Below are 72089 nucleotides of genomic sequence, written 5' to 3'. Positions count from 1 at the left end.
AGACAATATTCCCAGTGATTCTGACCAAATATGAGAGGAGAAAACAGAACACAGCAAAAATAGTGAAGTAAAACAAAAACAGCAAATGAGCACAGCAGTCGGTCTTGATGTGTAAATAAGCTAATTGACCACTTCGTTATATTCACTTAGCAGGAAGGATTCATGGTACATTTGTGTTCCCAGTACACCCATGAAGCTGGATGCCTCTGCGGGGATTGAGCAGAGGAGTGACACGCTCTGTCTTCTGTTTTGAAAGGTTTACTCTGGCTGTTTTATTGAGTGTTTACTGAAAAAGGGCAGGTGGGTGCAGGAGGGCTGCAAAGAGATTATTGAACCATCCAGGTAGGAGGAGGTGGCACTTTTTCCAAAGACGGTGCAATGCTGGTGGTTAATGGTGATCAGCTTTTGGATATATTTTCAGGTGGAGCCAGGGATTTTGGTGAGAAATCAGATATTGGGTCTAAGAGAAACAAGAAACAAATTCAAGATTTCTGGCCTAAGCAAGTAGGAGGATGAAGTGGTCATTATTGAGATAGAGAAGACTCACTCAGGGGAGACTGGTGTGTGAGGCAGGAATGCGGGTTAATTTGTGTTAAGTTTCAGATGCTGATTAGACATGTGAGTGTGAATTTCAAATAGGAAAGTTGTTTACATGAAGCTTATATTCAAGCTTGATAAACACATTTGGAGATCGAGGGCCAAATGACAGCATTTAAAGTCAAGAGACTACATAAAACCATGAGAGAATTGAGGGGGAACTGAGAAGTATTCAGCCCTGAAGTCATATATTAGCAAATTTGAAGCAAATTGGAAGATGTGGAGATGCTCAAAAAAGAAATGGATAAAATGTGATAAGACAGAGCTATAGTTGAACTCATGTAGTCATGCATCTTAAGTGAAAAGAGTAGATCCTTGAAGAAGGAGGGATCAACTGTGTAATGCTGATGACAGATCAAGATGATTAGGAATGAGGATGCATAATTGGAAAGTGATGATGCCGTAGAATGATTTTGGTGTAGTGGCAAAGGAAGGGCCCTGATTGCTGTGGATTCGAGTGGGAATAGAGGCAGCTGAGAGAGACAACAACCTCAAGAAGAGAAGGAGTAAAAGTGAGCAGACAAATGCAGGCAGCGTTTGGAGAACACAATAGCATCAAGACCTTTTCTTCTCTGTTTTCTTTTTAAAAGGGAAAGAAAACCATCCTGTTGACAGGCTGAGGAGATGATCCAGCAGAGAGGGGGTCATTGTTGGTGCAGGGGAGTAAGAGGGTGTAATACCTGCAATACCTCCCACTAAGTGGAAGGGTGCAGCACCCAAAGCACATGTGGAGGGACGTACCTTAACCTGGATATAGACTGTTTATTCAGAGGAAGATGTAGCAAGCAGATGCACAGGAACAAAAGGTAGCAGGTAGGGAATTTAGTGGCCTGAGCATCTGATATTCCCGTTAGAGGATTTCAGTACTTTTTTTCAGTACAATCGGTCTTTTACTGATGGTATAGATAGACAAGGAAGTGTCGGAAATTTTAAAAGAGAAGAACACGTGTGAAATAGTCACTGAGGAGAATGGAAAGGTGAACAGGTGAAGGCAGTGTAGAATGATTGTCCCACAGCGCTAAGGACACACCGGAGTTTATTGGTTGTGAATTTTAAGATGGCAACATTATGCATTGTCTCTCACCTCCTTTATTTTATGGAAGCTCATGTATGGCAGGTGGGTGTTGGCTTTAACCAAAACTGAGTTTGACAATGAATTAAATGAAAGCAAAAGAAAGGTGACATGTTGAATGTGTACAGGAAGGAGTGATTACTGTGGCTGAATGTGATATCCAATGGGGCAAGACAGGATATACATGGAGATACAGATTAATTCAGCATAAGATTTTACACACACACACACACCCCAGGGTATCTACAGATATTGTTTGAGGGAAGAATGAACAAATTTTCCCAAGATGTTGAAGCAGATATGCTGTATCTAACTTCTTTTTTGGACAAAACTCACATATGAGAAAAGAAAAGCATTTACTTCCACATGTGCCTGATTTTCTTTTAAACTTTGTTGTTATTATCAGTTTATGAGTTTGGTTTCAATCAGTGCCCTTTTTTGCCTATGCCTTTGTATCTGAGAATTATTCCAGATTTCAGAGAACCCTACAAATGAAATTTGCTGATATTCTTTGCAAGATCTAATATCCACATTCAGCTTGTGATAACAAAAGGTATTTTTATAAAAGTGAGATGAATTTATGCATTTGTTCCTCCAAAATTCTGTACATAAAAATCCAAATTATTTAAAAAAATGGTTTCAGAAGTTCCAAACATCAATTATTAGAAATATTTTTATGCCTTGTGTACTGTTCTTTTCCAAAGTGTTTCCCCTCTCCACAGGAAATGGAGCTCCAAAATATATCCACAGTCACTGAGTTTCAGTTGCTAGGATTCCAGAATCTTCTTGAGTGGCAGAGCCTGCTCTTTGCCATTTTCCTGTTCAGCTACTTCCTGACGGTCACAGGGAATGTTGTCATTATTGAGGTAGTGAGCCAGGACCAGCAACTGCGCTCACCTATGTACATGTTCCTTAAACACCTCTCCTTTCTGGAGATCTGGTATACGTCCACCATTGTGCCCCTTCTCCTAGCCAACCTGCTTTCCTGGGGCCAATCCATCTCCTTCCCAGCCTGTATGACACAGTTGTACTTTTTTGTGTTCTTTGGGGCTACTGAGTGCTTTCTTCTGGCCATGATGGCCTATGACCGATATCTGGCCATCTGCAGCCCACTCCATTACACTTTCCTGATGAGTCCTGAGATGTGCACCAAGTTGGTGGCAATCTCCTGGTTGACAGGGGTTGGCACTGGATTTCTGCCAACGCTGATGATTTCCAAGTTGGATTTCTGTGGGCCCAACCAGATCAATCATTTCTTCTGTGACCTCCTTCCCCTCATGCAGCTCTCATGTTCCAGCATTTGTATCACAGAGATGGTCATATTTATCCTGTCAATTGCTGTGCTGTGCATTTCCTTTTTTCTTACACTTCTGTCCTACATTTTCATTGTGTCCTCCATACTGAGAATTCCTTCAGCCTCTGGCCGGATGAAGACATTTTCCACATGTGGCTCCCATTTGGTTGTTGTCACTATCTACTATGGGTCCATGATCTCCATGTATGTTCAGCCCAATACCCACCTGTCACCTGAAATCAACAAGATCATTTCTGTCTTCTACACCGTGGTCACCCCATTGCTAAACCCTGTTATCTACAGCTTAAAAAACAAAGACTTCAAAGAGGCTGTTAAAAAGGTTATGATAAGGAAATGTGGCATGTATTGAGTAAGAGTAAAGCAAAGTTTCTTCATTATTTAAGGAAAACCAGCACAGAATATACAGTGGATTAAATACAGGGATACGTGAGTGGCACGTTCAGAGACTTCAAACCTAAATGTCATCATTGGCATTATGTAGAATTCCACAAGCTGTAATGAAATAGCTTCTCCATGGCTCCTTTCCAAGTACTGGTCAGAAGATAAATTGGCTCTATCAAACCGTTTTAGGGGAAATCTTGTCTTTATACACTTTCTTCCATCTTCTGACAGGAATCTGACTGTATAATTCCATTGCATGATGATTACACACACATTCCTTTCAGAATCTACAATAGGATTTCTCTTGTGATCATAAAGCCTTTGTCTGAAAGACAAATAACACTAATTAAAAAATAACTCACGTGATGAAATTCACCACATAAATTAACATAGATAATATATTTTTTCAAATAGTAATTAAGAGCTAAAAAAATCCAAATAATTTTTTCGCATGTTAAAATACATGACTAATACATAACTGTCTACTGTCTATTGACTGCTATACAGATGAAAAAAATTTATCTTTGATCACAAGAAGTACCTTATGGCTGAAGTTTTCACCTATTTTATGGTTAACTGAAGGTGTTGGACCTAATGGTCTTAGAGAACTTGGTTTAATTCAGGTAAATTTGGTATATAACGTTATATAGGTTTCAGGTGTACAGCATTATAATTTGACGTCTGTACACACTACAAAGTGATCACCAACAAAAGTCTGATTACCGTTTATCACCATATGACTGACCTCCTTCACCTGTTTTGTCCACCCGCCCAACCTCCTTCTCCTCTAGTAACCACCAATCTGTTCTCTCTGGTTTTGCATTTATTTTGTTTGTTCATTTGTTTTTTTCAGATTCCACATATAAGTGAAATCATATGACATTTGTCTTTCTCTGTCTGACTTATTTCACCTAGCATAATACCCTCAAGGTCCATCCGTGTTGTTGCAAATGACAAGATACTCATAATCTCTCTGCAACTTTTTTTAGGGTAATGTATTTAAAAAGTAAAATAAAAGAAAGACCTACACCCTACGTATTTTGATATGAAGGAAATGTCAGTTTAGGAATGAAGAAAATCAAATTAAAATAGTCTGTTGTCAAAAGTTCTTAAAATCTGAATTTTAACATCTGAATTAAATACAAAATCTCATTCATTTAACTCGCTCACATCAACTCAAAGCAAAACACCATATGTTCAGATCTTCAAGGAGCAAAAAAATGCTGTTCCATAGCTCCAACAATTATACTTTTTTGTTCCTGATGAAATATCAGATGCTTGAAGATGAAATGCTAGAAGAAAATATTACATCCAATCATCTTTCTCTCCATTGTTTTTATTGAAGTAAATTGGAAAAAATAAAAGAATAGTATGCCAATATATGATTTCACCCATCAGTCTTAAACATAATTCATTCTAAATACATACAACATAGGGATTGATACTATATTCTAGGCCATGAAAAATTATATGGTTTAGGCTTCCATTATCTGAAAATTGTTTATGAAAGTGTACTTGTGTGATACACAGATTGGAGTTCATGCATTTATGAAGTAATCTCTGCTAATAAATGGTTACATATATTTACATAAAATTTATATTTATATATTAATTATATGTAATTTATATATGTAATCTAATATGTAAATATATATTTTATATATAACTACATACATCTATGTAATCTACGCTCATAAACTTTTATATATATATGAGATATAAATATATACATGGTTTTACATATATATAAAGAATATATTACATTTATGTATAGAATAAGTACATAATACATAAAAATATTTATAAATGTAGATTACTGCATAAAACCACAAACTCCGAATTGCAATATATTAAAAATATACTAATTATATAACATATATGTGATTTTCATATGCTTTGGTTACAATGAATGTCTAGTATTTCTTATTTAAAGTCACAGTATATATTTTAAGTGCTGTCTTAAGTCCTGTTGAGAGAGAAAAATGTGACATAATTCCTGTTATATAAAAACATAATGATATAAGAACCTGTGACAGATTGCCTTTTCCAAAGAATGTTGCAAAATCTACCATTCTACAAACTCCACTAGAACGTTGCCACTCCTCCGTTAAGAAGTGATGTCTATGCCCCTTTCCTTTGAAGTTGAGAAAGATTTATGACTCCTTTACCATTAGTGTATGGCAGAAGTGACTCCATGTGCATTCTATGATTAGGTTATAAAAAGGGCCGTTGAGTATCTTTTGTCTATTGTTTTGCTTCCTCCTGCTGTGAGAAGCCCAAGCAGCTTGTGGACAAGCCACTGTGGAGAAAAATGAAGCTCTCCAGACAGCTGAGCTCCCAATCAGCAATGAGTACCAACACTGCCATGGTTGAGCCAACTTGGACATAGACCTCTAGCTCCATGTTGAGCTGCCCCAACTGATACAATGTATAGCAAAAATTAGCTGTCCATCAAATGCTGCCCAAACAGCAGTTTCATCAGAAAAATGGATTAGTATTTTTATTTTAAACCACTAAGATTTTGACTTCCTTGCTATGCAACAATAATATCTAGAACATATTTTTGTACTTGGCAGAGGGATGTCTCCAAAACTAATATTGAAACCATGTAATGTTGTCATAGGATCAGGAGGCAGGCCAAGCACAAAATGGCCACAAAGAGACTGGTAGAGGAAACATAAGAGCCCTAAGAAGACTGTTGCTGAGGGCTTAGAGAGAAGTTACAAATATATCCTTGAAAACTAGAGGAAAAGTGAACCATTTTCATACAGTGAAAGAAAGTCTGTGGTAATAAGTAAAAAACTAAAAGAAATCTAATGAACTCAATGACCTTGCTAAGAAGATTTCCAAAGAGAAGATTGAAAATGCCACCAGTCTTCTCATGGCCTAGGATAGAATATGAGAGGACTGAGACATGCTACAGAAAAAAATGTTAATATAAGCAGTCAGAATGTGCTGGGTTCCAAAATAAATAGCTTCTCTCAGCAAAGTCTCTTCAAGCGTGGGCCTCAGACCAAGGATTAAATAGAGATTGGGGCTGTAAAATCACTTGTTAAAACTTCAGAACAAAGACCTTATAAATCCCCATAGGCAAACAATAAACCCCTTTAGAAGCTTAAGGTAATGGCTTGTAGATTCTTTTCAATAAAAAGTAGCATTTCTAATAAATCTTCATGGCATTGTAGTACAACAGCTTCACAGGAATCCCAAGGTGGAAAAGGGTATATTTCAAGGGGATTTGTAGTGTGGCTTTTGTCTCAGGGAGTGAACTCAAATAAGTTCATAGAAAACCCACTGTTTGTAAGCAAATTTTTTTTCTAGAAGAAACACCTCAAGCTGGGACTTAGAAGTAAGCAGGATAAGATACAGAAATAGTAACTGTAATGGTACTTAAAACAATGTATATTTTCCATGAAATCTATGACAAATATATCAACGTGTTTTTAAAATTACTTCACAAAATCTGGAACTATTGAGTTGATAGAATAATATTATATTATCTGTTTGGAAATATTTTTACAATAACAGGAATATCTTAAAACTTCAACTTTAATAACAGTTTCTTAGATGTTTTACAAACAAAAAATTTAAAAAAATGTAATTCAGGAAAAAACATTCAGAATTTGGTATCAGATAACCAGGAGTTATTATTTGTGATTATTCACCTAGGAACATGTGCCCTTGTAAGTTAGACTCTCTGAGGAATAGCTATTCAGTTCATAAAAATAACATTCCTGGGCCGGCTCCATGGCTTAGCGGTTAAGTGTGCGTGCTCCACCACTGGCGGCCCGGGTTCGGATCCTGGGCACGCACCGAGGCACTGCTTCTCCGGCCATGCTGAGGCCGCGTCCCACATACAGCAACTAGAAGGATGTGCAACTATGACACACAACTATCTACTGGGGCTTTGGGGGAAAAAAAAGGAGGAGGATGGCAATAGATGTTAGCTCAGAGCCGGTCTTCCTCAGCAAAAAGAGGAGAATTGGCATGGATGTTAGCTCAGGGCTGATCTTCCTCACAAAAAACATAATAATAATAACATTCCTGCAGTTTGAAAAACAATAAATTTTAATTTAATTTGAATATTGTGAAAATGATATGAGATAGATTCACTGTCTGGATGTGTGGCAGGCTAGTACGTGACCAATCCACAGATTTAGATGAATAGACAGACTGATGGGGAAATAGGTATCTACATTTATATTTTTTTTCTCTCTCTCTCTCCATATATTTACACACACACAAATATACACACACAAATATATCTATAACTATATCTAAAGCTATACTTACCAGAAGTGAAAATCTATATGAAAGCAGAAACCCAGAAAAATTAAACACCAGGGAGTTTCCTCTTTACCAAGAATGTTAGTCACAGGAAATGAACAAAATGCTCTCTGTTCCAAGGTCTTGTGTAGCATGGCAAAAAGGATAGAAACTACAAGACTCACCACAGATGGCAATCAGTTAGAAGCTCCCCGAGGAAGCCAGGGCATATAAAGGACTATACACTCAGTGTTAGGATTGACTAGAAATAATCTCCCCATTCCACCAGTACGTCCAGGAACACTAGAGAAAATTGTCTGTCTAACGCACAACGCTGAATTGAGTGCTGAAGACTCAGTTGAGAATTTGAAGGACATTTAAAAAGCCAGACTTCTCTGCTGCAGTGAGTGGCCATGTGGATCAGCACTGAACCCCCAGACGCACGTGTGAGGAAAGCTTCTTGGACGCTCAGCTCAGTAGACATTTCAGATGCCACCAACCAGCATCCAACTGCCACCTCTAGTGACATTTCCCCAGAAGAAAGCAAGCCCTTTGAGCCCAGCCATTTCAAAGCAATAATATTATATTATTGTTTTCAATCAGTAAATTTTGTGGTGGTTTCTTACACAACAACCACAATGTGATGACCTGAGTTAAATTATTATATTTGCAGCGTTTGAGAATATAAAGGTGTAATAAAATTAGTATTGATACATAAATTGCACAGAAAAATGTCTTACATAATCATTTACAAATATATAATCATGGTACTTATTGTCTTATATGATAGAAGGGAAGCATGAAATGAGAAAATTAATCCATCCAAAGAAGATAACGAAGAGAAGAAGGGGGATTTGGAGAAGGTAGATAATTGGAAAGCACTAAAACAATGGTAAAAATGAATCCAAATACGTCATTTCTTTCAGTAAATGTAAATATGCTTAATGCTACATCTGGACTGGAAGAAAAATATTGTTTGAAGTGAGCAAGCCTAAAATGAAAACATACACAATGTATGAAAAATAAAGAATGAGACAGGGTTCATTAGACAGATATTAACTCAACAGTAAATGGATTAAGCTTCTGTGATATTAAATAGAATAAATTTTACGGAAAACACATAACTAGATATAAACACTTTCACAAATAGTATAGGACAGGTATTATTACTAACCAGCATGCTGGCCATCATTTGTTTTCAGATACTTTCACTGCCTTTACTCTGCAATGTTCTGTCGCTGAAGATACTATTATTCCCATGCTCCCATGATGGATGGATTTTATAGGAAATCCCAATGGCAGCTCTAGTGAAAGATTAAAAGTTCCCTAGGACATAATCCAACATATATTTTCTTTCTTTACCTCTCTCTGTTTTCATTAGGTTCCCTGGCAGCAGCTAAGACTTTCCATGGTTCCATTTCCCATGAAACAGCTAGAAATCAGGCACAGAAAAAATAAGGGATTGGAAGAGACGAGCTATTCAATCATTTGCTTCTCATGGTGATGGAGGAAGCAACAGAGGAAGGAAAAAAACATGATGTCTCTGAAGTCTTCAGCCTGGAATTGGTAAACAGACACTTTTAGCCATACGGTATTGAGCAAAGCAAATAAGTGCAGGGCCAGGCCCATATATATGGGGTGCAAAGATCACTTCTCCCTTAGAGATCAGGAGAATCCAGTGAATATTTGTAAAGCAATATTACATTACCCACAGACTTACACTATCCATCCACGGAAGGTGGTTGAGAAAACCACTTAGCCACAAGAAGATCATTTTCTATAATTACCGTGGTAGAATAGCAATAAAGACATTGGAAAATGAAGAACATTCTAGAGGAACAAGACAGAAGCAATGACAAAAAAGAGTGAGAAATTACTGAAAGAAAGAAAAGTGACTTTATTTATGAATTTCTTCATTGAAAATATAGAAGGTGCCCAAATACCTGCCCAGTGAGATTTGAGAATATCTAAGAACCTATTTCCGTATATTTTCTCATTCTTTTTTTCCTTTTAGGAGGGTTTATTGCTGTGATCAGGACGCTGATTCACCAAATATTTTGGGTATTTTGATGACTTGTACTTCACAGGTCACCAAATGAGAAAAAAGCACTCTGGATTTGCTTGGTATCTGCTCAGCACCCATGACTGAATGAGACTTTTGTCTGTCTTCTTTGCAGAGTGGTTGAGCTCATTCGTATGAGAGAACCAAACATTTGGTAACCAGAAGGGTGAACTCATTGATTAGTGATGTTGCTTAATAATCCAATCTTTCTACTTCTTGACAAAAGACTGTATTGTGCATTCCTTGTCTTTGAAGTATAGGGTAAACTATGAAACATCAGTGAAAGGGGCATATGTAACACCTGGCTAGATGATTTAAGAGCTAGTAACTGACTTTCCATGTCTTCTTTTCACATTCCATAGACTGCTGCAGCTTATGACGAAGGAAGCGCTATTATCTCACCTCTCTGAGGGAGGATGAGTTCCAAGATGATATGTGGCAGGATCAAGAAATCCACCTTACTTATTTTAAGACATAGAGACTTTTAAGTCACTATTGGTTACTGCAGCATAGACTGTTGTAATGTATTTCCCATACTACAGACAAAAAACAATTTTTATTTTTCTCTCATGTATTATTAACTTCATCTTGGCACAGACATTGTGTGATTTCAATGAGAAAGTGTGGGAATGTAGTTAATACCAAAGTGGATAAAATTGCAATGTCCAGGGGGAATTAGATGTACGTTAGTGTATGTTTTAAGCGCTAATGATAAAATTATGTAGTAGTATTTTTTTTTTGTTTTACAAATTGGGACATAGACTCTGAGATATAATCTTCAAATATACTGAGGTGGAATATGATGGAAAATGGTATGGAGGAATAAAAAGAAATCCATGTGCTCTTCTAATATTTTTATGAATTACTTAAGAGTGCAAGGATAGGAAAGGAATTTGAGAAATTATTTCATTAAAGTCTCTGTCAATCTACTATATTTTAGTACTAAAAATATTCACTTGAAGGGTAAGCAAATGCTATCTTTCCAGATTTTAAAAACAGACAGCGAGGGTATCAAAATAAGCTGAGATCTTAACCTATGCTATTTCTGACTGTCTTCAATAAAATCTCCATTGGAGGCAGGAAGTCCTCACCTAATATACTGGATTTCTCAACATTGCATATATTTCTCAGCCTCCCTCAGGGTACCACATGACCCCCTCCTCTACAAAATTGTTCTTATTTATAAATTTATTTCTTCCAAAATATAGCACATTTTTAATTTCATCAAGAATATATTACTGAGCAAGACGGTGGAAGAGGAAGTTTCCCTACTTCTACCCACCCCCAGCGAGAACAATGTAGAAGCCATCCACTGTTAAATGCGCCTTTGGGTAAGCTTTGGGGTCCAGGTAGGAAGTTGTGAAACTCAGGTCTAGCCCAAGCTTGAGAATGGCCTTTTGTCAAAGGCATGTGTGTCTGAACCTGTGTCGTGTGCTCTCCCTCCGTGGTCCTGGTTACAGACTCAGAAATGCCCTGGACACCTCATCCCTCTGTGGATTCAGATCAGTCCTGTTCGGCCTTGGTCCTGCTACAAGCACAATCTGCCAAGTGATCTGAAAAGAACCACACCTATTCTTGCCCTTAAAAGCAGGCCCACCGAGCTTGATCTGACTGTGGATCCTGAAGCAGTCCTAAGACTCAGCTCCAGCCCCACTCAGCCATGGTGCAGAGACAGTTCTGCCTGCCCAGAAGTCACAATCATCTGGACCTCTGGAGACAAGTTGTAGACCTTGGTCCCAACTGTGGACATTGAAGTAGTCCTGTGACTCAATTCCCACTCTACTCAGCCTTGGAACAGAGCCACTCTTGCCTGATGTAGGACCTACTCAATGCCCTGGCAGGACAGCTCCCAGAGACCTGGTGGGAGCAACTCTCATCCACAAACTTAGTAACAGTTCTTCCTTCCGTGGACCTTGAAGTAGACCCTTGTCCCAGTTACAATCTTACTGACCAAGGTCCTGGAAGACATTCCTTTCGCTCAGAAAGCAGCTAGGATTCAAGCCCACCCATATTCTTGGTAACAGGCCCATCAACAAAAGTATTAAAGACAACTAGAGCTACAGTAAATGAAAATATCTTCTACAAGCAAGTATGTGTGTAAACATAATACTGTTAACAGAAGTAAAAATTCACCACATATTTTTGAAGGAGTATTTGGTGGCATACAAAAATTTATGAGCTATTTGATCAACAAATAACATTAAAAATTTATTTTATAAAAATATTTGCACATATGTACAAAAATACAGGTATAATTTTTTTGTGTGTGTGAGAAAGATTGACCATCAGCTAACATCCATTGCCAATCTTCCTCTTTTTGCTGAGGAAGATTGGCTCTGAGCTAACGTCTGTGCCCATCTTCTCTATTTTGTATGTGGGACACTGCCACAGCGTGGCTTGATGAGCGGTGTGTAGGTCCACGCCCAGGATCTGAACTTGTGAGCCCTGAGCCAACAAAGCAAAGCAAGTGAACTTAACCACTATACCACCAGGCTGGCCCCTAGGCATAATATTTTATTTACAACTTACTCATAACTTAATAAAAATCAGAAGTTTTAAAAAATTTTCATGTCCATATTCAGAAATATATGCAAACTTTAAAAAGCAAAGATTAAAAATTTGTAACAGTATTAGTATTAGTTTCCAGAAAATATGTTAAGCAAAAAGTAAACAGGTTGAACAAACCATGGTAAGATCTCATTTATGTCTATGTATATGTTTTGCATTTGTACATTGCAAATTCATGTGAAATGAAAATAAGTGAATACAGAAAAAGATTTAAGAGTTTCTTCCTGGGAAAGGAAATTGAACTGTAGGGTAAAAAAAGATATTTGTTCCTCAATTTTCTTGTACCTCAGATATTTTGTGTGGTGAAATGAATTATATTATGCCCATGACAAATATTAAAGAAAATCAAAATAATTAGTAAAGGAAAATGACACAGCTGATCACTTTTGTCCAGATATGAGTTCATTAATTCAAATCATTCCACTACCTGGCAATGTAAAGTTTCACAACAGTCTATTGACATAATTCCTGCCATTCATGAGATAAGTCTCAGAGCAGGAAACCCCCTTGGGCATAACAATTATACAAAATCGGACATAAATATTTGCATTTCTAATCCTTAGTGTCGGTGATGACAACACAAGGTTGTGGCAGAACTCATGTCCAATATACATAATTAGCTCTCATTCTAATTAGTCAATCATAACCACCCACAAAAATGCAGCATGCTTTGAACCTGTGATTGCCTATGGAGAGAAGACTGCCACTCAGTAAATGCACTAGCAACCAGAGCAATAGCAATATTTAAACAGGAATGTTCATCCTGCTGGACAAAAGATACAGGTAATACAGGTTTACTACCTATGTGAGAGAGCATCTTTTATTGGCCTAATTCTCAGCTGTCAGTTCCACAGTGTTTCAAAGAATGGACCCCTGAGATTAGAGAAGCTGGATTTCTATTAGGTAAGTGGATTTCCCCTAAACCTTTATACATCTAATATAAGCTTCCCAATGCTGCTCTATCTCTCTTGATGTGTCTAAGTAGGTAAATTTATTTTATTGTTTATTAGATGCATGGCAGCCGTGGATCCTTCTTGAAGGAAACTATTGTGTAATAAACTTGTTTCTGAACAAATTTGAACATGGACAAATTGATATGGACAGAGCAGAATTTGTGTCTACTTCTAGGATTCTATTGACTATTCAAGATAGCTCATATATTATCTGCTTAACTTGAAACCTGTGTACCCATGATAATCTTCACCACGTAAATGATGTATATTGTTGTCATAGGCTCTATCATTGTATTAGACAAAGCTTGCAAAGAGAATATTTAGTTCTGATCTTTCCCACTTCCGTATACTAATAGGCTAGAGGAAGGTGGAAAAATAAATGATATCAGAAATTCTTTGTACTACTTCTTCAAATGTATCAATAAAACAGTCACAGGGAACTAAAAAGTATATTTCCAAGCATGATTGACAACAGTTAACTACTGTTCTCTGTTCAAAATTTTTCCGCTTCTTTCAATCTATTCCATCAAAGTAAATAATGCGACAATCCTCATTTATGGAAAGGTGAGGTAATCTTTTTACATTTATACATAAATTCCAGGCTATCATTTGGTAAATTAATATAGCCTGCTCTTAATGTCTATCTTAATATAATTTATTTTGCATTAATTGAATAAATTATAGAGTGTGAGATGTGATTTAGAGACTAATTACATAACCATGAAAATATCCTTGAGAAGAGAGTAGAATCAATAAATATTAGAAGCAACAAAAAGAGAAAGATACTAAGGATACAAGTGAATAAAAAAATCATGATATTTCTTCTGTTTTCACAGGCAACCACCATTATGCTTGAGAAATTAACCAATGTGACCATGATAACAGAATTCTTGCTCATGCAATTCCCTGATGGCAAGGTGCTACAGAGGTTCTATGCCATATTCTTCTCGCTCATTTACTTGGCAGCACTGATGGGGAACATCCTCATTATCACCCTTACCACCATTGACCAGCGTCTCCAATCCCCCATGTATTTCTTCCTGAAAAATTTGTCTTTTATTGACATCTGTTTTATTTCTGTCACTATCCCCAAATCCATCATAAACTCTTTGACCAACAGGTATTCCATCTCCTTCCTGGGATGCTCCTCACAGGTTTTCCTTCTCATTTTTTTTGCTGGCACAGAGTATGCCATCCTCATAGTGATGTCCTATGATCGCTATGCTGCCATCTGCCACCCTCTGCACTATGAGGTCATCATGAATAGGAGCACCTGTGTGAAGATGGTGACTGCATCATGGTTCAGTGGGTGTGTTTATGGATCCCTTCACGTTGCAGGCACATTCTCTGTTCGTTTCTGTGGACCCAACACAGTACATCAGTTCTTCTGTGATGTTCCATCAGTGCTTCAAATTGCTTGTTCTGGGGATCAAATTCTGGAATATGTATTTATTATTGCTGGCTGTTGTTTTGCTTTCGTATGTTTCATTTTCATGGTTGTTTCCTATGTTCACATTTTCTCCACTGTCCTAAGAATTCCTTCTGCAAAAAGCAGGGCCAAACCTTTCTCCACTTGTATTCCACATATCACTGTGGTGACTTTGTTCCTCTCGTCTGGATTTATTGCATATTTAGGTTCAACCTCAAAATTACCATCTTCATTGAACCTTCTTATGTCTGTGTTATACTCTCTTTTAACTCCCAGCCTGAATCCTATCATTTATAGCCTGAGAAACAGAGACATGAAGGTGGCTCTTAACAGACTTTTTTTGTGGAAAATATTCCCGAAGATGTAAATGTATGAAATATCAATGAATTTGATACATAATAAATTATATAAAATATTTGGTTAATGGAAATATGTCTTAAAATTAGTAGATACATATTAGATTTTGTCACTGCTACACAGGATGCTACATTTTATACTCTATGGGTCTAAATGTCAGAGAAGTGTCTTGGCAATTTCCAATCCAGTGGAAATCATCCACTCAATATCGCATCAAAGGACCCAGGTTCAGAGTGATAATGTTTTTCATTTTGTTTCCATCTTAACCATCAGTCTTATTCCTCATTAAGATAATTTTAAGATAATTTCAAAATGTGGATCTTTATTACAATTCCTAGTCATGAATTTTTTTCCAATTATTCTTTTAGTAGTTTTAATGAAAATGGGTAATTTCAAATTTGTTATTTTTTTCCTTTATTTGTTTGAATTGGGTAGGATACTTTTATGAACTCAGTTTAATTGATTAATTAAATGATTAATTTCTCACATGGACTTACAAATACTACACTCATAATAGCCGTTAAGAAAATTTATGAGTATAAGATATTAGAAACAATTTCCATTGGTAATCATGTAATGACATTTTTGAGAGTAGTGATAGTGCTTTGCAAATGGGACAATTCTTATCATAGAGTCCAAGTTAAGAAAGAAGACTATGTTATCCTTACATATTCAGGAGCAGAAAATTTAAGAGAAAGCACCATTGTTATCCCCATTTTTTGTATTTATAAAGTTTAAATTTCACATAAACTTATGTATATATTTAAATATATCTAGCAATAAATTTAAATTTAATTCTTTTTCTTAATTTAAATATCTTCCTTTGTATTTACTTATAAATTTAACTTCTTTTCAGTTTAAATTTAGTTTAAAACATTAAATTGCTATTTTATCAATTTAAGTATACGTCTGATTTATTTCTGAATTTTAACACATTTGCATGGAAAATAATTTTCTTTTTATTTATGTAGGTTTTTATTCTATCATCCTTCACTTCATCCTTCTTTCTTACTTGCTTCCCATTCTCTAACTTCTCCATTTTCTTTCTCTCTTCCTTATTTCCCTTGCATTTCTTTCCTTTATTTCTTAAATAGAGATAAGTATTCCAGAATCCACGCCAATTATGGCATATTTTCTCCATTATTTGACTGTTTACTTCTGTGTCCACTCACCATACCATATTCACCTTACCCCCAAGATGTCTTTTCTATTTCCTTCTTTATGGTACAATTGGAAGTGAAATGATAACAATTTGTCCAGGTCTTGGAACAGTAATCAATCACGATGATGATAATACTAATTATGTTGTTGATAATTATGGTGATGATAATGTTGATGGCACAACTACCTTTTGTTCTAAGTGTATCACATGAATTTACCCATTATTTCTGCACAGAAAAAACCTCTAAGATAACAATTAATAATTTCTCTTTTATATGAAATATTGAGACAGAATGGCTAACTAGTGTATCCTAAGTTAAACAGCTAAATACTGACACTGTAACCATGTAATCTTAATTAGGATGTTATTCTGTATTTACAAAAAGCACACTTGCATATCATTCTCACATCATCCAATTATTAAATTTGCTCTCTTCTGCTGGTTATTGCATTTTTTTCAATATTTGTATATAATTATAAAATGATAATTATCTAAGCCCTTTAATAAATATCTAACTTTTAGCACTTTTTGTGTTTGTTGTATAAAATATTGTCCTTCATTGAGTAAATGGATTTAAAAAAAATTCTGGTTCATTCATATACTGAAATATCATTCAGTAATAAAAATAATAAACTATTGGTATATGCAGCAAGGTGGGTAAATCTCAAAGGCATAATGATGAGTGAAAAAGCGAGTCTCCAAAGGTTACATGCTATTCGATTCCACTTACGACATACTGCAATGGCATAACTGTAGGGATGGAGAACAGACCAGTGGAACACAAAGGCCAGATCTGAGGGAGGGTCTGACTATAGAGGGGCAGCTTGAGGAAACATTAGTGGTGTTGGAACTGTTCTGTCTCTTTATTGTGGTAGTGATTACCTCATTGTATGTATGTGTTACAATTCATGTAACTATACACCAAAATAAAGTAAATTTTATGTTGTTAGGAGCCAGCCAAAAACTATAATGAACAAGAACAAAATTGTAAGTGTGTGGACATCTTTCATGCCCATTCTCACATCTTCATAGCTCAGCTTTCTGTGCTGGCTGTCGCTGCAGGGCCAGTTGAGCACAGTTGAGCCTTGATAGTACTTGCTAACTACATCATGTAGCACTTGCTTTCCGTTCTAGGTTTTCTGGGATATCGCATCATGGACTGTCTGCAGGGAGGAGTTAATACTAGCCTGGGAGGGAGCTAACAACCACCTTGGAAAACCAATGGGAAATAAAAGCAGCTGGAAATCTCTGCTCTGCATATCTTCAACAGACTATTCTGAGGCTCATCTTACGCTGCTCCTGAGAGGGTGCTGAGTAACAATGAGCTACAGTTGCTCACAGCAGTAACCAGATCACTAACACACCCTTGGATTGACATTTCTCCCTCAATTGTTTCACTTGGTTTAGTGGCCACTTATGTTCCTAGGAATAAATTTGTCAAGTACATAAACTGTGAAAACGTCCTTTTCTTAGGCTTTACTTTGAGAAACACCAGCTAAGGCAATAAGTCAGTAAAGTACTTTAGAAAATACGGTTTTTTCAACATATAATGCTATTTTGTCAAGATACAGTCATTTTATAGATATTTCCCTGTTGTTTGAAGTAGATTGTTACAATATAAGTGCACATAAATATTTAAATCTTATACACTTCTCAAATAATCATCTATATTCTAATTGGTTTAAGGCTATTTAATTTCAATTAATATCTCCATTTCGATGCATATAAAGATTTTAAAGCCCTTAATATCTAGTGCAAACTGATTTCTTATAACATCTCACTGTGTTATAACACATCAGCTGTGGGAAGAGAAGTCTTTCTCTCTTCTTTCCCAGCTTCATGGAGACCGTCATTAAAACCAGTAGTTATTTGGTGGCTAAATATTGCTGCTTGACATTTGAAACTGTAATTATTTCATTGTTAGTGAATTTGGAAATTTTCAATGTTTATTTGCTTCTTGGAAATCTTTTTTGGAATTCTATGTTCATCCCATGGCACAGACGCACTCTCAACTGGATAAGAGTGACATTCTCTCACCCAGTAGGCTTTGTAAACTTTTTTAAGTTGTCAGGAATTGCAGAAGTACTTCTATGATTGCTTCACATTATCTTTTTACTCATAACAAATGAGTAATAAAAAAGAATGTTCACAGAATCAACTAGTTGCATCCTGATTATGAATCAAAACTTCAAAGTTAAAGGAAAGAATTACTTTCTTAAAAGAATGTAATATGTAAAGAATCACTGAATGAGAGATTCTCTATTTCTAGGAAATCAGTGGCAGCATTTGTCTCCCCAGTTGCAGCTAGCAAATTGATATCCCAATTTTTAAACAATGTCCTGATCTGGGCATGGAAAATATTAGCTTGCACCTTAAGTGTGATTCTGCCATTGGGTGAGGAGAACATATTCCGCTTAATTTCTTCCGTCTGATCCTCTCAAAAGTAAAATTCAACATAATTAGTCATCATGGAAACACAAACAGAAAATTGAATTAACATATTGATATACACAAAAATATTCATAGTAATATTATTTATATAACTTCCTAAATGGAAATATCTGAAATGCTCATCAAAAATAAAAATAATAGATCAAGGGTTGTATATTCCTAACATAGAATCATGTACACCAAAGAATATGAACCAATTATGTCTATACATTATCCACATACATAATTTTTTTGTGTATAATGGAGCAAAAAATGTAAGACAAAATCAGAGTTGTATGCTTCCATTTGTCTAAAGTTTAAAACAGGCAAAAATTATTTAGTCTGAAAGAAGTCAACCAAACACTGCGATTTGTATACAGCACTCATGCACACTCAGAATCACCCAGTCTCCAATGCCTGATGTCTATTTAATTGTTATCTTCACTCCTGTCTCATAATTTTACACTTTTGACTTCATTGCATCGCTTGTTGGTACCAATCTGTGAAGAATGAAGGTCTCGAGGAGTGAACACTTGAACCCTCAACAGAAGGAATACGTATGGTTAGAATGTGTAGCTGATACAGACTAGGAGAAAAGGTAGACCTTGCACTTCTGGAAGCAGTGACCTAGGAAAGGCAATTGATGGTGCCATTAGAAGTCGACCATATTCAGGGTTGTGCTGGTAGTTTCACATAAAATTGGAATATTCTTGCAATAACATCTGTTTGTTTAAATGTAAAGAATCTTCAAGTGTTTGCCTGGCAGGTGTTTGTGATTGAGCTTGTGCTTTCAGAAATTGCATTATCATCTGAAGTTGGTGACATAATTGCCTTTACCAACATGCTGTATACTATTGTCATACGTTTTCATGCTACTAATTGGCATCAATTTAATTTAGCTAGAAGTACTCCTTTTAGCGTTTCTTGTAAGGCAGGTCTAAAGGCGATAAAACCACTCAGCTTCTTTTGTTTGTCTGAGAAAGTCTTTCTTTCTCCTTCATTTCTCAAAGACAATTTTGCCAGATAAAGTAATCTTGGTTGGCTGTTTTTTTTTCCTTTCAGCATTTTGAATATATCCTCTCACTCTGTCCTGGCCTGTAAGATTTTTGCTAAGAAATCCAGTAAGAGCTTTATGTGGTTATACTTGTAAATTACAAGTTTCTCTTATTTTGCTACTTTTAAGATTCTCTCTATACAGTTGTTAGTTTTATTAGTTGTCTTTGATAAAATCAATTTCAGTTGAATTTGTTTGTGGACATGTGAGCACATGAACTTGGGTGTCCAAATCTTTCCTCAGATTTGGGAAGTTCTCAGCTATTATTTCTTCGAATAAGCTTTCTTACGTTTTCTCCTCTTCTCCTACGTGACTCCAATGATTCATAACTTCTTTATTTTCATGGTATCCCCATAGTTCACATAGACTTTATGCATTCTTTTTTTCATTCTTCTTAATTTGTTCTCCTCTGACTGTATAATTTCTAAAGTCCTGTCTTCTAACTCACAGATTATTTCTTCTGCACAATCCATTCTGATGTTGATGCTCTTTATTGCATTTTTAAATTTCATTCATTGTTTTCTTCAGCTTTAAAATTCATTTGGTCCTGTTTTATGATTTCTGTCTCTTTGTCCAACTTCTCATTTTGTTTTAATATTGATTTTGGATTTTATTGATTTTTCTTTCTGTGTTTTATTGGAGCTCATTGAGCTTTCTTAAAACAGCTATTTTGAATTCTTTATTATGTAAGTAACTGATTTCCATGTCTTTGTGGTCAGTTAGTGGAAAATTTTTGTGTTCCTTGACGTCCTATGTTTCCTTGATTTTTTTTTGTTACTTGACATCTTGCATTGCTGTCTTTTTATATGAAGTAACAACTACCTCTTCTAGTTTTTCTGACTACTTCAGGACAGAAATGCTTTCCATTAGCCCTTTTTAGGATTTGGAGGCTTTCTCAGACTTCTATGGATATGTCTGCTTCATACTTTTTGCTTCCACTTGTGATAGAATTCTTAAGGCTGTATATCCTCTCTCACTTCTGTCAATTCAGTCTGGATGTTGACAGCCTCACTTTTGCTTTTCCAAGGGCGGTGCTAAATGCTTGAGTTTGTGGTCCATTATAGGCCCACAGATTTAGGCCAGCTTTCTGCATCCAATCACTCACCATCTGCAAAAGCTCACTCTCACCATCATCAGGGGTATACAGGAGCTGGCCATAGGGGGGAGTGTATGTGGATGAGGCATATCATGCATCAGGGGTACCTGTATGTCAGTGATTGGATTTTCACAGCAGGTGTCTAGGAAGCTCATGTGAGAGCCTTCCAATAGAGTCTTCAATGTAGTTAGTAGGATGCTCATTGCTTTGATATCTTCCATTCTGAGCCCTGATGTTCTCTCAGCCTCTCACTGCCACCTAGTAATGCAACTCAAGACTCAATAATCTGGATGGGGTAAAAAAAAAAAATGGGTCTCTTTGGCAATGTCTTGCACATCTGAGGAATGCAGGCACTCATTCACACACTCTTACTTTCCTCCAAGTGAGAAATCACAGGCCACAACATGCTGTTGGCAGTGGACAGAGCTGCCTTCAGGAAGGGATGACACAAGTAAAGTCAAACTGTTCCTCCTACCCTCTCAACACACGCAAAAACTCTAGATAAGCTGATTGTGGAGAAAAATTACTTGCCAGAGCAAATATTAAACATGGACAAAATCTCCCTATTCTGCAAGAGATGCCTGAAAGGACTTTCACCCATAAGAAGACCAAGTCAATGCCAGGTTTCAAGGCTTTTAACAACAGGTTAACAGTGTTGCTTAGAGGTAATGTTGCAGGCTATAAATTGAAACCCTTTGTGATTTTGCACAGTAATAACCCCAGGACCTTCAAGTATGTCAGGAAGTACACAGTGAGAGTGTGCTACAAGAGCAATAAAATGTCATGGATGATTCAGTTCCTCTTCCAAGATGCCTCTGAATGGCTACACCAGTGAAATGGAGAAGTACTGCTTGGAGAATAACATACCTTCCAGCATTTTGCTTATTGTTGATAATGCTCCCCAATGTCTTTTTATTGGTAATCTTCATTCCAAAATCAAAGCAGTGTTTCTCCCTCCAAACATTATCTCTTTGATCCAACAAATGGATCAAAGTTTATAGCAGTTTTTAAGCCCTACTAACTAAGTATGACTTTTGCCCAGGATGTTGCCGATAGTGAAGAAGACACTGAGAAAACACTGATGCAATTATGGAAGGATTATAACATCTATGACTAAATCAAGATCCTTGCCTGTGCTTGGGATGATGTCACCAAGATGCATATGAAGGACGTCTGGAAGAAGACACTCAAGCATCTTGTCCATGACTTCAAAGGTCTCACCAAGGTGAAGTTGCAAAAATAAACAAGACCATGGTTGCAATGGCAAAAAAGCTTTAACCTTGGTGTAGATGAGGATGATATTAAGGAATAGAAAAAAGAAAAAAACTGCAGAAGGAGAAAAATAAAAAGATCCCTCCAGAAAACTCTCAGTGAAAGGCTTAGCATAAGTTTTTGCAGCCCTCAACAAGCTCCTTAAAATGCTTGAAAACATGGACCTTCAATACCAAAAGGTTTTCATTAATAGAGAGAATATTAATATTTTGCAAATACTTCTATAGGTTGTTTATTCATTTTGTTGATTTTTTTTCTTTTACTATGAAGTAATTTCCTTAATTTCACGTGGTGTCACTTGTTGATGTTTCCTTTTGTGGCTCCTGTTTTATTGTGTCACAGCCAAAAAACTGTTACCAAGAGCAAAGCCAGAGAGCTTTTCCCCTAGGATTTCTTCCAGCTGTTGTATGGACTCAGGTCTTGTGTTTAACTCTATAATTTATTTCAAATTAATTTTTATGAGTGGTGTAATTTAAGGATCCAATTTTATTCTTTTTCATTTGATTATCCAGATTTCCAACACCGTTTATTGGAGAAACTATTTGTTTCCCATTGAGTATTCTTTACTCACCCGTCAAACATTAGTTGACTCCATATACTTGAGCACTTATTTCTGTGTTGTCTATTCTGTTCCACTGGTCTATGTATCTAGTTTTATGCCACTACCATAATGTTTTGATTATTGTAGCTTTGCAGTGTAGTTTATAATCAAGAAGTGTAATGCCTCCAGCTTTGTAATTTTTTCTCACAATTGCTTTGGCTCTTTGGGGTCTTTTGTGGTTGAATACTAATTTTAGTTTTTTTTTTATTTCTGTAAAAATGCCATTGAAATTTTGATAGGAATTGCATTGAGGTTATACATGACTTTGAATAGTATGGGCATTTTAACAATATTAAGTCTTTCAATCCATGAATACTGAATATCTTTCCATTTATTAGTGTCTCCTTCAAGTTCTTTCATCAAATTCCTGTAATTTTCAGTGTATATATATTTCACTTCCTTGGTTACATTTATTCCTACCTATTTTCTTGTTTTTTATGCTATTGTAAATGAATAGTTATCTTTATTTTATTTTCAAATTGTTTGCTGTATAGAAACACAACTGATTTCTGTATGTTGATTTTAAATCCTGCAATCTTGATGAATTTGTTGATGAGTTTCAACAGTTTTTTGGTTGAGTGTTTCTGTATATAAGATCTTATTATTTGCAAATAACTACAATTTTACTTCTTTCTTTCTTATTTGGATGTCTTTTATTTTTTAATCTTGACTAATCACTGTAGCTAAGACTTCCACTGCTACATTGACTAAGAATGGGAGAGTGAGCATCTTTGTCTTGTTCCTGATCTTAGAGGAAAAGCTTACACTCTTTCATCATTGAGTATGATGTTAACCGTGGGTTTGTTGTATATGGCCTTTATTATGTTAACATATGTATCTTCTATACTTAATTTCTTAATGATTTTATAGTGAATTGATGTTATATGTTTCTACTTATTATAGTCTCTTTTATTTAAATTATTTTTCTATAAGGTGGACTTCCATCTCTCCTATAAAAACAATAGAGGTACAGTCTGGAAATGAGTGTTTGTGTGTGTGTATGTGAGGTGTTAGGATGTGTGCTTGAGTTCATGCATGAGTAGCTTGTGGGTTTGAAATGTGGATATTTTCCTCCATATTTTATATCTTCTCCTATTTGTTATCTATCACTATTACTTTTCTACGATAATGATATGCCTGCATACTTATATACTTATTTCACTTTAACATCTCCTTTGTACCATAATCTTTCATTTGTCATCTTTTGTGTAATATATTTAATCATAAAACTAAATGGAAAATGGTTTTACTTCCTATATATAGTTACTAAATATTAAAAACAGATCACTGCACAAAAATTCAATGAGTACTTTCTTTCCATTTGAGCAGTTTTAAAAAGGACTTGGATGTACCAATAATTTTATTCTGAAATTTCAGTTAAAGATTCAGGACAAATTTTATAAAGATATGGACTTTATTAATAAATATCAGCTCCCATAAAAGAATACCACTTTGTATTCTCTCTGTAATCTGCTCATTCAACATTCTAACACATATTGTGAGTGAAACTTTGAGAAGGACATAACAGCCTAACATGCACTTAGGGAGAGTGAAAGTGTGCATGCCCTGTAAGCACAACAGAGATGAATTCTTATGGGAAGAAAAAAGGTATCATTTTGAAAGTGAGGAAGGCTTAACATGAACCTTATGTGTGTCCCACATTAGGTGAATTAGGGTGGAGGACCTGATCAGCAATACCTCAGAATTGACTTCTTCTTCATGGAATTCTCTGACACAGGGAAGCTCCAAGTTTTACAAGGCTTTCTGTTTTTGGTGATTTACTTGGTGATTGTCATGGGAAATCTTCTTATTATCACCCTTGTCACTTCGGACCAGTGTCTTCATTTCCCCATGTACTTCTACTGGAAGAATTTATCATTTCATTATGCTTTTCCTCATTTTAATTACAGCTCTAAATTTCACTCTGAACTCTTTATCCCACAGGAGCATCTTTTCTTTTCCAGGATGCATATTACAAGTCTTGTTGGTTATTCACTTTGCCAGGTCTGAGTTGTTTATTCTAATGTCCATATCTTATGACTGCTATGTAGCCATCTAGTATGCACTTCATTATAACATCATCAGGAGCAGGGGAGTCTATTTGAGGATGTCAGTTGCTTCCTTGTTCACTGGAGGAATCTTTGGGGTTTTATATTCAGCTGGAACATTTTCTTTAGCTTTCTGTGGCTCCTGACAACTCCCACAGTTGTTTTGTTATATTTCCTCTCTGCTGAAAATTTATTACTAGGAGACTCATATCATCATTGATGTCACTATAACAATTGGGGTTATATATTTACTTTTCTGTTTAGTGTCCACTGGATTGTCATATATTTCTATTTTCAATACAATGCTGAGAATTCTATCACAAGGGTTGTAAAAATCCTCTCAACTTGCATGCCTATTTCATAGTTTTGATGACATTTTTTTTGTGACAGGTACCATTGCCTATCTGAAGCTAGGCCCTGATTCCTCACATCTTGTTTTATTTGCTGTGTTTGTTCTATTCTGTGTTGTCTCCATCTCCAAACTCCAGAATATATACCCTAAGGAACAAGGAAATTAAGGTAGCTTTGTGGAATATTCTATGGATACTAAACCATTATATGTTTTAAGAGGAAATAATACAACTAGTATGTATAAAGGCTAAATAGTATTTTTAAATGCTTATATAGATTTTTATTGTAATCCAAGGTAACTAGCTCGATATTTTTTGTTTATATAAATATGTATTTTATTGAAATATTTATTTAAATGTGCTAAAATAAGGTTAACATGGTCATTATCATTAATCAACAATCATTATCCTAAAACATACAAGAGCTGGATATTTGTTACTTAGAGAGTGTACATGTAAATCATACTTCAGGAGCAATGTGTAGGCTTCTGAAAAGCCTATAAAAGAGGTCAATGTCCTAATCTATTGTACTTGTGTTTGTTACTTTACATGGCAAGAGCAACTTTGCAGATGTGGTTAAATTAAGAAGCTAAAACATAGAGATGATCCTGGATTATCCAAGTAGTCTTAAAATATTCACATCAGCTCCTACCAGTAGAGGATACTTTCAAGCCATGGTCAGAGAGAGATGTGTCTATGTAAGGATGTTTTTAACATAAGGGCTTTGAATATGGAAGGTGATAAGCAACAAGGGAATGTTGACAGTCTCTAGATGATGGAAAAGACAAGGAAACATATACTGTACTGGAAATATCAGAAGGTATGCAGCTTGCCAGGAACCCCTGGATTTTAGCATAGCGTGACCTTGTTGAACACCTAAATTACAACACTTTAAATAATAAATTTGTTTTATTGTAAAACAATAAATGTGAGTTTTTCTTACCGTAGTACTATAAAACTAATGAAAGCCTAAAACCCTTGTTACCATAAATGTTTCTTAGTTCTGAATTTCTGGTAGGAGGAGGTATGCAGACTATGACAGTAAAGTCTTAGTAAAAGCTGAGGAATAATTCGGTACGTGTGTGTGGTCATGGGTTGTAATTAGTATTTTGGTGGTGAACATGATGTACTCTATGCAGAAATAGAAGTACAATGATGTACACCCGAAATTTTTACAATGTCATAAACCAATGTTACTGCAATAAGCAAAAATTAAAAAAAAAAGAAGATTGAAGTCATATTAAGAACGTCTTCTATTTACAATGATATGAAACTAGAACAGTTGCAAGAAGAAACCTAGAAAATTAGCAACTATTTGGAGATTAAACAACATGCTACTGAACAACCAATGGATTAAAGAATAAATCAAAACAGAAATTAGAAAAATACCTTAGGGAAAAGGAAAATAAAATATACTAAGACTTATGGGATGCAGCAAAATCAGTTTGAAGAAGAAAATTTAGTGATAAATGCCTACGTCAAGAAACAAAACCTCAAATAACCTAACTTCACCACTAAAGGAATTAGAAGAAAAAATGAAGCCTAAATTTAGTAAAAGGAAGAAAACACCCAAGTCAGAGTGGAAATAAATGAAATAGAGAATAAAAAAGAATATACAAAAGATCAATGAAACTAAGAGTTGGTTTTTGAAAAGATAAAATTCACAAACCCTCAGATATATTCACCACAAAAATAAGAGAGGACTTCAATAAATAAAATCAGAAATGATAGAGTAGACATCACAACTGATACCACAGAAATACAATGTATCATGAGACTACTACAAACAATCATATGCCAGCAAATTTTATTTTTTATTCAGGTAACATTGGCTTACAACATTATATAAACTTAAGGTATACATCCTTATATTTCTGCTTCTGTATATTTTGTTCACTACCAAAAGTCTAGTTCTCATTTGTCACCATAAAAATTTTCCTCTTTACTCCTTTCACCCTCCTCCCATCTCCTTTCCCCTCTGGTAACCACCAATCCGTTCCTTGTATCTATGCATTTGGTGGATTTTTTTTTTTTTTTGGTCTTCCTCATATGAGTGGAATCATATGGTGTTTGTCTTTCTCCATCTGACTTATTTAGCTTAGCATAATATTCTCAAGGTTCATACATGTTGTTGCAAATGGAAACATCTCATCTTATTAATGGCCGAGTAGTATTTCATTATGTTTATATATAACTTAATTACATATATATACACACATATAGATGTAATGTGTATATATGCAGATGTAATATACATATTATATATATATCTAACATGTAATTACATATAGGTACACACATACAGATGTAATATATATAATATATATTACACCTTCTTTATCCGTTTTTCCATCGATAGGTACTTAGGTGGATTTCAAGTTCTTGGCTATTGTAAATAATTCTGCAATGCTCATAGGTGTGCATATATCTTTTTGAATTAGTGTTTTCTGTGTTTGGATAAATATCTAGATGTGGAAATGCTGGATCATATGGTACTTCTATGTTTAATTTGTGCACACGTGTGTACACACGCGTGTGTGTGTGCGAGGAAGATCAGCCCTGAGCTAACATCCGATGCCAATCCTCCTCTATTTGTGCTGAGGAAGATTGGCCCGGGGCTAACATCCATGCCCATCTTCCCCTATTTTATATGCGATGCTGCCACAGCATGGCCCAACAAGCTGTGCGGTGGTGCGTGCACGGGATACTAACCTGCGAACCACGGGCCACCAGAGCAGAGTGCACACACTTAACTGCTTGCGCCACTCACCTGGGCCCCATGTTTAATTTTTTAAGGATTCTCCATACTGTTCTTCATAGTGGCTGCACCAATTTACACTTCCACCAGCAGTGTGTGAGGGCTTCCTTCTCTCCTCATCCTCTCCAACCCATTTTTTTGGTTGAGTTGTATGAGTTCTTTATATATTTTGGATATTAATCCCTTATTGAATATATAATTTGAAGATATCTTCTCCCCATTAGTAGATCATGTTTTTGTTTTATTGATGGTTTCCTTTGCTGTGCAGAAGCTTTTTAGTTTGATGTGGTCTCATTCATTTACTTTTTTCTTTTGTTTCTCTCACCTGAGGAGACATATACAAAAAGATGTTTCTAAGACTGATGTCAAAGAGCATATTGCCTATGTTTTTTTCTAGGAGTTTTATGGTTTCAGGTCTTACATTGAAATCTTTAATCCATTTTGAGTTAATTTTTGTGTATGGTGTAAGATAATGGTCTGCTTTCATTCTTTTGCATGTGACTGTCCAGTTTTCCCAGCACCATTTATTGAAGACTCTTTCCTTTCTACATCATATGTTCTTGGCAGCTTTGCTGAATGTAGCATTTTTTGGGTTACAGATGTATTACTCACTGTAGATTAAAGGGGAGACACAAAGGAATTCTCTCATGACATCATGATGATGACATCTTTACACCAAGGTGAACAATCTAGAAGAAATGAATAAATTTCTTGAAACACACAACTTACCAAGAGTAAGTCACGAAGAAATAGAAAATGTGAAAAGACTGATGACTGGTAAGGAAATTGAATCAGTAATCAAAAACCTCCCAATGAATAAAATTCAAGGAACAGGTGGCTTCACTGGTCAATTCTACCAAACATTCAAAGAATTAACAGCAATCTTTCTCAAACTCTTTCAGAAACCAGAAGAGGAAGAAATACTTCCAAACTCATTTTATGAGGGTAGCATTACCCTCATACCCAGATCACACAGGGACACCACAAGAAAAGAAAATCATAGGCCAATATCCCTGATGAATATAGATACAAAAATCCTCAAGAAAATGTTATCAAAGCCAATTCAACAATACATTAAAAGTATCACCCATAAGTAGAAGATAAAAACAACAACAAACAAACACATAGAGACAGAGATTGGATTGGTGGTTACCAGAGGGGAAGGGGGGAGGGAGGAGGGTGAAACGGATGGTTAGGTGCATGTGTGTGCTAATGGATTGTAATTAATCTTTGGGTGGTGAACATGATGTAATCTATGCAGAAATAGAAGTATAATGATGTAACCCTGAAATTTATACAATGTTATAAGCCAGGGTTACCACAATAAAAAAACAAAAGTATCATACACCTGATCAAGTGATATTTATTCCAGGGACGCAAGTATCATTCAACATTCAGAAATCAAACAATGTGATACACCACATTGACAAAATGAAGGATAAAAATCACATTATCATGTCAAGATGCAGAAAAGCATTTGATAAAATCCAACATATTTTCATGATAAAACTCTCAACAAAATGGGATAGAGGAAACATACCTCAACATAGTAAAGGCCATATATTACAAGCCCATAGCTAACATCATACTCAATGGTAAAAAGCTAAAATATTTTCCTTTAAGATCAGAAAGAAAATAAGGATGCACACATTTACTCAACATGGAATTAGAAGTCCTAGCCAGAGAAGGAGACAATAAAAAAGGTATCCAATTCAGAAAGAAACAGTTAAAATTGTCTCTATTGTCACATGGCATTATATTATATAGAGAAAACAATAGATATTTTACCAAAAATGCTATTAGAATTAATAAACAAACATAGCAAAGTTGTAGAATAAAAAATCAATAGGAGTGGGCCCCATGGCATGGTTAAGTTTGGCGTGCTCTGCTTTGCTGGCCCCAGCTCCTGGTTCAGATCCCAGGTGCAGATCTATACCAGTAGTCAGCCATGCTGTGGCAGCAACCCACATAACAAAAAACAAAAAAAAGAAAGATTGGCGCAGATGTTAGCTCAGTGTTAATCTTCCGGAAGCAAAAAAAAAAAAAAAAAAAAAAAAAATCAATATATAAGAATCTGCTGCATTTCTTTTTTTTTTTTTTTTTTTTTGATGTTTTAATGGTTTCTAACATTGTGAAATTTTGGGTTGTACATTTTTGTTTCTCCATCACCACATATATGACTCCCTTCACCCCTTGTGCCCACCCCCCACCCCCACTGCCCTGGTAACCACAGTCCAGTTTTCTCTGTCCATGTGTTGGTTTATATTCCACATATGAGTGAGATCATACAGTGTTTGTCTTTCTCTTTCTGGCTTATTTCACTTAACATAATACGCTCCAGGCCCATCCATGTTGTTGCAAATGGGACGATTTTGTCTTTTTTTATGGCTGAGTAGTATTCCATTGTATATATATACCACATTTTCTTAATCCAATCGTCAGTCGAGGGACACTTAGGTTGCTTCCACTTCTTGGCTATGGTGAATAATGCTGCAATGAACATAGGGGTGCATAAGCCTCTTTGGATTGTTGATTTCAGGTGCGTTGGATAGATTCCCAGTAGTGGGATGGCTGGATCATAGGACATCTCTATTTTTAATTCTTTGAGGGATCTCCATACCATTTTCCATAGAGGCTGCACCAATTTGCATTCCCACCAGCTGTGTATGAGGGTTCCTGTTTCTCCACATCCTCTCCAACATTTGTTGTTTTTTGTCTTGGTGATTACAGCCATTCTAACAGGCGTGAGGTGGTATCTTAGTGTTGTTTTGATTTGCATTTTCCTGATGATTAGTGATGTTGAGCATCTTTTCATGTGCTTATTGGTCATCTGTATATCTTCCTTGGAGAAGTGTCTGTTCATTTCCTCTGCCCATTTTTTGATCGGCTTGTTTGTTTTTTTGTTGTTCAATTGTGTGAGTTCTTTATATATTATGGAGATCAACCCCTTGTCAGATGTATGTTTTGCAAATATTCTCTCCCAGCTGGTTGGTTGTTTGTTCATCTTGATTCTGGTTTCATTTGTCTTATAAAAGCTCTTTAATCTGATAAAGTCCCACTTGTTTATTTTTTCTTTAGTTTCCCTAGTCTGGGTAGGCATGTCATCCGAAAAGATTCCTTTAAAACCAATGTCAAATAGTGTGTTACCTATATTTTCTTCTATGAGTTTTATAGTTTCAGGTCTCACCTTCAGGTCTTTGATCCATTTTGAGTTAATTTTTGTAAATGGCGATAGCACAGGGTCCACTTTCATTCTTTTGCATGTGGCTGTCCAGTTTTCCCAATACCATTTATTGAAGAGACTTTCCTTTCTCCATTGCATGTTCTTAGCACCTTTGCCTAAAATTAGCTGTCCGTATATGTGTGGTTTTATTTCTGGGCTTTCAATTCTGTTCCATTGATCCGTGTGTCTGTTTTTGTACCAGTACCATGCTGTTTTGATTACTATTGCTTTGTAGTATGTTTTGAAGTCAGGGATTGTGATGCCTCCTGCTTTGTTCTTTTTCTTTAGGATTTCTTTAGCTATTCGGGGTCTTTTGTTGCCCCATACAAATTTTAGTATTCTTTTTTCTGTTTCTGTGAAGAATGTCATTGGGATTCTGATTGGGATTGCATTGAATCTGTAGATTGCTTTAGGTAATATAGACATTTTAACTATGTTTATTCTTCCAATCCACGTGCATGGGATATCTTTCCATTTCTTTATGTCATCGTGGATTTCCCTCAATAATGTCTTGTAGTTCTCATTGTATAGGTCCTTCACCTCCTTGGTAAGATTTATTCCTAGGTATTTTATTCTTTTTGATGCAATTGTAAATGGTATTATCTTTTTGAGCTCTCTTTCTGTTAGATCATTATTAGCATATAGAAATGCAACTGATTTTTGTAGATTGATTTTGTACCCTGCAACTTTGCTGTAGTTGTTGATTGTTTCTAATAGTTTTTCAACAGATTCTTTAGGGTTTTCTATATATACAATCATGTCATCTGCAAATAGTGAGAGTTTCACTTCTTTGTTACCTATTTGGATTCCTTTTATTCCTTTTTCTTGCCTAATTGCTCTGGCCAAAACCTCCAGTACTATGTTGAACAGGAGTGGTGAGAGTGGGCAGCCCTGCCTCATTCCTGTTCTCAGAGGGAAGGCTTTCAGTCTTTCCCCGTTGAGTATGATGTTGGCTGTGGGTTTGTCATATATGGCCTTTATTATGTTGAGGTATTTTCCTTCTCTTCCCATTTTATTGAGAGTTTTTATCATAAATGGATGTTGTATCTTGTCAAATGCCTTCTCTGCGTCTATTGAGATGATCATGTGGTTTTTATTCTTTGTTTTGTTGATGTGATGTATCACGTTGATTGATTTGCGGATGTTGAACCATCCCTGAGTCCCTGGTATAAATCCCACTTGATCATGGTCTATGATCTTTTTAATATATTGTTGTATTCGGTTTGCCAATATTTTGTTGAGGATTTTTGCATCAATGTTCATCAGCGATATTGGCCTGTAATTTTCTTTCTTTGTATTGTCTTTGTCTGGTTTTGGTATCAGGGTGATGTTGGCCTCGTAGAATGATTCAGGAAGTGTTCCATCTTCCTCTATTTTTTGGAATAGTTTGAGGAGGATGGGTATTAAATCTTCTTTGAATGTTTGGTAAAATTCACTGGAGAAGCCATCTGGTCCTGGACTTTTATTTTTTGGGAGGTTTTTGATTACTATTTCAATCTCTTTACTTGTTATTGGTCATTCAGATTTTCCATTTCTTCTTGGTTCAATTTTGGGAGGTTGTATAAGTTTAAGAATTTATCCATTTCTTCTAGATTGTCCAATTTGTTGGCATATAATTTCTCATAGTATTCTCTTATAATCCTCTGTATTTCCATGGTATCCGTTGTAATTTCTCCTCTTTCATTTCTAATTTTATTTACTTGAGCCTTTTCTCATTTTTTCTTAGTAAGCCTGGCTAAGTGTTTGTCTATTTTGTTTATCTTCTCGAAGAACCAACTCTTTGTTTCATTAATCCTTTCTACTGTTTTTTTGGTCTCAATATCATTTATTTTTGCTCTGATTTTTATTATTTCTCTCCTTCTGCTGGCTTTGGGCATTGTTTGTTCTTCTTTTTCTAGTTCTGTTAGGTGTAATTTAAGGTTGCCTATTAGGGCTTTTTCTTGTTTGTTAAGGTGGGCTTGTATCGCTATGAGTTTCCTGCTGCATTTCTTTACACTAATTAGAAGATATCAGGGGGGCCAGCCCAGTGGCACAAGCGGTTAAGTGCACATGCTTCCCCGTGGCAGCCCGGGTTTGCCGGTTTGGATCCTGGGTGCGCACCGACATGCCACTTGTGAAGCCATGCTGTGGTGTCATCCCATATAAAGTAGAGGAAAATGGGCATGGATGTTAACCCAGGGCCAGTCTTCCTCAGCAAAAAAGAGACGAGGATTGGCAGATGTTAGCTCAGAGCCGATCTTCCTCACAAAAAATAAAAAATAAAAAGAAGATATCAGAAAAAAATCTCATTTACAATTGCATCAAAAATAATAAAATACCTAGGAATAAATTTAACCCAAGAGGTGAAACATATGTACACTGAAATCTATGACATTGACGAAAAAATCAAAGAAGATACAAATAAATGTGTTCATGGATTGGAAGAATAAATATTGTTAAGATGCCCATATTAGACTAAACAATCTACAGATTCAAGCAATCCCTATCAAAATTACAATGGTATTTTTCACAGAAATCAACAAATCAATCCTAAAATTTGCAGAAAACCACAGAAGACCTCAAAAAGCCAAAGCAACCTTAAGAAAGAAGAGTAAAGCTGGAGGCTATATGCTTTCTGATTTTAAACCATATCACAAAGTTGTAGTATTTAAAAGTAAGGTATTGGCCTTAAAACAGACACGTAGATCAATAGACCAGAATAGACAGCTCTGAAATAAAGCTACACATGTAAGGTCAATTAATTTATGACAATATAATTAAATTATGACATGACTATACAGGGAAAGACAGTGTCTTTAATAAATAGTGTTGGGAAATCTAGACAGCTACATGCAAAAGAATAAAACTGGACCACTACTTGCACCATATGAAAAACTAACTCAAATGAATTAAAGACTTAAATGTAATATCTGAAACCTTAAAAATCCTAAAAAAACATTAGTGTAAGGTTCTTGACATCAGTCTTGGTGATCTTGTTTTTGGATTTGACATCAAAAGCAAAGGAAACCAAGGCAAAAATAAACAGGTGGACTATGTCAACCTAAAAAGCTTCTGCATAGCAAAGGGAACAAACAACAAAATAAAAAAGCAGCTTGCCAAATGGAAGAAAATATTTGCAAATCATATATCTGAAAAGAGATTAACATATAAAATATATTTAAAAAATGCATACAACTCAATGGCAAAAAACTGAACAACTCAATTAAAAATTGGCAGATCTAAATAGACATTTTCTATTAAAGAAATGAAGTATATGAAAAGATGCTCAACGTCTTTAATCATGAGGGAATTGCAAATCAGAGCCACAATGAGATATCACCTGACATCTGTTAGAATTGCTAATACAAAAATATAAGAAATAACAAGTGTTAGCAGGCATGTGGAGAAAAGGGAACTTTTGTGCACTCTTGGTGGGAATGCAAATTGGTGAAGCTACTACTGAAAATAGTATGGAAGTTCCTCAAAAAAATTAAAAATAGAATACTCATATGATCCAGCAATTCTACTTTTTGGTATTTATACAAAGAAAACAAAAATACTAACTCAAAAAGGTGTATGCACTTCCCTGATCATTGCAGCATTATTTACAACAGCCAAAGAATAGAAACAATTTAAGTGTTTTTCAATGGATGAATGGATAAAACAAATATGGTTTATATACAATGGAATATTGTTCAGCTATATAATAAAGAAGTAAATCTTGCCATTTATGACAACATGGGTGGACTTTGAGGGCATTATGCTAAGCAAAATAATTTAGACAGAGAAAGACAAATACTGTATGATCTCACATGTAGAATCTTTAAAAAAAAATGAAGCTCATAGATACAGAAAACAAACTGGTGGTTACCAGAGGCTGGTTGTGAGGGGTTGGTGAAGTGGGTAAAGGGGATCAAAATGTGCAAACTTCCAATTATAAAATAAACTAGTCACAGTGATGTAATGTACAGCATGGGGACTACAATTAATAACACTGTAATGCATATTTGAAAGTTGCAAAGAGAGTAGATTTTAAAAGTTCTCATCACAGAAATGAAAATTGTAAGTATGTATGTTGACTGAGGTTAACTAGGCTTATTGTGGTGATTATTTCTCACTAAATACACATATTGAATCACTATGTTTTACACCTGAAACTAATATTTATATATATATATATATATATATATAAACATTTTCTTTATCAGTTTCACCATTGACTGACACTTAGGTTGTTTCCATATCTCCCCTATTGTGAATAATACTGCATTAAATATGAAAATAAATATATCTCATAGATAATGATCTCATATCCAACAGATTTATTACCCAGAAATTGTACTGATATATCATATGATAGCTATATTTTTTAATTTTTTTGAGAAACCTCCCAACTGTATTATTGTGTAAATAAAAAGTACGGAATACTGGACTGTGATTATCTTTTATAGATTTCTGAAAGCCCTGCACTAATTCTGGGTCTATAACTAATTGAAGTCTGGGGATAGTCTCTCATGAGGCACGCTCTGTGTTCTCTGGTACACAGAGCTATAAAAGGACTTAATCTAATCCAGAAGATCATGCTGAGTCCTCAAGTGCTCATCTCAGACCTAACCCAGGAATGGAGCAGAAATGTAGTTAATTCATTTTGGGGGATCTTAAAATGTCCAAAATTAGGTTTCTCAAGACAAGAATTGACTACCTGAATGCAAATAGCCATGGGGCACAAGGGGCTGGGAGCAGCTACTTGAAGATCACTAGGCAGCAGTAACTAGGGAGTTGGAGGTAGGGAAAGCAGAATGTTTTTACCTATTAATAAAACAATTGCCTTCCACACAGGAAGTTAAGTCTTGTTTTCATCCAGACTTCACACCAAAAATTTGGGCAGAAACCTTTGAAAAGCAAGAACAGCTAAGTTTAGACCACATGAAAAGGAAGATTGCTTCTTGCAGTAAGTCATGATATGTTGAGCATGTTTCTTTGACAATTAGAAGAGGTAGGAATTAAAAAATAAATTTTTAGTGATTTAGATAAATACATAAATCACTAGAGAAATAGAATAATGTCTTGATGGAGGTATTCTCTGTTGTAAACTGCCTGAGTCCTCATGTCTTCAGCCTTTGCCTGACAGGGGACATCATGAGGGCACATTGTTACATCTCTCTCTTCCTCAGTTCCTCAAGGCTGCACATAGGGTCCATATGAACTGTCAATTGGTTAATGCATGCAAAGCACTCTGGCATTTAGTAAGACCTCCATAAGTGTTAACCACTGTTATTATAATTATCATTGTTGATAGTATTTCCTCCACTATACTGCCATCAGGGGAGACAATCATGTTCTCCAGCAGTACAACTTTTCGGATTATTCCATGCTAGGCTAGGACAAACATTGCATGGATCCTGCATGACAAAGACCATGCTCCTTTCCTTGAACGTTGTTTTACAGAAGAAGAGTGTAAGGGCATTTATAAGAATAGAGTGAGTTATGGATGGGAGCAGCCTGTTCACACTCTTCTAATAGGCTCAGCCTTTTGCCATTCATACAAAAATTATTTTAGAGTGCTTCTTTGATGGTTAATCACTCAGTTTCAGACCTTATATGATGGAGATAGGAGAATGCCACTATTTTTAGCTAAGATATCCCACAGAATTAAACTTCCTTTTTCTTTATTTCTTGAGTAAACCATGGTAATCCATATTGACCATTTGAGGACAAAAATATGTGTATTTTGGCAGAAAATATTTTGCAAGGATTTTTATAGTATACTACTTGTGTGTTTAGTCAAGACTGAATCTGATCTGGCTAAAGCATAGTTTGTTGTTAAATTATTATTTTAGTGTAATAAAGGAGGTTTTCAATGGTTTTATCAATACTTACTAATTATAACTTTTAAAAAGATAAGAGGAGCCCTTATAAATCAAGTAGGTCAACCTCTTATTTTATGTATGAAATAACTGAATCCTAGTACTAATCATCGATGTCCAGCTCACAAAGATATTGATAAAACCAAGATCTTCCCAAAGAAATGACAGGAATCACTTCAAAATCTGGTCATCAATTAGATGCTAGGCACAGTGCTAAATACTTTATCATTCATAGAACAAACTATTTTGTAGCGTTTATGTCTATTTTCCATTACCAGTCTATGATTAACTGAGTCTACCATGGTTAATAAGACTCCCTGTATGTTAAACCAGTAGACATAATGTCATATTTTACATGTGATAATTGAAGACCATGGAATATCATTTTCAAGGATATTCTCCCACCACTTCACTCCCCAGAGAACTAATATCTATGTTAAGGAAAGCACATATGTCAAAAAAAAAAATAGGCAGAAAGAGAAGCATCATGATTCAGGGTACCGCAGAAAAGCAGTACAGGATCTCTTTTAACTTAAGGAAACAAAATTCCTCAGGGTCAAAGTATTGCCATAAGCTTATAATTACTCTACTTTGAAAGTGTGACAATGAGATTTCTGCCTTTTTTCCGTCGACAGTCAGACATTATACATTTTTTCATTGTCTTAAATAAAGGAAGGCTTGGTGATATAAGATTTGATACCACAAAGTATTTCAAGTATGTAAGTGATACTGAAAGCAAAATTTCTGGTTGTTATTGCTTGAAAAGAGAAGAAATATTGCATGTGAATCATCAGGGTTCACAAAGGAAATCAACTCATTGATCTCAGGATTGAATTATTATAAGATATTTGTCATCAGATAATTGAAGATATATGTGTTTGTTTGTCATTAGTGGAAAGACACCACTCCTACAAATGTGAGAGCTTAGAATTTATTTGCAAGACTTGAATCAACATCTTAAATGTATTTTGAAGGAGTTTTTATTCCATGGGCAATGAACAATAACTGAAAGATTAATGGATAAAGGAATACGGTTGCTGTCTTTTAAGTTGTTAATTGAATAAGAAAATTATTTAAGTGAAAATATAAAGTTTAAATCTAAGACAATAAGTAAGAACAAAAAGGAGAAACAGAATACAATAAGAATTATAGAGGTGAGTAAGTAAAATAGAATCAATAACCTACCTCATTTGGCTGACAATTAAAACTTCTTGAGTATGGCTGTAAGAGGGCCTCAAGAGAAGTTCAAGATATCCTTTGAGGTGGAGGTGTGTAGAGTAAGACTTTCAGAAAAGCAACATGCAAGATATAAGAATTTCAACAGCCTAAAGTTTATAAAAAATTTCAAATATATGAGGAAAATAATGGTCAAGTTAATGATTATTATAGTCAAACGGACTGAATACTCATTTACCCAAAGCAAGCTAATTGTAGGATATGACATTGATAATTTCTAGGTAAAGGAATTTTGATTTGATGGACTTTTTAAATTTCTCTTTTATGACAATATACTGTTTTAGAGTCCTAGCCATACATATACAGAGATGAGGGTGCTGACCAAGAGATTAAATTATTTTAGCAAAACACTGCCTCCCCTGTTATACTATTTTGCTTCTACAAGTATTCAGTATGAATAAAAACATGGACCTGGACCAGAAGAATGAAACATCAACTGACTTCATCCTCCTGGGGCTCTTTCCCTGGTTCAGACATCCCTACTTCCTCATCCTCATCATCCTCCTCATATATGCTATTGCCTGTACTGGAAACTCCACACTAATCTTCCTCATCTGGCTGGACTCCCACCTCCACACTCCCATGTACTTCCTGCTCAGTCAGCTCTCCCTCATAGACCTGGCTTACATATCTAGCACAGTCCCCAAGATGGTCATCAACTACTTCACTGGGAGGAAGAACATTTCCTATTTTGCCTGTGCCACTCAGCTCTTTTTCTTCCTAACCCTTGGCCTTGCTGAATGCATCCTGCTGACTCTCATGGCCTATGACCGCTATATGACTATCTGCAATCCCCTGAGATACACAGTCCTCCTGAGCCCCAAGGTCTGTCTCCAGATGGCTGCTTCAGCTTGGATTGGGGGAACACTTGCTGCCCTTGTACACACTATCTACCCAATTAGTTTTCCTATCTGTGGTTCTAGGGAGATTAACCATTACTTTTGTGAGATGCCTGCCATCCTGAGACTATCTTGTGTGGATATATCAGCCTATGAGATGGTGAAATTTGTGTCAACCATTGTGTTTCTCCTGGTCCCATTTATTCTCATCCTGGCCTCCTACACTCTCATCTTCCTCTGTGTCCTCAGAATGAGCTCTTGCAAGAGCAAGAACAAAGCCCTGGCCACATGTTCCTCCCACCTGACAGTGGTGAGTCTCTACTTTGGTCAGGCCATCTTCATATATATGACACCAACCTCTTTCCATACACCTGAGCAAGACCAAATTGGAGCTGTGCTTGGCACCATAGTGACTCCTATGCTCAATCCACTCATCTACAGCCTGAGGAACAAAGAAGTGGTGGGTGCTCTGAGGAAGTGCATGGGGAGGTGTTGCAGTTGAGAAAATGCCCAGTTTCTACAGTGTCACTGTCAGAAATGTTCCTTCCTACATATTAAAAGTAGCTATGGTCACTGGATTGTTGTACTGGAAATGTAACATCATAAGAGAGTTAGTAGGTATTAGGACTCATTCATTTTGGCATTCGTTTGTTGGAATGGAGTTGTTCTTAGTTCCATAGTGGGGACTTCAGTTGAGTACAACATTAATGTGTTACTTATCTTTTGGGAAATTACATGGGTTTTGACAATAACATCTGTACACAGATAAATGATCCCCATCCTCCTAAGCAGCTTCAGTGTATTGAGGTACATGATCCAAAACTGATTGTCATCCTAGAACTAACTCCTTGATTGATCTTTCTTATTTTAAAATCATCATATCTGCATTTGCTTTCATTTGCCTATTTACTCTTAATGCCCCTGACTGAATATCAATTGTCCAAAAGATCAAAGATCACTTGTTCTATGAAATCTTCTTGTATAACCCTTCCTTTTTCCAATCTCATATTTGTTCTCATATATTATTTTAATATTTTATTACATATAATTTGTGCAGTTGTATTATTTTTTCTTCTAAATTAAAGAATATAGACAGCCATAGGTGAATGGAAACAATGAGGTGAATTCATAAAACCTTAAGGAAGTTAGATAGATATTTTTTCTTTTTTTCCTACTGATTTTTACCGTTTTTCATTTTTCATTGGTACATTAATATTTATATTTTTCAAGCTAATGAAATAGCCCAACTTTATAATTTTATAATCCTATCAGTGTGGCTTCTGAGACTGTAATTTGAAATAATTACAGTTAACTGATGTTTCATGATTATATGGTCTTCTTTCAAGTAAAACAAGCAATAACAAAATCTGACATCGTAATATTATAACTCAATTTATAGATCACTGTTCCACTTTCTTAATATTATTGACATCATCATTGTAATCACAACTATGCCTTCTTGAAAATACTTAATAATTTAATAATTTAAAAACTAAATGGTATTTTATTTACAAATATAAAAATAGTATAAATCAGTTTATCAAATATTAACATCTTGCCATGCTTGACATACTATTTTTTCAAAAAGTAAAATATAACTGATATAATTGAAAAGCAAAAGAGAACGCTGCTTATCTCATTCCTTTACCTCTTCTCCACCACTCATCCCTTTCTTGGATTCATATACATCATATTTAAGTTGCTTACATGTTATTACAATGACAGCAAGTAATCATTTCCCAGATTACACACACGAAGTAAGGGTTTTACTGTGTGAGTAGTTTAATTTAAACTGTGTTTTGAGGTAACAGACATTACACATAAATAATTATAAAGAATATTGATTTAGTATTAAAAAATCTTGTTAGAGTAACATGATATTCATATTACCTTATATTAAGTTCTAATAAACCTCAAATCAACTGATTATCTACAGCCCCAGAAAATACTTTATAGAAGTTTACATGTTTCCTTAAAAGCATCAAAGAACTCTTAATTTACAATATCGTACTTTATAGTTTTAGAATATACATTTATTTATTTTTTTATAGAATCTCGTTCTTTGATGAATTTTTTCTTTTTTTCAGCTTATTTCTATTTATTTCTCCATTTTCTTGATCTTATTAACCACAAGAAATTTTGTTTTTAATTCTTATTTTCTTACTCCAATATCTGAGTTACCTGTGATTTGGTTTCTAAAGTCTGTTTTATCCTTGGTTTTCAATCATATCTGACTTGGCATAGGTAAATAATTTATGATTGAATCCTAGTTATTGGGTACCAAAACTCATAGAGAATCCACATGATTTACTCTTTCTCCAAATGAATTGATCTCTTCTTTTGCTGAGTAGACTTTTCAGCTGGTCCATCGAGTCCATCATATGAACCTAGACATCAATTATTCAAACAAGTAGTCTGTTAAAACTAAGCACTCAAGCCATATAACCAAATTTCAACCTTGACACAAATGTTTATTGTAGCCTTATTCATAATCATCCAAAACTGGAAGTGACCAAAATGTCTTTCAACAGATGTATGGATAAACAAACTTTGCTGCAGTCATAAAATGGAATGAGATTCAGCAACAAAAGGAAATGAGCTATTATTCATGCATGCAACAAGAAGCATGAATGTTGAATGCATTATCCTAAGAGCAAAAGCCAGACACAAAAAGCTATATATTGTATGGTTCCACTTATGTGACATTTTAGGAAAGGCAAATCAATAACTATTGAAAACGTAACAGTAATTTCCAAGGGTTTGGAGAGGAGTTAGGTGGTTAAATACAAAGGGGATGCATATGGAGTTTTTAGGATAATAACTCTCATAGACAGAACTCTTATGATAGCCACTGTCCCTAAATGCACTGCACATTATGTGGGCATACACAAAAAACATTTCACCCATAAGCAAAATAATACAGATGGAAAGTGATTCTTTATGATTATCATAGCTGATTATGAAAATTTATGGAGATCATTCATATTCACCCCTTTCCTACCTTTTTCCTTTTCTTTAGGAGAGTTTTATTTATTTTTTTCTCTGAACATCAATCTCTCTTATGATGATTTCTATATTATTTTATGTTTGTTTTTCCCCTATTTTATCATCTTGAGAAGAAAAGGAATTTTAAAAACTGGTTTGTGACTGTGAACAAGGTAATTGGATTTTCTAGTCTCATTCACAAGAAAGGCAGAACTTAAAATAGAAAAATGGAGAAAAGAGAGAAATCAATAAAACTAAAAGCTGGTTGTCAAAAAGGTCAATCAGATTAATAAACCACTAGCCATATTGGTTGAAAAGTAGAAAGAGAGAAAGTGACCAATCCCTTGACACTCACATATTCAACATACAATGGAATTGGTTGTAGGGTGACCACAATAGACACTCCTATTCAAAAAGAGTAAACAAAAGACAAAAGTGGTAGATTGGTCAATAATATTTTAAAATATGGTTTTGTTATAATTCAGGTATGCTGAAACAAAGATCAGGAGATGTCTGTTATGGAAAAGACAGATTGTTATGCTCACAGATACCAAGAGAAAGGGACATGACGTTCGTGGGGACCACATGAGGAAGCACCAGAGTCAACTAGGTGACAGAGGGAGTGAGGAAAAAACAGGGGCAAAAGCCTGTGTAGGGTTTCCTTGGAAAGGAAAGGACAAGTCAGGCTACGTAGGTTTAGAATTGTCTAATTTGGATAATTTTAGTAAGCTCCAAGATGAAGGGGTTGTCCTTAGTTGTCTGGTAGCAAGCTCTGGGGTAATTTGGGCAGGTGTTTAGTGGCCTGCAGTGTGAAGGCCCAATAAAGAAGGTGGATGGGGATATGGGTTCTTGATTTGTTGGTTTGCTCATAAGAAGTGCATGCACAGGTGAGTTGTTTTATGTCTCTAGGAATTAGCAAACCCTGGAAGGGGTTCCATGGTCAGTGAGGCCCTAGATGTCAAAGTATCAGAAGATAGAAAAAAAAATGGGTAATACACATAGAAATTCTGCAATCCAACTTAGAATACATTGCTAGTCTTCTTATTAGAGTCTAATACTGCTCTCCAGGAAAAATTTTCCAAAACTCTTGGCTCAGCCCCTTTAACTCTTGGTTCAACTTCTGGGATTTTGGTCCCAGCCAAGATCATCATTCCTTTTTTATAATAACACAACTTTCAACTACATAGCTTCCTCAGCCTGCTTCTTGCCCACAAAATGTTGAAGTCTAAAGATATCTTTCCATTTAGTGCTCTCTCTGTCATTTTTTGTCCAATCTGAGAGCTATAACAATTCTCTTAAGATTTGGTGGATTTTCTACTAATGTTATAGGGATTCATTCTATTATATCAAGGCCACAATGACAAATCTCTTTAAGATAAACTCTTCTTTAGCTTGGGCTTCCTGTGAAGCTATGGAAAATGTGCCCTTAAGATTTATAGAAATCCTACTAAACAGAAGATCTCCAAGGTATAACTCTTCCAAGGGCCTTTGTTTATATGTACATTTCTATATTGCAATCCACCCATATATTTGTTTTTTGCTTTGAGGCGTTTTCTTAATTTGAGAATGCTTTGCCATCTAGAGATGCAAGGAACTTATTTTTGAACCTGGAAAAGCTTGACTCACTTATATTTAATAATTTATTTTTAAGTTCTCTCTCCACTGGCATTTCATCACAGGTAGCAAGAAGTCAGGTGGCACTCTGAATATTCTGCTTGAAAATTCCGTTAGCTTGATCATCAAGTTTAGTCAGTATAGCCACTATTTTCCATATTACCACATAAAAAGTATAGTTTATCACTACATAATAGTAGTCCACTTCCTTCCCGCTTCCGATAACGTTTTCCTTGTTTTTCTTTAGGCCCTAACCAAAAATCTCCTTGAGGCCCTTTGAGCTAGCATTAATACTTTTCTTAAGGTTTTTTAAGCTTTAGCCAAGTTTCCTTGAGGCTTTCCTAGTTTCTGCCCATCACCCAATCTAATAGTCAGTGATACATATTTTAGTCTTATTTCAGCATCATCCTACTTCTGGTACAAAATTAGATTCAGTTATCTATTGCTGTGAAACAAACTACTAAAATTTAGTAAAGTAAAATGATAATTATTTATTTTGCTCACAAATATGAAATTTGGACAGGGCTCAGGAGGGATGGCTCATGTCAGATGGGACATGATGTCAGATGTGAAAACTTGATTGGGGTCTAAAAGTTCCACTTTCAAGATGATTCATTCACATGGCTGGAAGGCTGGCGCTGGCTGTTGACTTGAAGCTCAGTTGGAGCTGGAGGCTTTAATACCTCCCCATGTGGGTCTCCCTTTGGGCTGCTTCCTCAAAGAAGGGTGGTTGGGTTACAAGTGTAATCACCCTAAGAAAACAAATCAGCAGTACTAGTTTCAGAATAACTTCTGCCATACTTTAATGGTCAAGACAGTGAGAAAATCCACTCAATTTTAATTGTGAGAACATAGGCTTAATCTGTTCATGGAAAAGTAGCAGAATCTAATACAGTATGTAGGATGGAAAATAATTTTGCAGCTGAACTTGGAAAGTGCAATCTGCCACATCTTAGAATCAGTCCAAAACTCATATGACTTTTTAAATTATTTTGTTAAAATGTTGCTTAATAAGACAAACTTTCAACAAAAATCATACAGTGTAATGCTTTCATTTTCCTATTGAACAATGAATGTATGAATATTACATTGCAGTGCTAATTACTTATACTACAATATAAGAGAAATATTAAAAACATTACAGTTGTGACAGTCATGCTTAACACTTTGATTAACACCATTAGAGGATATAAACAGGGGTACAGTAGGAGTATGCAAAGATTAAATCATTCAAATATACTTAGTTTTTCTAAGAAACTAGAGACAGTTATGTAGTAGAGAACGGTGACATCATCAAGATGGTGACATAGGTCATTCTCAACTTCAGTCCCCCTCGCAGAAAGAATAACTAGTAACTATCTATAGAAAAGACACCATTGTGAAGAGCGTAGAACACAGGCAAGAGCCTGAAGCACCTCTCTGGAACACAAAGTCTAAGAAAACCTTCCTTAGAAGTGTAAGAGAAAGGGATACACTCTGACAACACTGGCTCTCCTCTAGGCTAGCAAAGCTCCACACTAAGAAGGTTTCCCGGGGCTAATGGTTACTCCAGTGGGAAAAAGAGAACCCATGGTGGACATCAAGCTCCCCCAGTATGTAAGTTGCTTCCTAGGAGGCCTGTTGATATCTTATCTCGCAGGAATTATGGGGGAATCTTCAGGGCTGGATTACTGGAGATTATATTTTGACAGAGAAAGAGGGTGGGGTTTACAGCAACCAGCACTCAATTCTTGACAGATTGAGTACTTATCCTAAGCAGCACCAAAGTATAAGTCCCCTCTAACAGCTTTTCCCATGTACAGACTCAAAAAAATAACCCCATCTGACCAGGGAACTTGGTGCACAGTTATGCCTCATTCAGGACCATAAAAAATGAGAATTTCTGGCTGTTCTGCTGCTCTACATGGGCAGGGAAGCTAATTCATAATGTTGCTTAGTGCTGAGTGCTACCCCCAGCCTTGCATGACCAGGAAACATGGCCTGAGCACCCAGAAAGCTGCATAGCCCAGAAGCACTCAAACAGTGAGCCTGGGCAGTGGCTCTGTCTGTATACAGAGATAATCAGTGACCCTCTCTGGTCAGGGAGCTGGGTGTAAAGGTCTGCCTTATTTGGCCTCAAAATAATGACATTTTCCAGCCTTTGTGCCTGTTCTACAGCCCCACCTGGGCAAAGAAGTTAATTAACAGTCCTGTCCACTGCTGAATACAGCCTTCAGACCCACTTAACCAATAAACTAAATGAGAGCACACAGAAAACTGTATAGACCATATTAGAGCCCTGCTTATTGTGTCACATGAGCAGAGAGCCCAGACAGAGGGCTCTGCCCATCTGCAGAGTAAAGCCAGTGGCCCCATCTTGCCAGGAAACTCAGTGCACAGTTCTGCCTAATCTGACCCTCAAAAGCAAGCCATGCCAGCCTTAGAACCTATTCTGCCACCCCACCTTGTTAGGAAAGAAAACTTGTAGACCTGCCTACTGCTGAGTATAGCAGCCAGTCCCCCCACCCCCAACTAGGAAGTCTGACTAAAGAACCCAGATAAGTGTGTAACCCATTCCACAGGTGTTCTTGGGCAGGAAACCAAGCCAACAGTCCTATCTAACCATTCTAAGCCAGTGGCACCTGCCCTCAGAGCTCAACAAGTGGCATTATCCAAACTAGAGCTTGACAACAACTTCCACATGTCCAAGGATGCTACCAGTTGACGCATCCAGAACCTCAAGCTGAGCTGAATAATAAAGGACTGTCTCTCTCAAAATAAACTTTTAAAGTCTGGAAATGGAGACTACTTATTCAAATTTGCAGACCAATGTAAGGAATCAAGGATCATTAAAAATCAGGTAAATGACACCACCAAAGAAAAATAATAAAGCTGCAATAACTGAACCTAAAGAAATGGAAATCTATGACTGTCTGAAAAACAATTCAGAACAATCCTCTTAAAGAGGTTCAGTGAACTACAGGAAAATACAGACAACTAAACAAAATTAGAAAAGCAATGTAAGAACAGAATAAGAAATTCAACAAAGGAAACTAAACCATCAAAAAACCAAACAGAAAGTCAAGAACTGAAGAATAATATAAGGAAGTAAAGAATTTAATAGGGAACTTCAATAGCAGACTCAACCATGCAGAAGAAAGAATCAGTGAACTAGAAGGTAGGTCATTTGAAATTCATGAGTCAGAAAAGCAAAAGTGAAAAAAAAAATTAAAAAGTGGGAAGAAAACCCAAGGTATGTGTCGTACACCATGAAAGGAAATAATATATGCATTATGGGAATCCCAGAAGACAAAGGAAAAAAAAGATTCAAAAGTCTATTTAAAATAATAATGGCTGAAAACTTCCTAAACCTGGGGAGATAAATGGACTTACAGATTCATGAGGCCTGAAGTACCCCAAATAGGTTGAGCTGAAAAGAGCTACTGAAACACATTGTAATTAAATTTTCAAAGGAAAACACAAAGATATAATTTTGAAAATTATTCATATAATTTTATTCATATAACTATATATAGTACATATATAATTCATATAATTTCCTTTTATAATATAAAGGGAAAAGCTACACATCAGAGACAAGGGACCTCCTATAAGACTATGGGAAGATTTCTCAAAGGAAACTCTCAGGCCAGAAGAGAATGAGATAATATATTCAAAATATTGAAGGAAATAACGGTGGCACTACAGCCAACCAAGCAAAGGGGGAGTACTACTCAACACCACAGTAACAGTGGCTGCCTCAGTGCCCAGCCAGCCAGGCCTAGGGAGAGCCCCATCAATCACTGAAACAAGCAGGAGCAGCCATGGTACCCCAGCCAGTCAGGCTTAGGGGAAAATACTGCCCACTGCCACAGCCCCAGTCAGCTAGATCAAGGGGAGAGCCTTGTCCACTGATGCAACCTCAGCCGTCTGGGCCAGGTGGAGAGCCTCATTGATTGCCATAGCCTCAGGCAGCTTGGCCAAGGAGAGATCCCCACCGACCACCACAGCCACAGCCACAGCCATGGGACCTCAGCCAGCTGGGCTGAGAGTCCTGGCCACTACAGCATGGCAGCTGTAGCCTCACCACAACAAACAGTCAGGAACAGCTTATACAGGTTATGCCCCTTGAGTACCTGGTTCTGGAGACCAGAAAGAAATGTGCTTTTGGGACCCACAGGACATCTCCTACACAAGGCCATTCCTTCAAGTCTAGGAGTGGTAACAGAATTGTTTAATGCATACAAACCAAAATAGAGAGACAAGCAAAATGAAAAGACAGAAGAATATATTCCAAATTAAGAAAAGAAAAAAACCCAGAAAAAGACCTTAATCAAATAGAGATAAGCAATCTACCTGATAAAGAATTCAAAGTAATGGTCATACAGATGCTCACTGAACTTGAGAGAAGAATGGATTATCACAGTGATAACTACAATAAAAAGATAGAAAATATAAGAAAATATCAATCAGAGCTAAAGAATAACATAACCAGAATGAAAAATTCATTAGAAGGAATCAAGAGTAGAATAGCAGAATAGATCATCCAGAAGACTGTATCAGCACACTGGAAGACAAGGTAGTGGAAATCACCAAATCAGAAGAACAAAAAGAAAAAAGGAATTAAAAAAAAATGTGAGGATAGTTTAAGGAACCTCTGGGGCAACATCAAGCATACTGACATTCACATTAAAGGGATACTAGAGGGAGAGGAGAGAGAGAGGCAGAAAACTTATTCAAAGAAATAGTGGTGGAAAACATCCCTAACCAGGAAGCACAGAGATTCCCAAAAAAGATGAACCCAAAAGGTGCCACACCAAGATATATTATAAATAAAATATCAAAAGTTAAAAAAAAGAGAAAATCTTATGAGCAGCAAGAGGAAAATAGCTAATCATATGCAAGGGAACACCAACAAGGCTATCAGCTGATTTTTCAGCAGAAACTTTTCAAGGCAGAAGGGACTGGCATGATATATTAAAAGTACTGAAAGGAAAAACTTACAACTAAGAATACTCTACCTGGCAAGGTTATCATTCAGAATTGAAGGAAAGAGTTTCCCAGACAAGGAAAAGCTAAAGAAATTCATCACCACTAAACCAGCCTTCCAAGAAATGTTAAAGGGACTTCTTTAAACAGAAAAAAAAAGGCTGCAACTAGAATTAAGAAAATGTATGAAAGAAAAATATATCACTGGTAAAGGCAAATATAGAGTAAAAGTAGTGGATCAACCATTTATAAAGCTGGTCTGATGGTTAAATAAAAAAAGTAATAAAATCAACTATAACCACAATAATCAGTTAAAGGATACACAACATAAAAAGATTTAAAATATGATATCTAAAATAGAGGGCTGGGCCGGTTGCTTGGCGGTTGAGTGTGGGCTCTCTGCTACTGGTGGCCTGGGTTCGGATCCCGGGAGCACACCAATGCACCGCTTCTCTAGCTGTGCTGAGACCGCATCCCACATGCAGTGGTTGGAAGGATGTGCAACTATGACATACAACTATCTACTGGGGCTTTGGGGAAGGAAAAAAAAAGGAGGAGGACTGGCAACAGATGTTAGCTCAGAGCCGAACTTCCTCAGCAAAACGAGGAGGATTAGCATAGATGTTATCTCAGGGCTGATCTTCCTCACAAAAAAAAAAAATAGAAAACATGGGGGGAATGTAGTGCTTATAGAATGTATTTGAACTTAGGTGAATATCAACTTAAAATAGACTGCTATATATGTGGGTTGTTACCTATGAACCTCATGATAACCACAAACCAAAAACATATACTAGATACACAAAATATAATGAGAAAGGAATCAAAACATAACACTAAAAAAGTCATCAATTCACAAGGAGAGAGAGCAAGAGAAAAAGAAAGAAACTGAGAAGAACTATAAAAATACTAGAAAACAATTAACAAAATGGCAATAAGTGCATATCTATCAATAATTACTTTTAATTTAACAGATTAAATTTTCCAATCAAAAGACATAAGGTGGCTGAATGAATAAAAACCAAAACCTATCTAAATGCTTCCTTCAAGAGAACAACTTCAGATCTCAAGACACACACAGACTGACAGTAAAGGCATGGCAAATGATATTCCATGAAAATGGAAACAAAAAGAACCTGGGGTAGCAATACTCATATCAGACAAAATAGACTTTAAAAGAGAGGCTTTAACAAAAGACAAAGAAGGGCAGTACATAATGTTAAAGTGGTCAGTCCAACAAGAAAGTATAACATTTGCAAATATTTATGCACCCAGCGTAGGAGTACCTAAATATATAAAGCAAATCTTAATAAACACAAAGGGATAAATTGACAACAATGCCATAGTTGGAAACTTTAATACCACACTTACATCAGATAGATCATCTAGAGAGTAAATCAATAAGAAAACATTGACCTTAAATGGCACATTAGACCAGATGGACTTAATAGATGTATAAGGAATATTTCATTCAAAATCAGCAGAATATATGGTCTTTTCAAGTGCACATGGAAATTTTTCTAGAATAGACCACGTGTTAGACAACAAAACAACTCTCAATAAATTTAAGAAGATTGAAATCATATCAAGTGTTTTTTATTTTTCTGACCACAATGATATGAAACCAGAAATCAATTACAAGAAAACAGGAAAAAAAACACAACATGTGGAGACTAAACAACGTGTTATTAAAAAACCAATGGGTCAACAAAGAAATTAAAGAGGAAATCAAAACATACCTTGAGACAAATGAAAATGGAAATACAAGATTCAAAATCTATGGGCTGCAGCAAAAGCTGTTTTAAGAGGGAAGTTCATAGCAATACAGCCTACCTCAATAAACAGGAAAAATATCAAATAAACAATCTAACTTTACACTTAAATGAACTAAAAAAAGTTAAAACAAAGTTCAAAGTTAATAAAAGGAAGGATAAAATAAAGATCAGATCATAAATAAATGAAATAAAGACTATAAATAATAGAAAAATCAATAAAACTAAGAGCTGTTTCTTTGAAAAGATAAACAAAAATGATAAACCTTTAGTCAGACTCATCAAGGAAAAAAGAGAAAAGTCCCCAATAAACAAAATCAGAAATAAAAGAGAAGTTACAACCAATATGACAGACAGACAAAGAATAATGGAGACTACTGTGAACTATATGCCAAAAAATTGAACACCTTTGAAGAAATGGAAAAGTTTCTTAGAAACATACAATCTTCCAAGACTGAATCAAGAAGAAATAGAAAATCTGAATAGACTAATTTCTGGCAAAGAAATTGACTCAATAATCAAAAACTTCCAACAAACAAAAGTCCAAGACCAGATGGCTTCACAGGTGAATTTCACAAAAAACTTAAAAAAGAGTTAATACTTAACTTTCTAAAATTATTCCAAAAAGGTGAAGAGAAAGCAATTCTTCCAAACTCATTTTACAAGGCCAGCATTTCTCTGATATTAAAACCTGACAAAGACATCACACACACACACACAAATTATAGGCTAATATCCCTGATGAATAGAGATGCAAAAATCCTCAAAAAATGTGAGCACTGAATTCAACAATACATTAAAATGATCAAGTGGGATTTATTCAACGGATGCATGGATGACACAACATCCACCACATTAACAAAACAACAAATAAAAATCATGTAATCATCACAATAGATACAGAGAAAGCATTTACATAATCCAACATCCATTTATTATGAAGACTCCCAACAAAATGATTATAGAGTGAATATACCTCAACAAAATAAAGGCCATATATGACAAACCCACTGCTAACACCATACTCAATAGTGAAAAGCTGAAAGACATCTCTCTAATATCAGGAACAATACAATACAATACAAGGATACCCACTCAAACTACTTTTATTTAGCATAGTATTTGAAGTCCTAGCCACAGTAATTAGGCAAAAAATAAATAAAATAAAATAAAATAAAAATCATCCAAGTTGGAAATAAATAAGTAAAACTGTCACTATTTGCAGATGACACAATACTATATATAAAAACTCTAAAGACTTCAACAAAAACATATTAAAACTAATATATGGATTCAGTAAATTTGCAGGATACAAAATTAATGTACAGAATTCTGCTGCATTTCTCTACACTAATAGCAAACTATCAGAAACAGAAATTAAAAATAATCCCATTTTCAGTTGCATCAAAAAGAATAAAATACTGAGGAGTAAACTTAACCAAGGAGGTTAAAGAACTGTAATCTGAAAATCATAAGACATGGATGAAAGAAATTAAAGATGACATAAACAAATAAAAAGATACACCATCATCATGGATTGGAAGAATTAATATTGTTATAATGTCCATAATACCCAAACAATCTACAGATTTGATGCAATCCTTATCAAAATACGAATGACATTTTTCACAGAACTAGAACAAATAATCCTAAAATTTGTATAAAGCCATGGAAGACCCTGAATAGTCAAAAGAATCTTCAGAAAGAAAAACAAAGCAGGAGGTAGCATGATCCCTAATTTTGAACTATACTACAAAGCTATAGTAATCAATACAGCATAGTAGTGGCACAAAAACAGACACATAGATCAATAGAAGAGAATAGAGAGCCCGAAACTAAACCCATGCTTATATGGTCAATTAATCTAGAGCAAAGGATATAAGAATATACAATACGGTAAAGATAGTCTCCTCAATAAGTGGTGCAAGGAAAGTTGGATTTCACATGCAAAATAATGAAACTGGACCCGTATCTGATTTTCATCAATCATTACAATTAACTCAAAATAGATTAAATACTTAAATGTATGACCTGAAACCATAAAAGTCAGAGAAGACTATAGCTTCTAGGCTATGACACCTAAATCACAAACAACAAAAGCAAAAATCAACAACTGAGACTACATCAAACTAAAAAGCTTCTGCACAACAAAGGAGACCATCCAAAAATGAAAAGGCAGCCTAATGAATGAAAGAAAATACTTTCAAGTCACACATATGATAAGGTGTTAATATCTGAAATATATTAAAATAAAAACTTATACAACTAAATAGCCAAATAATCGAATTTTAAAATGAGCAAAGGCCTTGAATAGACATTTTTCCAAAGATATATGAACGGTCAACAGGTACATGAAAATATGCTCAACATCACTAATCATTAGAAAATGCAAATCAAAACCACAATGAGATATCACCTCATACCTGTTAGAATGACTATCATCAAAACGACAAGAGATACAATATGGAGAAAAGGAAACCCTTTTTCACTGTTTGTGAGACTGTAATTTGGTATAGGCACTATGGAAAACATTATGGAGTTCCTTAAAAAATTAAAAATAGAACCACTCTATTATCCAGATATTTCACTTCTGGGAATGTATCGAAGTAAACAAAAACACAATGGCAAAGAGATATCTGCACTAGTATGGTCATAGCAGCCTATTTACAACAGACAAGGCATGGAAACAAAGTATCCATCAACAGGTGAATGAATATAAATAGATATACATATCTAACTATCTCACATTTTCTATATACATACGCACGATGGAATACTATTCAGCCGTAAAAGATGGCAATCTTTCCATTTGCAACAGTACGGATTGACCTTGAAGGCATTATGCTAAGTGAAATAAGTCAGACAGAAAAGACAAATACTGTATGAGCTTACTTATATGGAAATCTAAGAAAAAAACAAACTCATAGAAACACAGATCTGATTTGTTGTTGCTAGAGGCAGGGGGTAGGGAGTGAGGCAATTGGATGAATATGACCAAAATGTACAAATGTGCAGTTATAAGAGAAATAAGTGATGGGGATGTAATGTATAACATGATGACTGTTGTTTAACAATACTGTATTGTTTATTTGAAAGTAGTCAAGAAAGCAGATCTTAAAAGTTCTCGTGATGGGGGAAAGAATGTAACTATGTGCAGTGATGGATATAAACTAAACTTATTGTGATAATTATTTTTCAATATGCACATATCAAATAATTATGCTGTATATTTTAAACTTACATGATGTTACATGTCAATTATATCTCAATAAAACTGGAAAAATATAAATCAGAAAAAATTGTAGTAGTCATTTTTGAGACATTGTGATTTAGTGGACCATTAATCACAATTCAGTTCACCCATTCAAATAAACTATAGTTACTTCAGATGACTGAAAACTAAAATTAAAATAGCTCAACAAGGTAAATATTTCATATAAAATATAAAGGATAGGGTAGGACTCAAATATATTCTTTAAACTGTTACCTAGTTTTCCAAGCATAATTCACTGAAAAAATTCTTCCTTTTTCCTTAAAATTCAATCTTTATCATCTACTAAATCTTTATATAGTCTTGGCTTTCTTTGTGTATTTTATAATAATTTTTGTTAACATGATTCCCTTTTACGATGTCTATATGACATTATTATAGTCTTTCTAGTCTAGACGACTCCTATAGTCACCTAATCTGGGTTTTTGACTCTTGACCTAACAAGGTCAGTGCGGTTTATGAGGAGTTATTTGAAGTCTAAAACTTCATGTACTAATTGTTTCACCTGGCATATCTGGTTAAACAGCATAGTTTGACTACGTGAGATTTTTGGCTATAAAAAACTATCTCTCTTGGGTACTTCTTCCTTCAGCTCTCCCAAAGCCAAGATTCTTCATGGAAATCTTGGTTGCTCAAGCCAGGTACTAAGTGTAGTATGTGTGTGTGAACAAGGAGGACTCTGAGGAACATATGACTGGATGTTCATCAGAACATTATATGTTTATTTTTATATCTCCAATGATGATTTGTCATTGCCTTAAATAGTAAATATTTTTGTTACTAAATGAAATAAAAAGAAAAAATAAGGGGCCAGCCCCATGGCTTAGTGGTTAAGTGCGTGCACTCTGCTGCTGGCGGGCGGGTTCAGATCCCGGGCACGCACCGACACACTGTTTCTCCAGCCATACTGAGGCTGTGTCCCACATACAGCAACTAGAAGGATGTACAGCTATGACATACAACTATCTACTGGGGCTTTGGGGGGACAATAAATAAATAAACAAAATCTTAAAAAGAAAAGAAAAAATAAGACACTATGGTCTTCCAAACTATTTGTTGCATAGTATTTGGCATCAGGGATAATACTTTGTTCACAATGAACAAGACATAGCATAAAAACAGATGCAGTAGAGGAAATAAGTAGAAAATGATGGATTTGCAGTGAGAATGACTATATAATGTGCCAAACCTAGTTCCTGGCAAAGAGCAGGTGCACAGCATATAGGTGTGCGGTAATGAATCAATGAAAGATATATTACTCTTTACACATTAGAAACTCTTCTTTGTGGTGGGAATTTGTGTCTCTGTGTTTTTGTTCTTTTTTCTCTATTCAATCTTATCTGCTCTTACATATTTTCAAGCACCATGTCTGACCGGGCAAGAGAAATAATAGAAAAAATAAACAAATGAGACTACATTAAACTAATAAGCTTCTGCACAGTAAAGGAAACCATCAACAAGATGAAAAGACAACCTAACAATTGGGAGAAGATATTTGCAAACCATATATCTGATAAGGGGTTAATCTCCAAAATATATAAAGAACACATGCATCTCAACAATAAAAAAACTAACAACCCAATTAAAAAATGGGCAAAACATCTGAACAGACATTTCTCCAAAGAAGATATAGAGATGGCCAACAAGCACATGAAAAGGTGTTCAACATGGTTAACTATCAGTGAAATGCAAATCAAAACTACAATGAGATATCATCTCATGCCCGTAAGAATGACTATAATTAACAATACAGGAAACAACATGTGTTGGATAGGATGTGGAGAGAAGGGAACTCTCATACACTGCTGGTGGGAGTGCAAACTGGTGCAGCCACTATGGCAAACAGTATGGAGAATCCTCAAAAAATTAAAGATAGACCTACCATATGATCCAGCTATTCCACTGTTGGGTATTTATCCAAAGAACATGAAAACACCAATGCATAAAGATACATGCACCCCTGTGTTCATTGCAGCATTATTCACAATAGCCAAGACTTGGAAGCAACCTAAGTGCCCATCAAGGGATGAACAGATAAAGAAGATGTGGTATAGATACACAACAGACTACTACTCAGCCATAAGGAATGATGAAATCCAGCCATTTGTGACAACATGGATGGACATTGAGGGTATTATGCAAAGTGAAATAAGTCAGAGGGAGAAGGTCAAATACCATATGATCTCATTTATTAAGTAGTAGATAATAACTACAACAAACAAACACATAGAGATTGGATTGGTGTTTATCAGAAGGGAAGGGTGGGGAGGGCAAAAGAGATAATTAGGCACATGTGTGTGGTGATGGATTGTAATTAATTTTTGGGTTGTGAACATGAGAACATGGTGTAATCGATGCAGAAATAGAAGTATAATGATGTACACCTGAAATTTATACAATGTTATAAACCAATGTTACTGCAATAAACAAAAAATTTTTAAAAAATCAAATTAAAAAACAAAATACCTGTCAGCATCTTCTGTCCATTTCCAAGTTTCAAAAAGATCTGCAGGTCTTGAAGGCAGTATCTTTTTTTCTTAGATGTAACTAGGCTTTCTTTTCACAATTGTGAGCTAAGCCATTGAATCATTTAATGTTCAAGTTACAATCCTCAAAGCTCCCTTAGTAGTCACTAACCTCCCAAATGTTTTTAATTTCTGTAATTAGCAAGTCAAGTCCAATCAGTGATGGTGCATATTTTTAAGGGTCGGTGCTCAACAAATTCTTAGATACTATCAGCCATATATTTCATAGAAGTGTGAAATAATCAGTACTTCTCTGCAGACATCTTAAACCTATACACCACGAGGAAGCTAGCACCTGTAACAGCTTTCCTGCGCTTTTTTAGTAACCTGTTGAAAACATCATGTTATTTAAATAAAATAAAATAAAATAAAATAAAATAAAATAATGATGCTTCAAGGAAATTCATATCTCCTGTAGGTCATTGGAAAAGAAGAGAGGAGATGGAAATTTAACCTCATCTACACTGGCTCCTGGTGTAAGACATCCACTCTCCCTGCTCACGCAATCCCATTGCTTCCTCCGTACATTGCTCATCCCCTCCCTTGACTTCAGGCCTATCCTCCCCTGTGAACTCCTGACTCAGGCGTCCAGTGGCCTTGCCTCATCTCCACATGTCTATTGGGAAATTTGAGTCTCAAACTCAGTTCTAAGTTTCCCCTCAACTTGCCCAGATCCAGTATCTTGAAACATTTTATACCCTCTGGTAAATTGTCTAAGGAAAAACTACATTCGGAGAGTGCTTTCTATATAAATACTTTTATTTCAGCACAACTTATAATTTGGAAATCTGAATGCAATGTAATTATTCAAAATTAGGGTAGATTGTAAAATTGAGGTATAATTAATTTGATAGAATATTAACCTCATTATTCAGTGTCCAGTCATATACAAACACTTTACACATTTCAAACTGAAGGGATTTAATGTAGGAGATTGGTTACAGAGGTGACAAAAGGCTGGCATGAAGGCTGGGGGAGCATGAAGGAGAATGTTGTCACCCAAGGACCAGGAGTCCTTACCAACCAATGGAGCCCCATGTGCCCAACACTGCTGATTTGATGAAGACTGTGCATTCTGGGGATACTGATGGGACCCTCCTCTGCCTCAACCTGGTTGCCTGCACCCCACCAATGCCGCTGAAGCTGCCTTTGGGGTGCTGGATCGTGCAGCTCCCACATGGTCCTCAGTTGCCTACAGCTGCTGCAGCTGCCAGAGACCATCGCCAGAATCAGGAAAAAGGATGCAATTTCTTTCGTCCTCCCACTGTCCAGTGCCCCCCAGGGCCTGCACTCTCAGAACCTTATGGGAAACCAAATGATAAAGGGGTCTGGATAAACCATCTGCAGGCTGAATCCTGGGAAACACAGGAGGCTCCAGCCCCCAAGTGTGGGCCTTACAAACAGAAGTCACAATCTGTACAAAGGATGGCATGGGAGAATGATCAACATGGTTCTAGAACACACATACAGAAAAAGGCTCAGAAGAATTTGGCTGCATGTTCTATGAGGGTGTGCTTGCGTCTATACTGTCTCCTGGTTTATTTCAGCTCCCTGGTATGTGGTATACACTCCACACATATTTGTAGTTTGAAAGCAAGATATAACATTTAAGGCATGATTTTTGTCTGGGTTATTGCATTTAAAATCATATGCATGATTTTAAATTTTTCTTTGTAATTGTGTTTGTATATTTTTCTATAATTAGCATTTAACATTTAAATTAAAAACAAATACCCTGATAAGCAATGCAATGTTAAAGCAACACAGATTGCAACTGAGTGACAGAAGAAAGAGGACAATAAGTAACCTAATGAACAGTGATCCAGACAAAGATGTAAAGGAGACCACCTCAATTTTACTGTACTGATCAGTGGTGCTGCCTTTGACACATCAATTAGACTCTGAGTTTCAAACTCTGTGCCTGTGAAAGATGAGGAGAACAATATAAATAATTTTGAAGATTAAATGAGGATATAGACATACATAAAAGAAAAACATGTTGTAAAGTGAGAAAGGCTAAGGCTATATAAAAATTAAGATTTATCTCATAGATAACATTTTATTGATGATAGTGAGATTTGAGATTATTGTTAGTATTGGTTATGAGTTCTAGTTTAACAATAAAAGGAGATTAAAAAAGACATGAGAAGAAAACCAGACAAGTGCAACAGAGATGTCTATTAGCTTTTTTAGCTCTCTTAATTGAATTCTTCTTCAAAGTCCCATCTGGGTTTTATCAGCAGAAAACCTTCATCCACTCCCTTAATGTGCATAGTAAAACCAGAGATGATGTCACTCCACTATTCTCTTTATACACTTAACAGCAGCCAGACTCCATTAACTCATCTAGATGAGGACTGTGGCGTCATCTGATGTTGGGTTCAGTCAGATAGGAAGACAGAACTACAGGAGCAACAGGGTAATTACTGTTTATGACTTGTTCTGCTCCTGGCAGAACATTCTATTATTACTTCGTGAACATATTTCCCCAGTCTTTTCACTATCATCTATTTTTACGGAGAAAGGCAATGTGTTTTTTTATTGTATCTTTTATATAACATTTATTTACTGTGACATATTAGGAAATAGGTTTTTGATTTATAATTTGACGAAATAATTTACATTCCTCCTATATTATTAGACGGTGAGTTTGTTTTCTTGAGACTGAAATTTTACAGGAAAAACAGTGATGGATTTTACTGTGAGTGGGGATTATTTCTGGCACTTAGAACACTAAAATAAGTGTCCAATCACATTTATGTTTCCGAGATGAAACTGACAGTGAGTGGCTAATACCCACATTGTAGACTGTGGAGGAAGGACTGTGTCCCTAGAGATCTCAGGCAGCATTACAGGCTCTAAGTCTCACATCTGAGTTGAGACATGTGTCCTCCCTCAGCTTACTTGTGTGATAATAGGCAGATGCCTTGGGAGCCTGAATTTTTTATCTGTAAAGGCAGATAATAAGATGAGTAAGTACCTCATAGGCTCTTGAGGAAGATAAGATGTGGTAAAGCAATAGAACAATTGCTGAGATGCTGTGAGTTTCAGATAAAGATTCAAGATTTTTTACCACTACTGTTAATAATTTCCCAAGTTAAATATGTGCTAAGCCTTTTACATGAGACTCAAGGAACTGGATAGAGAAGAGTAAGAATGAGCAGGAAGGCCAGTTGCCTTGCTTGGTACAGACAGCATTCCTTTGTCCGTCTGGAGTCCCAGGTGGGCTATTCAGTGTGGCTGGATCACAGTCACCCCCATTTACCAATGTGCGACAGTAATCTGCCCAGCACCCCACATCTGCCCTCCTGCTCTCCCTCCATTCACTCCCAAAACAGCTTCACGGTCTATACATGTGGTGGTCACTGTGCTGGTCCTTGCTTCACTTTGACAACAAATATAGACTCTGTCAGCAAGTATGGTTTGTGTTATGGGACTGTTTTTAAAATTTTCACGGAACTCAGCTTTCATCTGCCAGAGGGTATGGAATGTGACAGAAAGCTTATATTTTTTTAGTGCAATGTGTCCCAGATTTGTTGGATATTTATATTAAGGTATCAAATTCATTTTTGGTGTTGTCTACTGCTTCAGCACCCCAGAACTTGGGACTGTTAATAAGCTGAATACCGTAATTAGACTTTGGAATTATTACGAGAATATAAAATGTATTTCAAACTTGGAAACTGAAATATGCCTCCATCATAACCACTTCTAAACTCTTTTCAGAAAGAGGAGCCAATATTTACTTCTTGTTGGTAAGCACTCTTAAAATTTAGCATTTATCATGTCAAAAGTTGAAAAATTGCACAGGTTTAATATCCATAAGATAAAAGCAAAAGAAGCTATTACCAATTCTCTTTTAGAAAGGCCACATGTATTTTGCTTTTATTGTTCTTTCTTATTTATTTTACAGCTATTTTAAGACTCTACTTTAAATCACATTTACATAATATTTCTCCCTGAATAGACTGACTCTGACCCCCTTAAGTGCACCCAATTTTAATTTTTTTGTGATTCATCTCTGTATCTAGCAGAGACACAGGCTGTGAGCAGCAAGACAGAAGAGGAAGCTGAGCTGGAGTCAGAGGCATCTCAGTGTTGCTCAGTTTTCCCATCTGCATCTCAGTTTCCACGAATAACTGATGGCTGTAGACAATAAAGCAGATCACGTCTGCAAAAACAACAAAAGCCTTGTCTCATAAATGGCAGTGACCTTCGAAATGCTAGCTCTTCTCCCTGAGATTTAGAACAAATGGTAGGAGGTTTAAGGAGACGAAGTTGTAGAAACATGTACTAGATAGAACTGAGAGGGGATTCTCCATAAAACTCTGTGTAATCAGAGTTTAAATAAGAAATATATATTCTATATGTATTTACATTTACATGTTATATTTACATATGTTTATATAAATATATATATATTTATAGAGAGTTTTTATGTATTTATTTAAAGTCTGGTAATATAAACACAGTCTGGGACTACAGAAATTATCAAATTCAAATTATTTTTTTGAATTAGATTTTGTTATTATGCTTTATTTTTTAAATTTTTAAACACATTAAATATTTAACATGCTCAAGCTCAATGATAATAACGGGCTCAAATATGGTTAATAAAGAACTAAAAAAGTGAACACGTATTTTCTTAATGTATCTTAAACAACTTACCTTAAAAATCTGAGGAAATTTCATGTCTAATTTACAACTTCCAAATATGAAACATTATTATTATTTATTTATTTATTTATTTTGTGAGGAAGATCAGCCCTGAGCTAATATCCATGCTGATCCTCCTCTTTTTGCTGAGGAAGACCAGCTCTGAGCTAACATCTATTGCCAATCCTCCTCCTTTTTTTTTTCTCCCCCAAAGCCCCAGTAGATAGTTGTACGTCATAGTTGCACATCCTTCTAGTTGCTGTATGTGGGACATGGCCTCAGCATGGCCGGACAAGCAGTAAGTCGGGGCGCGCCCAGGACCCGAACCCGGGCAGCAAGCAGCAGAGCACGTGCACTTAACCGCTAAGCCACGGGCCGGCCCAAAGTACATTATTATTAACTATAGTTGCCATGCTGTACATTACATCCCCATGAGTTATTGATTTTATAACTGGAAGTTTGTACCTTTTGACTCCCTGCACCCATTTCCCTTACCCCCGTCCCTTTGCCTCTGGCAACCACCAATCTGTTCTCTGTATCTATGAACTTGGTTTTGTTTCTCCTTTTTGTTTCAGGTTACACATATAAGTGAGATCATGTGGTATTTGTCTTTCTCTGCCTGCCTTATTTCACTTAGCATAATGCCCTTAATACCCATCCAGGTTGTCACAAATAGCAAGATTTAATTTTTTTATGGCTGAATATTGTTTCACTGTATGTATATACAACATTTTCTTTATCCATGCTTCCATTGATGGAAATTTAGGTTGTTTCCATATCTTGACTCTTGTAAAGAAGGCTGCAATGAACATGGGGGTGCATATATATCTTTTCCACTTAGTGTTTTCCTTTTCTTTGGATAAATACCCAGAAGTGGAATTGCTGGAATCTATGGTAGTTCTAATTTTAATTTTTTTGAGAAGCCTCCATAACGTTTTCCATAGTGGCTGCACCAATTTACATTCTCACCAGCAATGCACAACGGTTCCCTTTTCTCCACATCCTCATCAACATTTGTTATCTCTTGTCTTTTTGATGATAGCCATTCTAACAGGTGTGAGGTGATACCTCATTGTGTTTTTTATTTGCATTTTCTTGATGATTAGTGGTGTTGAGCCTCTTTTCTTGTACCTGTTGGACATGTGTGTGGCTTCTTTGGAAAAAGGTCTATCCAGATCCTCTGCAAATTTTTTAACCAGATTCTTCATTTTTTGCTATTGAGTTGTATGAATTCTTTATGTATTTTGGCTATTAACTCCTTATCAGATATATGATTTGCCAATATTTTCTCCCATTCAGTAGATTGCCTTTTCATTTTCCAAATTCTTATATATGTGAATAGATACTAAAACTGGTGAACTGAAGTAATGTATCTTATATTGTAAGTCAATAATAGTAACAGCCATCTGTTACATAGATTCTGCACAATAATTACTGTAGATATTAACTCTTTAAACTAACAGTATATATACTTATTAATCTGTAACTGGTAATGTTCCTAGCACTTTCATCATTTTACTTCATTTAATCTTCACTGCATCTGAGGTCAAACAGTTTTATCCTCTTTTTTGTAGAAAGGACAGAGAAATGGTGGGTAGAGAATAAGCTGGACTCACAGCAGCAGTCCAGCCTTAGTCTGGGCTCTTCATTGGTGACCCTAGGATATCTAAGGGGCTGATGTTTGGTGCGGACCCCGACCTGCTCCTGTGGATGTGGGGCTGCCCCACACAACCACAGAGCCTCACAGCATGGCCTCATCATACAGAGAAAGGAGGTCCAAACTTTTGCTATGGAATTTCCCTAAATTATGTTTGGCGCTTTCTAAATCTTTCTTATATGGAATATACTTCCCCAGAGTTTTTAAGATCCCAGTTGAATCCTTAAACCAGAGAAGTTGATTCAGTTCTCACTTCTAGAACAAAAAACTCTGGAAATAAGGGGTTTGATTTTTCTTTTTTTCGATGATTTACTTTTTTGTGTTTGCATAGTGCAGTGATTTTGCAAACTTCTGTACTTTTTTTTTTTGCTGAGGGAGATTTGCCCTGAACTAACATCTGTGCCAATCTTCCTCTATCTTGTATGCGGGCTGCTGCCATAGCATGGCCACTGAGGAGTGGTGTAGGTCCATGCCCAAGAACCAAACCTGGGCTTCTGAAACAGAGCACACTGAACTCAACCACTAGGCAATGGGGCTGGCCCCAAATTTCTGTACTTTTTTATAGGCAAACTACAATCATCAGGAAATTACATGACCTTGAACTGTGGCATTCTTACTGTAAGTTACTGATTCTTTTGAATGACAGTTGTGAATTCTTAGTTTGTAGTTAAATTTGTTGAACTATAGGTAATTTACAACTCCTACATCTGCAGGTCCATGGAAGCTCCTCCTGTTAGCACAGTTGGGTTGGCATGCATACACACACACACACACACACACACACACAAATCACACAGAAGACAAGTTCACAAAACATTCATTCCTGGTGATCATATGCCATGAATAATCTGTAAATCTCTAAGCTCTCCTTGGTGATCTAGGTGGAATCTCATGGACAACACCACCTGGGTAGCCAACTACACTGGATGGTCAGATTTCTTTCTGGTGGGAGTCTTCAGTCAACCCAAGCACCCAGCTTTCCTTTGTGTGACCATTTTTGTGGTTTTCTTGATGGCTTTGTCTGGAAACACCATCCTGATCCTTCTGATACACTCTGATGCCCACCTCCACACCCCCATGTATTTCTTCATCAGCCAATTGTCTCTCATGGACATGATGCACATTTCTGTCACTGTGCCCAAAATGCTCATGGACCAGGTCATGGGTGTGAATAAGATCTCAGCCCCTGAATGTGGGATGCAGATGTTTCTCTACTTGACACTAGGAGGTTCAGAATTTTTCCTTCTAGCTGCCATGGCCTATGACCGTTATGTGGCTATCTGCCGTCCACTCTATTATCCAATCCTCATGAACCACAGGGTGTGTCTCCTCTTGGTATCTGGCTGCTGGTTCCTGGGATCTGTGGATGGCTTCATGCTCACTCCTGCCACCATGACCTTCCCTTTCTGCAGATCCTGGGAGATCTATCATTACTTCTGTGAGGTCCCTGCTTTAATGAAGCTCTCCTGCTTGGACACCTCCCTCTATGAGACACTCATGTACCTGTGCTGTGTCCTCATGCTCCTCATCCCTGTAACAGTCATTTCAAGCTCCTATTCTTTCATCCTCCTCACCATCTACAAGATGAGCTCAGCAGAGGGGTGGAAGAAGGCCTTCACCACTTGTTCTTCTCACATGACTGTGGTCATCCTCTTTTATGGGGCTGCCGTCTACACCTATATGCTTCCTAGCTCCTACCACACACCTGAGAAGGACATGGTTGTATCTGTCTTTTACACCATACTCACTCCTGTTCTAAACCCTTTAATCTATAGTCTTAGGAATAAGGATGTCACAGGGGCTCTAAAGAAAATGTTGAATGTAGCATCTCTCTTTCAAGAAACTAGAAAGTAAGAAATTTGGGTACTAATGATTTGTTTTCCTTCTCTATACACATAAAAAGTTTAGGATCTTATGCCGATGTAATTCCTCAGATTCCCACTATATGATGTGTCATCCCATATTCATCCCTTTTGGAGGCATTGTTTTCCTGTACTGGAAAGCTCTTCACTTTTACACTCCTTCTACATTGAAAATATATATACAATTGTATCAATGCTATATTTTCTGAAGGTGATAACTGTACTGTTATTCTGTGGAAGAAATTCATATTCTTAGGAAATAGATAATGAAAATATTTAAAGGAAAATGATCATAAGGTGTGCAACTGATGAGTTAGAGAGAGAAAAGTGATGGAGCAAAACGGATATAATGTTAATAGATGAATCTAGGTAAAGGGTATATGAGTGTTAATTGCACTGTTACTATTCATGCTACTTTTCTGTAAATTTGAAATTACTCAAAGAGTAAAGTATCAGACTTTTCTCCCTTTCTTTGAGTTCCTAATTTTTGCTTGGTGGCAATGTAAGTGACATATCTTAGAAATCATGCTCACTCATCTTAGCGTGGCTGATCATTACTGGGGCAATCCAGTCATTTGCCCATTTTTATTGAGGGCTACCTTGTTCTTCATGGTCCAACCCTAAAGACATCTAATGAGTTTTACCTCTCTGAAATTGTTAGTACTGAGTGGTAGATTGAAGACCCAAGAGCACATAAGGTGCTGTGGGAATAATATTAACCCCAGGTGGAAGTAGAATCTAGGAAAGATGCCCTGTATAAGGTGGTATCTGAGCTGAGATTTGAAGTATGTAACTGTTTTTGCAAGTTAGCAGAGGAAGAACATCAAACATTCAATCGTTCATTTACTCAACAACTATTTCTTATGCTATGTTGTAATAAAAATAATATATAATAACTAAATAAGTTTAAAATCTGAATAACACATCCTACTGTCCTCAAGTAATTTCAGTTGTAGGTGTATTTTGTACAAATAGTTGTAGTAAAATACATAAATTGTTTTTATGCTCATGTGGAAATGGTATAGCTCATAAGGACATATCAGTTCTACCTGTGACATGTGAGTTCAGCTGAACAAAGGAGGCTGAGAGAAGACCCTGGAGCTCAGTGTTGAATGGTTACTAGATATTACCCTCTGATGAATACAAGAGGCTGGTGCAGGGGGCACATGCTCAGGAACGTGATGCCATGGAAAATGCACAGCATGAGCAAAGGTCAGATGGTTGACTAAGCAGGAGATGTAAGTGTTCCAATGGCTTCTCCTTTCCTGATTCACTTTATAGCATCATTTCTTGCCTTACTTAGGGTTTTACAAACAGTAGTGAAATGATCATACTTGCATTTGAGAAATGTTACATCTCCAAACACAATTGGAGAAGTGAAAAATTGGAGGTGAGGAGACCAGGTGAGTGAAGACAGTAAACTGAGTGGTGTTGATCTAAGCAGAATGGACCATAGCTTAATGCCAGCAGGGACTAGGGTAAGGTATTTGGGGTAAGCAGTGCTTTGTTGTACCTATTACATAAAATCACAAACTTGGATGCATGTCTACAAATTTCCAATTGGCTGTGAGAACTTGTGAACTAACAGGTGGTTTTAACAGTAAGGATTCCATTTTCCTCTTGACACACTCAATTACTTCATGACTGTAAAATAAGGATCTTGGGATTTTGGGAAGCAACATTGGAAAACCAGTTTATAATAGATTTGTGCAGTCAAACAGAATGAATACAAGGTGCGCTCTCTTTAACAGTTAAAGGAGTTGAGAAGTGTATGTATTATGCCTCAATTTGCTGGACCTTAATTATACACACATTTGATGACTCTACTTACAACACCCTAGACTTGGGGAACAAAACAATAAAATGTGATGTGGAACCATATTCTTCCAAAGATGACTTTTTTGCTCTGTCAAGCAGAAAAAAAAAGTTACATAGAGATGTTTTTAGAACAATGAATTATTTTTGAATTAAAGTGTTCAAAATACAACTTTCCATAGCCTCTACTAACAAGGATTCATAAGAACTGTGCAGTTGGGAATTTCTTCGTCAAATTACATATGGTATATAACACTCAGAATTCCTAGATGCTGAGGAACAATTGCTGCTCCAAATTTCTTCTTTCCAGAATGAGTAGAACAAATGTAAGAGTTTCTGGCACTCAAGTGTACTTGCTTATAGTGCCAAATAAGTAGCTGTGCACGGAAGTAGTTTAAAATCTTCAAACTTCAAAATGTTTTCATGTGTTTGTCCTCAGGATGCCATCAGCATTTGGTCAAACAAATCACTTCTACCCCATACAAAAAGCTCTCTGGGATTCTACATTCTCCAAAGACATTAAGAACTATGACTAGAATTCTTACCAAATTTAGGGGCAAAACAACATGGGTTAGGTGGAGAAGGTTGCATTCTTTTTCACAAATATTCTGCTTTTTAAAATGTGTTTAAAAGTTTGACAAAACAGGAGGAGCAAATTAATTTTTCTGGGGAAGACTCAGGTAATGAGGCTTAATAAACAAAATTAGATGCGTTGGAATTCACATTTAATATAATTTTGATTGCCTGTTTTCTCTCTTAGATTATTATTTTTGACCAAATGGTCTCTGTATCTGTTGGAAACAAAGTTCAGAAAATGTAAACCTCTAATGTTATGGCTAGGAACTCTGGAACTGTGTAACTCAAACTTCTTTTTTAGTGAGAAAATCAACTGTTTATCTGCAACATGCTATTTTAACTCAGCAATCTGTCTTCAGTATCTTACCAGTTCAATGCATAGAGACTGAGTTATATTTCATATGTAGGATAGATATGTTATTAATTTTAAAATAAATTGTTTATTAATAATAATAAATTAATAAAAATCATCTATTAATAAACTTTTAATCATTTTATTATTAAATAATGAATGTCTCGTACATCTATTTTTCTTCACATTTATGTTTAATTTTGAAGGAGAGAATCCCAGAAGGGGATTATTGTTCAAATGATCAATGAATTTTATTCAACATGCTAATTTTTATAGAATAAAATTCTAGACTAATTTAGCTCCCATCACCCATGAATAAAGAGGACCAGTTTCTCATACTCCCATTGTGTTCTATCCTCTCCCTCAGGTGTGTCTGCTGTTCCAAGTCAGCTCTGTGACCAGCGGGGGCTACTTGTCCCTCTGCCTTCCAGATGGCTTGGTCATTGAGACACCTCAGAAGGTGACTGGAAGGTAGGGGCACACTGAGGTCTGGGTATTTGTTCCCTCAGCAGGTCTCTGCCAGGCTAAGACTGGTAGTGGCTAAATTCCCAAACCTGGGACCCAACTCTCCGTAGTGTTGTCTTCCCTGCAGCTTCTGCTGCTGTGATTCCTGGAAAGTGCTGCTTCTCCTGCTGCCTGTCGGGACAAGGCTGAAGAGAGCTTCCCCTTGTGGGTGCCTTTGGGTCATTCTCCATTCCCTGACAAAAATCCCAGCCCACACTCTCCCCTTTTCTACCTCAATTCTGATGTCATCATTATTGACTATACTCTGCAGACTTTTTTCAATATTATTATTGATTTCATCTAGATTAAATATCTGTTTTTCACTTCTCTAATTTTGATTTGACATCTTTTCATAAGTTCATTGTCCTATATCATTTCTTATGCTCCAAATGAGTCTTCAATAGCTTTGTTTATTTTTTGACTGGATATTTTGCTACCTGACTTGTTTGCCTCTTATATATTACTAATATTAATCCTTTGTTATATACATTGTGCTTTTCTACTAGTGAGACTCAACTTATGTTTAATGTTTCCTTGTTATACAGATTTTTTTTTATTTTTTTATTTTTATGTTTTTATTTGTATTCGTTCTTTTTTTTATTTTTTGTTTATTGCAGTAACCTTGGTTTATAACATTGTGTAAATTTCAGGTGTACATTATTATACTTTTATTTCTGCATAGATTACATCATGTTCACAACTCAAATACTAATTACAACCCATCACCACACACATGTGCCGAATTATCCCTTTCGCCCTCCTCTCTCCCCCCTTCCCCTCTGGTAACCACCAATCCAATCTCTGTCTCTATGTGTTTCTTTATTGTTTTTTTTAAATATAGTCAAATATGTCACTTATTCGCTTTCTGGTTTGGAATCTCATATTTTGTTTAGAAAGGCCTTCCTGGTCCCCGATACCTTCCTCTTAACCAAAATTGCCTCCTGTGCTGTTTTTTAGTACATTCTCTTATATTTATGTGTAGCTCATTAATCTTCATGCATTTATTTCTAGTATACTGTGACATGCACGTCAAATTTTATTAATTATTGATATAAAATTCACATAAAAATTACTATTTAAACCATTTTAAAGTGTATAATTAAATGGCTTTTAGTATATTCACAATGTTGTCAATCATCACTAACATCCAATTCCAGAAAGAGATAAAGAAACAGAGACAGAGAAAGGGGTGGCTGGGTGGGAAGGAATTGGTCTACGTGATTGTGGAGTCTAGAAAGTCTGGCATTTGTAGGGCAGACAGCCAGGCTGGAAATTCAGGTAGTAACTGATGCGTTCTTGAGTCTCAATTCTGTAGGACAGGCCAGCAGGGGGGAAACTAGGCAGCATTTCTGTTACAGTTTTGATGCTGAATTCCTTCTTCTGTGGGAAACCTCAGTTTTGCTCTCAAGGACTTCACTTGATATAAGACCCACTCAAATCACAGAAGATAATCTGCTTTATCCACAGTTGGCTGATTTGGTTTTATTTTTTGATTTTAAATACCCACAGTTCAATATATTAAATGGACACATTTGCAACCTTAATTCTCTCCTAAACTTTTAAATCTGCATATAAACCTTTTTGTGTCTAGATTGAGCAGGTTTTAGCAACCACTTCTAAGAGGTCTTTGATAAATTTGTTCTGTTTCTAAATGTGGTTAATTAAACACGTGTCAAACAATTTATAACTTTAATGTTTTGAGTGAGCGGCTTCACTTGGAGGGAGAGTGAATAGAAGCACCTGGAGGGAGGATTCCGGGGTTTGAGTAATTCTAGGTTTCTTGATCTGATGCTGCTTACACAATTGCTGGTTTGCTTTGTGATCTGGGGACTTTTCTGAGTGTATGGTATGCCTCAATAAAAATCTTTTTTGTGACATACAAAAGCCATAGTTATTTAATGTTTACAACTTGATGTGTTTGGATATAAGTATATACCTGTGAAATTATCATGATCAATACCATAAATTTATTGCTCTCCTCCAAAACTTTCCTTCCACCTGACTTTTTTGTTCTATTTTGTTTTTCCTTTTGTGGTAAGAATATTTAACTTAAAACCTAGACTCTTAGCAAATTTTGAAGTATGTTGTTAATAATAGGCACTCTGCTACACACTGGATCTCTAGGACTTATTCTTCTCGTATAATCAAAACTTTATACCCTCAATTTCTAAATACCTCTCAATTTCCCCCTCCACCCAGGCCCTGGCAACTACCACTCTACTCTCTGATCCTATGTATTTGACTACTTTAGATTCCACAAATACGTAAGATCATGCAGTATTTGCCCTTCTGTAGGCTTGTTTCATTTAACATTATGTCCTCCAGACCCATCCATGTAGTCACAGATGAAAAGATTTCCTCCTTTTTTGAGGCTGAATAATATTCCATTGTATACCACATTCCATATACCATATTATTTAATCCATTTGTCAGTTGGCGGACATTTAGTTTGTTTCCATATGTTGGCTACTGTGAATAATAGCCAATGTGCAAAGAACATGGAGTGCTGCTGTCTCATCAAGATCCAGATTTTAATTCATTTGGATTTACACCAAGAAGTGGGAATCCTGAATCAAATGGTAACTCTATTTTCAAATTTTTGAGAAACCTACATTTTTTTTCCCAAAGTGGCTGTACCAGTTTACATTTCAACCAACAATGTGCAAGAATTTCTTTTTCTCCACATCCTCATCAATACTTATTCTTCTTTTTTTGATTCTGTTTTTTTTAAAAATAATTTTATTTATTTATTTTTTCCCCCAAAGCCCGAGTAGATAGCTGTATGTCATGGTTCACATCCTTCTAGTTGCTGTATGTGGGATGCGGCCTCAGCCTGGTGGGAGAAACGGTGCGTCGGTGCGTGCCCGGGATCCGAACCGGGCCGCCAGCAGCAGAGCGTGTGCACTTAACCACTAAGCCACGGGGCCAGCCCTGGTTTTTTTTGATAATAGCCATCCTAAGAGGAGGGAGATGATATCTTATGGAGTTTTTGATTTTCATTTTCCTGATTGTTAGTGATGTTCAGCACCTTTCCATATATCGACGGGCCATTTGTAGGTCTTGTTTGGAGAAGTATCTATTAAGTTCTTTTGCTTATATTTGTGTTATTTTCTTTTTAGCTATTGAGTTCCATGTGTTCCTTATATATTTTGCTATTAATGCTTTATCTCATATATCATCTGCAAATATTTTCTCCCATTCTGTAGGTTTACTATTCATTTTGTTAATTGTTTCATTTTATGTGCAGAAGCTTTTGATATTTATGTTTTTATTTTGTAAATACTATTTTATTTTATTTTTTACAATTATTTTCTTGAAGTTATAGTGGCTTATAATATTGTTTAATTTTCAGACATACATTATTATATTTCAGTTTCTGTATAGACTGCATCATGTTCACCACCAATAATATTGTTTTCATTAGTCACCTTACATATTTTCCCTTTTACACTTTTTGCCTTCCCCTCTGTAACTACTAATCTGTTCTGCTTATCTATGGGTTTATTTATCTTCCACATATGAAAGACATTTTATGGTATTTGTCTTTCTCTGCCTGACCTATTTCACTCAGCATAATACCCTCAAGGTCTATCCATGTTGTCACAAGGGCACAAATTTGTCTTTTTTATGGCTGAGTAGTATTTCATTGTATGGGATACTACATCTTTTTTAATTGAGGTAACTTTGGTTTATAACATTATATAAATTTCACATATACAGCATAATATTTCAATTTCTGTGTAAACTACACCATGTTCACCACCCAAAGACTAGTTTACCATCCATCACCATACACATAGGCCCTGTCTGTCCTTTCACACTCCTCCCTCTCCTTCCCCTCTGGTAATCATCAATCTAATCTCTGTGTCTATGTGTTTGTTCATTGTTGCTGTTGTTGTTTTCATCTTCTACTTATGATTGAAATCATATGGTATTTGACTTTCTCCTTCTGACTTATTTTGCTTAACATAATACCCTCAAGGTCCATCCATGTTGTCACAAATGGCAAGACTTCATTTTTTTTAATACTTAAGCAGTATTATTTTGTGTATTTATACCACATCTTCTTTATCCATTCATCCATTGATGGGAACTTAGGTTTTTTCCAACTCATGGCTATTGTGAATGACTCTACAATGACTATAAAGGTGCAAATATCTTTACACATTCGTGTTTTCATGTTCTTTGTATAAATACCCAGAAGTAGAATAGCTAGATAATATGGTAGTTCTATTCTTAGTTTTTTGAGGAATCTCCATACTCTTATCCATGGTGGCTGTACCTGTTTACATTCCCACCAGCAGTGTATGAGGGCTCTCTTTCTGCCACATCCTCTTCAACAGTTGATTTTTCTTGTCTTATAATTTATAACCATTTTGACAGGCATGAGGTGACATCTCATTGTACTTTTGATTTGTATTTCCCTAATGATAAGTGATGTTGAACATCTTTTCCTGTGCCTGTTGACTATCTGTACGTCCTTTTTGGAAAAATGTCTATCCAGATACTTTGTCCATTTTTCAGTTGGGTTGTTTGTTACTTTGATGTTGAGTTGTATGAGGTCTCTGTATATTTTGGATATTAACCCTTTATCAGATATATGGTTTGTAAATATCT

At 35.9% G+C, this 72089-nt stretch overlaps 4 protein-coding genes across 4 annotated transcripts; all 4 read left to right on the top strand.

Annotated features, from left to right (window-relative positions):
- Nucleotides 1-2394: 2394 nt before the first annotated feature.
- LOC131399285 (olfactory receptor 11L1-like) lies at nt 2395-3333 on the top strand. Its single transcript, XM_058533457.1, has one exon. The coding sequence runs from the start codon at nt 2395-2397 to the stop codon at nt 3331-3333; it is 939 nt and encodes a 312-aa protein (XP_058389440.1).
- A 10729-nt stretch (nt 3334-14062) lies between these two features.
- On the top strand, nt 14063-15010 carry LOC131399284 (olfactory receptor 14A16-like). Its single transcript, XM_058533456.1, has one exon. It carries the CDS (start codon nt 14063-14065, stop codon nt 15008-15010), a length of 948 nt encoding a protein of 315 aa, XP_058389439.1.
- A 23471-nt stretch (nt 15011-38481) lies between these two features.
- On the top strand, nt 38482-39513 carry LOC131399230 (olfactory receptor 2T27-like). The gene is given in 1 exon segment (XM_058533413.1): nt 38482-39513. A coding segment is annotated over 1 exon segment (1032 nt).
- Nucleotides 39514-63159: 23646 nt separating this feature from the next.
- LOC131398979 (olfactory receptor 2T29-like) lies at nt 63160-64782 on the top strand. Its single transcript, XM_058532869.1, has one exon. The coding sequence runs from the start codon at nt 63255-63257 to the stop codon at nt 64215-64217; it is 963 nt and encodes a 320-aa protein (XP_058388852.1). The 5' UTR covers nt 63160-63254; the 3' UTR covers nt 64218-64782.
- Nucleotides 64783-72089: the final 7307 nt, after the last annotated feature.

This window comes from Diceros bicornis, chromosome 37, assembly GCF_020826845.1.
Source record: "Diceros bicornis minor isolate mBicDic1 chromosome 37, mDicBic1.mat.cur, whole genome shotgun sequence".
Taxonomy (NCBI): Eukaryota; Metazoa; Chordata; class Mammalia; order Perissodactyla; family Rhinocerotidae; genus Diceros; species Diceros bicornis.
This window is presented reverse-complemented; position numbering and strand designations above follow the sequence as displayed.

What these genes read in the sequence shown, in the direction of transcription:
- LOC131399284 (XM_058533456.1), top strand. Translation starts at nt 14,063, where the DNA reads ATGCTTGAGAAATTAACCAATGTGACCATGATAACAGAATTCTTGCTC.
- LOC131398979 (XM_058532869.1), top strand. Translation starts at nt 63,255, where the DNA reads ATGGACAACACCACCTGGGTAGCCAACTACACTGGATGGTCAGATTTC.
- LOC131399285 (XM_058533457.1), top strand. Translation starts at nt 2,395, where the DNA reads ATGGAGCTCCAAAATATATCCACAGTCACTGAGTTTCAGTTGCTAGGA.